The following is a 71,205-nucleotide window of genomic DNA, read 5'->3' as shown; positions in this document are numbered from 1 at the left end:
ACCTATGCCCCCTTCCCTGGCCAAGGCTACCTCCCTAGCCTGGTTCCCTTCCCCTCCTAGGCAGGCTTCCCCTATACCCACCTAGACCCTCACCCCAGCGGAGTCACGTTCCCAGCCAGTCTCCTCTTTTGCAGCAACCCTACCCAGGCCCCTGCCCCGGCCCCTGCCCCAGCTTCTTACCCACCCACCCCCGCCAGCCCGTGCCCAGGCTCCCTGACCCAACTTGCTTTTCCTTCCCCAGCCTATGTCCCCTTGCCCGGCCAGGCCCCTTTCCCCAGCCAGAGCCTCTTCCTCAGCCTATGCCTCCTTCTTTGGATTGGCCCCCTTTCTAAACCAGCCATCTTACCAGCCTGTGTCCAACTCTCCAGCCTCTAGCCACTTGCCTGAAGTTTTCCCACCCTGGGCCACAGCCCAGCCTCTTTACCGTCCTATGCTGCCAGCCTCCCCTCCCCAGGCAGGCCTCAACCCCAGCCTGTGTTATTCCCCATGCAGGACCCTTCTGCTCGCAGGCCCCTCACCCAGCCAGGGCCTGTTCCCCGACCTGAGACCCTGTTGACAGCCTCCTTAGCCAGGCTACCCTTCCCCAGGCAAAGCCCCTTTTCAACCCTTTGTCCCCTTGCCCTCACGGGACCCCTTCTCCAGAAAGGGCCTCCTTCTCATAGCCAGGTGCTTGTGCCCAGCCTTTTCCCTTTTCAGCTGGACCACTTTGCCAAGGAGTTCCCCCTTCACTGGCCTTTCATAGCCAGTGCCAAGTCGCATGATGCTCGACCACCTCAAGCTCCACTCCTACGCCACCTCCATCCGCAAGGCCGTCTTGGCATCCATGGACAATGAAAATATGCACACCCCAGACATCGGGGGCCAGGGCACCACGTCAGAAGTCATCCACGACATCATCCGCCACATCCGCGTCATCAACGGCCGGGCCGTGGAGGCCTAGGCCGTCCCCGGGACGGTCTCGGCCCACCCTTTACATCCGCTTCGCGTCCCCAGCACCCTAATTGGCTCGGTGGGTGGACCCAGAACAAACACACTTCTGCCACCCCCAGAAAAAAAAAAAAAAAGGCCTCCTTCCCTGGCCAAGCATCCTCCTCTCTCAGCTCTCCATCACCAGTAAAGTCCCCTCCCCAACCATGTGACATTTCCCTGCCTGGACCCCTTCACACACACATGCCCCCAGCTGGGAAGTCTTTCCCAGCCAGACTCCTCCCCACAGCCAGGCTCTCTTCACCCAGGGACCTAACAGCCTCTCCCCCAGTCTAAGCTCATTTCCCTAGGCGGGCCTCCTTCCCAGTAAGGTACCTTTCCTCAACCGGTATACCCCTTCCTCAACCAAACCCCTTCCCTAGCTTATTCCCCCTCCTCAGCCAGACCTTCTCCCCATCCCTAGCCTGTGCCCCCAGCTAGGTCCCTTTCCTCAACCATGTGCCCTCCCTCAGCCAGGACACACGCCTTCCTTCCCAGGCAGGATCCCTGCCCTTGCAGGCCCTCCCCACTTGCTAATCCCCCTCTTCCAGCCAGGTCCATCAACACACCTATTATCCCATGCCCAGCCTATGTCGGTCTCAGCATTCGAACCTCTCCCGACACCAGCTTCCTTTCCTTGCCTGTGCCTCCTTCCCAGGCCCCATTCCCCTGCCAGAGCCCCTCCCCAGGCAGGCCACCTTTCCCTGCCAGGATATTTTCACCCCCCAATCTCCCCCAGCCCAGCCAGTCTCCCATCCTCAGCTTGTGCCACCCTATCAAGTCTGTGCTCCTTTTCCAAGACAGGCCCCTTCCCACATCCAGGCCCCTTCCCCAGCCTCACCCTCTTCCCCAGCTTAAGCCTACTTTCCCAGCCAGATCTCTTTCCCTGGTCAGGTGCCATTCCCCAGGACTTTTCCCCTTTAACACTCAAGGATTCCTCTCTCATCCTTTGCCTCCTAACTCAACTAAGCCTCTTTCCCTTGACCAGCCGAGTCCTCCTTCCCTAAGCAGCCCCCACTCCATTATCCCCTTCCTAGCCTGGCCTCCTTCTTCACCCTGTGCCCCAGTCCACACAGGTGTCCTTACCTAGCCGTCTCCCCTTCTTCTGCCTCGTCCCCTTTCCCCTGCCACGGCCCATTCATCCTCCTAGACTGACCCCTTCCCCAGTTTTCACCCTTTTTCCCAGCCAGGCCCCCTTCTATAGATTATGCCTCCCTTCCTGGCCTATTCTTCCTTCCCCAGCCAGCATTCTCATCCCTATAAAAGGCGCTCTTCTCACAATGCGGCCAAATACCTAGTCTTCTCAGGGACTTCCTCTTCTCAGCCAGCTGGCTATCTGAAAATGTATCTGATGCACACATTTACACAGTGAGCTATCTGGCAGGATTTCTATATTTGTATTTTGAAAAGAGATTCCCCCCAACACACACCCTGCCTTCAAAAAAAAAAAAAAGAAAAAAACAGTGGCACTTCTTTCCCTCCTGCAACTAGCCCTGGACTGGCAAGTTTTTGAAAGTGAGAATCCTTTGTCATGCATAGCAATGAGAACATCCTTAACTGGAGCCATTTCATGATGTGTTCACTGAGTGAAACATCAACTCAGGATAGCTTCAACTATCTTATTTCTCCCTATATCCTTCCCTGGGAGATATTCCACTCCAGACCACCATCAGGACTGCAGGCCCATTCCTCCTTCCAAAAGCCTCATCTGTCACTCTGTCCTCCCCCTTCACTCCTGCTCCCTAACCCTCCAGGATTCCTTTGCTGAAGTCGATCCTGGGATACAAACTCTATATGAACTCAGTCAGCTATACAAAAATAGAAAACCAGGTATTTTTTTAAACTGCTTTTATTCTTTAAACAAACTACTGTTCGCCTTTTCCCCTTCGTATGTTTTAGTTTAGAACATTTGGTGGGTACGAAGAATTTTTAAATGAATTTAAGTAATCTCACTGAAATACAGGACCTAAAGGTTAAATTTTTTTAATTGTTTACTGCAAATCATTTCACTTTTACTTTTTTTGGGCAAATTCAAGATATCAACAAGTCTCAAATATCAGCAAAAGTATATTGCTCATTTTTTTTGTGCTTCATAGCAGTTGCAGATATAACAAAATGAATCAACTACTTTAATACTTTTTAAAATCTCTCTTTAAATACTTTTTATCTCTAAGAATTAAGGAAAACGACTAAGTTCAGATCTTTCACACTCATACCAGTTGTAGATAGAACAAAGTGGACCAAGTGCTTCAACAAAGTTATACCCTTTTACGTCTGAGAATAAAGGAAACTTACTAGTTGACGTCACCCCTCACAGTAAGTTAAACTACCTATCAGTTTGTCTCTTCTTACTTCACATCAATTGCAGATATAATGAAATGAATCAACTACTTGAATAAAGTCATGTCCTTTCTTATATTTAATAAAGGAAATTCAATTGAGATCTTTCACATCTTAGAGCAAGCCTTATCTAGCCTATCAGTTTAGGTAAATCTACTTTCTACATTTAACGCTTACATTTAACTTCTAAAGTTAACAAACGTTATTTAGAATTCCGAAAACATCTAAACAACTGTACTTAATTTGCAACCATACAAGGTTTTATGAAAAAACAAAACAAAATACTAGGGCTTCCCTGGTGGCTCAGTGGTTAAGAATCCTGGGGACACGGGTTCGAGCCCCGGTCGGGGAAGACCCCACCCCACATGCCGCGGAGCAAGAAAGGTGGGAACTTGGCATAGTCACTCCAATAGGGTAGGACGGTGCAGATGTCTTCCTGGTCACCGGCCTCCGGTCCCCCTAACCCCGTGAAAGAAGCAACCCAGGGACGGTCGAGGAGGATAGAAGAGCGAGGGAGGAAGAAGGGGGGGCGGGGGTGGAGAGAGGGGGTGAACTCTGAGTAAAATGAATCAACAAAACCCTGAGAAAACCGAAGGAAAAAAGCGGAGCCTGCTGAGGAGACGCGGCGGCGGCAGCTTCGGCTCCAACGGCAGCCGCCACGGTGATGGCGGCAGCGGGCCTACAAGAGACGGCAGGCGGGGCACCTGACGGAGCCGGCGTCGAGCGGCTTCACCGAGTTGTAGTGCTCCCCGTACATGGAGTAGCTCCTGTAGACCAGGGTGAGCGGCTTCTTGGTGTACTCCTCTCCGAAGACGACGGCGGGCGAGTTGGCCTGGATCACCTCGATGGGGGTCTGCAGGACGTGCGACAGGGCCCTCAGCTCGAGCTGGCCTCCACACGACGCGCTGAACACGATGTCGTCGCAGTAGCTCAAGAAGTCGTCGCGGCTGCAGGCGTCGCCCGTTACGGGGTCGCTGCAGAAGGGCAGGAAGTCCTCGACATGCTTCCACATGTACTCGGCGGTGCGCCTCCACAGGCTCTCCACGGTCACGGAGGACACCAGCTGGTCTTGGATGGCGCGGTACATGCAGTGGCCGCCGGCCGGGATATCCTTCATCTCCAGATTCCTGGCCCACAGGATGGCGTCGAGCTTCATTTCCTCGTCATGGCGGAAGCTGGCCAGATGCTCCATCTCAGCCTTGGCCATCCTCTCCTGCCTTTCTCTCTCGAGGGCCACCTTTCTTTCGCGCCTTCTCCGTGCCCTCGAGAGGTGAGGAGCCTTGTCCTCGAGATCCAGCTTGCCCAGATCTTCAGTGACTGAATCGACGTTGCTGTTATCAGGGAAACTCTCCTGGAACTTCTGCAGCTCCTGCTGGTGCTTCTGCTCCATCTCGGCCTCGAGGCGGGCCATATCGAGGAGCAACTGCTTTCTTCTCTTCTCGTCGCTCTTGGGGACCGAGCTCTTCATGCTCTGAATGTGGGCCTGCAGCTCTGCCTTCTCGCGCTTGTGGCGTCGTAACATCCGCTGATGCTCACTCTGTGAATCTCCCATGATGTTTAAGGGCAGGCGAGAATCGAAGTTTGGTGGCTGAAGTACCGCTACAGTTCGCGTCAACAGTCTAACCACCCAACTGGCTAGAGCTCCTCAGCCTCCCGTGGCGGCTGTACTCTCTTCCCCTCACCCGCGGTTGCCCTCACTCTATTAACGGCCCTCTCTGCCATTGGCCACTGTCTCTCCACGGCTACGCCTCCTAAACACTCCTGGCACTAGGATTGGCTGTTGGGAGACACTACATATGCCCCCATCAGACCCCGTAGCAAGGGGTGCTTCCGGTTTTAGCGGGGTTCCTGTCCCGGATGTAAAATCCCGCCTTTGTGCATTACGTGCAGCAACTGAGCTTGTGGAGATTTTCGTGGGCTCTGAACTGCGTACTTCACTTCCTAGCCTGAACACAGTGCAGACACTGGTCGTGCTTGAGAATCACGTGACAAATACTGTTACACCAGATGAATGTGCTCTGACACCGGACTTCCCATTGCTCCCAGTGTTCAGGAGGCAATGTGGCTCTCTCCAGTTCTTTAGTTGCCTTGACTGATGAACCCTTAATTTTGTGTATCAGAACAAGATATTTCCTTATGTTCCTGGGAACACAGAATCCTTTCAGTTTAGGCCTCAAATCCACCCTGTCCCATCTCAGTGTGAGAAAGCAACAACCTTAAAGTTCACTACAGCTGAGCAGACTTCGTCTTGTGCCAACAGAATGCACCTACCCTAAACTCCCCTTCTCCTGGGTTCCCAGCTTCCAAAATGGGCTCCCATGAAGCATGACAGTTGGCCTTCATCAAGCCACTTCCTTCTGATTATTTTGAATCTCTAAAAGTTCTAAAAAATAAAATAAAATCCCTAAGCTCTTTCAAACATGCTCTCATCCTGCCCCACTCTGCTCATCTGTATCTTGAATTCCCAAACAGGAAGGCTGTTATGACAACCTCCTCCCTGTTACAAATGAGGAAAGTGGACATTGGTCCAAGTTTTTACATATATCAAAACTTCAGTCGTTTTTATTGCTAACTAGGATTCCATGATATGGATGTACTGTAGTTCACTTAACCATTCACCTGTTGAAGGACATCCGGGCTGTTTCCAGTTTGGGGTTGTTACAACCCCTGCTATAAACATCCATATACAGGTTTTTTGTGTGAGCACAAGGCTTCATTTCTCTGGGAAAAAAATGCCCAGGAGTGCAATTTCTGGGTCATATTATAAGTGCATGTTTAGTTTGTGAAGAAGCTATTTTCCAGAGTGGTTGTACCATTGTGCGTTCTCACCAGCAGTGTATGCGGAATCAGGTTTCTCTGCATCCTCACCAGCATTTGGTGTTGTCATAATTTTTTATTTTTAGTCATTCTGATAGATGTGTAGTGGTCTCATTTTACAAATTACTTTGCAGCTTCGTTTTTCTAATGAGTACTTAAAATATGAAGCTACTTTGAGGAAAACACTGAATTAAAAAATTTTTTAACTTGCATTATTCATTATAATGATTTTCTGTGTTTCAAGAAAGCTTTTAACTTTTAATCATGCTAGCTATTGTGTATGGAGGTAGCACTACAATACTGAAATTTTTTAAATTTAACATTTAGAGCAAGCCTGTTAGGGAAATTTTTATTCACTGGAAAAAAGTCATGGCTAATTGTTTTTTCATTAAAAAAAGAAAAGCATTTGCAATTTTAAATGATGTTTTTCTTAATTAAAAAAGGTCTTTTGTTTGCAGAAAAAAATACTACAAAATGATTTTAATGAGTCTCACAGTATCTAGGAATCTTTACACGGATTGATTTTTATTGAAATACAATATAAAATAAAACTGTAATATATGCTCACTGTCAATAATCTGGAGAAATTAAATTCCATAATTCTCCTGGGAGAAAACCCCTGTTAACATTTTTTTTTTTTTTTTTTTGCGGTACACGGGCCTCTCACCGCTGTGGCCTCTCCCGTTGCGGAGCACAGGCTCCGGACGCGCAGGCTCAGCGGCCATGGCTCGCGGGCCCAGCCGCTCCGCAGCATGTGGGATCTTCTCGGACCGGGGCACGAACCCGTGTCCCCTGCATCGGCAGGCAGACTCTCAACCACTGCGCCACCGGGGAAGCCCTCTGTTAACATTTTGTGTTTATTCTTGCCATGCCTATTCTACTCAAATAGAACTGTTAAACAAAGAAACAACAGGCCCAAAATGAAGTCACGTGTGCTATGCCCCACATCAGTAAACCAAGACTTAATACGTAACCAAATTGCAGTTTTAGCCCATCCCATGAAAGTGACTTTAACCAGTCAGTCTGGAATTTCCTGGCCAGCACTAGTGAGGTAGTCTGCCACATAGACCCCTGCCTTCCCCAAAAGGAAGGTGACCTTTGTCTGAAATAACCCCTTATTTTGTTGATGACTTCTTTGTCCCACCCCTTCTCTGCCTTTCAAAACCTTCCATTTTGTACAGTTCCTTGGAGCTGCTCTCTGCTTGCTAGATGGGATGCTGTCCGATTTGTGAATTGCTGAATAAAGCCAATTGATCTTCAAATTCACTCAGGTGAATTTTGTTCTTTAACAGAACTCTAAGCGGTGCTCCCTGCCATCCTGTCTGCCTATCGCCCTCCCCACCTTGGCCTCTGGGGACCTCCCTTCTCTCTTCAAAGGTCAGTGAGGGAAATACATCAAGGCTAAAAATTTGACCTGGCTCAAAGTAAAAAGTCAAAACAACAAACAACAAAGCAAAACAGAAAGTTCTTAAATTTCAAAGTTTCTGCGGCAATTTCTTTGTGTCACCAAGGTTTAGTGGTTCTGCTTTTAGACAAGGCATTGTAGTGGGCCTCAGGTCTCTGCATCAGTAGAAGCAGAAGAAAGAAACAGAAACTGCTTTGCAAATGATGCAAAACTCAAAATCCATTGTGGGTCCGATTTCAGGAAACAATTATACTGCCTTTAATGGAATTAATGATCCCCTCATCTTAGCAATGAAAGAAGGAAGGGCCAGAGAGGGGGAGTGTTGGGCTGATGGTCACACTGCAGAATTCCACGGCTGACTCGTCTGTGTCACTTTTCCCACCGCACTGTGCTGCTGCCACACGCAGCCTTGACATGACTCTTGGCTGTAAGTCAGGCAGAACAGTCCCAACATAGTTTCTGGGGCCATCGGGAGGAATCCCTCATGAAACGGTTGTAAATTCATCTATGAGATTCAAAGAGGCCTTGTACATGCCCTCTGACAATGCCCATGTGTGAGCGAGAGACTCTTCATGAGCTCTGCAAGCCTGAAATCGCCTTGTAAAGGTGGAGGGCAGGCCTGGAGAGGAGAAATTCCTGCGCTGGAACACACGTGCATCTGCCCCTAGGGCCTGCCTCCTCCTTGGCCAAAGCAAAGAGCCTGTTCAAGCAAACTCAAGTGGATTTAAAGAAACACACTTATTTTTCCCTGAAAAAGTAATGTGTTCGGGCTTCCCTGGTGGTGCACTGGTTAAGAATCCACCTGCCAATGCAGTGGACACAGGTTCAAGCCCTGGTCCAGGAAGATCCCACATGCCTCGGAGCAACTAAGCCCGTGTGCCACAACTACTGAAGCTCGCGTGCCTAGAGCCCGTGCTCCACAACAAGAGAAGCCACCGCAATGAGAAGCCCGCACACTGCAACAAAGAGTAGCCCCCGCTCAGGGCAATTAGAGAAAGCCTCGTGCAGCAACAAAGACCCTACAAAGCCAAAAACAAATAAAAGAAAGTAAAAAATCTCATAATCTCACAATTCAGACTTCACAATTCACTGCTGACATTTGGCTTGTAGCTTTTTAGTGTTTCATTTATATATGCATGTATCTGTATGTATATAACTGTATAAATGGATATGTATACATATGTATATATAATATGATTTTTATTATAGTAAAATAAATACAATTTACCATTTTAACCAAAAGATGTGGAATTTAGACTTTACTGTCTCTGAGGATTATTTGCTTTCCTTGAAAGCAGTGGGATGTGTGTATGACAAAGAGACAGGCTGTGAACTGTGGTCAAATAGTTACCTACTAGAGACCTACAGGAGGAAGGACGTAGAGCCCTCCCTGCATTGTCCTGCTGAAGCTCCTGTCTTATTATTATCAACTGAAAAAATCTGAGCTTCGTGACTACTGATGGCTGACACACTCTTGTCTTGCTACTGCTTTTATTTATTTATTTATTTGGCTATGCCATGTGGCTTGTGGGATCTTAGTTCCCTGACCAGGGATTGAACTCGGGCCCTTGGCAGTGAAAGCGTGGAGTCCTGACCACTGGACGACCCGGGAAATCCTGAACTGCTTTTATTCTTAAAATTTGATTATATAGTTAAAATTTTAAACTCTATTTCTATTTTGAATCATCAGTGCTTTTACACCCTATTCTCAGCTGCTGAGTTGGACTCCTTGAGTTTCTTGTGTATCCTTTCTAAGATAGTCTGTGCTCACTCACATGCTCCTTTCAGTTTGGCTCAGAGGTACAAAAAGCTTTAGTGTACAAAGGTTGTATACGTGAAACTGGGGACACTCTACTTGATTGGTAACTGAAGGGATTTTTAAGGGCCTATCTCAGTGGACCTTTTCCTGAGTTACTCCAGCCAGAAACCAGGGAATCACCTCTGATCCTGTCTTTGTCTTTACCCGCCACATAAAACAAATGTTAATTCTACTCCCAGTGTCCATCACTTTGGTCCCCTGTTCTCTCCCTGCTGCCACAGCCCCAGGCCAGGTCAGCCTCGTCTGTCATGGATGAAAAGACAGCCTCTCAAATCAGCTTCTTGCCTCCAATCTCTCTCCTTGCAATCCATTCTTTCCCCTAAGATTCCTTATGTCTAAAGCATAGCTCTGATGTCTCATTCCTTCTGAAAAACAAACTTTTAACGGATTCTATTGCCTCTAGAGTACAGAAGACTTTTTTCCACAAAGGATGGAGCAAGTGGCAGAAATAGTCTCTCTTCTCCGATGTGGCTGGTCACTGAATCTGGGCCCTACGGGAAGGCAGCTCATGATCACAAACTCATGACTGGGATCAGAACCCGGTTACTCCCAGGACCCCTCAGGGATGCTTGCATTCCTGGGAATGGACAAACACTCATTCACATCAGACTGCCACAGGCCCCCGAGTTCTCACTTACTCCTTAGAGAGCCCACTCCCCAGGGGCTAGAATACCCCGAGTAGCCCGTTCTTGGTTTCAAGGTAGCTGAGAAGCCCAGATAAAGCGGCTTCGTGGACATGGGAAAACACCGCTGCCGCTGCCCATTTCCTTCCGCTTTTGTTTCAAACAAAATTCTGACGTGATTTTCCAAGAACTTTGAACTCACCTCCAATTCCAGGAACGCCTTATTATTAGCCTCTTCCTAGGAGGTGACTCAATTTGGTGATGAACCTTGGTGGCTTCACCTCGGCCACCCTGGTCACTGCACTCCCTCCCCTGCCAGCTCCCACAGATGCAAGATGGCAGGGGCTCCGGATTTTGTTTCTCACAGGTTCAAAGGAGCAACAGAGCGCGTGTGCTCATGGGCTTCACTCTGATTGGGCAGGCCCAAGCCATAGATTCACCTTGAGCCAATCACTGTGGCCCGGAAGAATCGGTGCTTTGATTGGCAGACCTGAAAGGGGAGGGTCCTGGAGGTGAACCGCTGTCACCCCAAGAGGGTGACAGGGGTTCGCACCCCCAAAAAGGACATTGGAGACTTTTGTGGTAATGGAGGGAAACAGACGCTGGAGATGCGAACAACCCTTCTTTACTCGTGTCTCGCCCACTGCCACCTCTGGTGTTTGCCTCCTGGGGTCCTCACAGCCTGGGACGCTCTTCCCTTGAGGGCTTCCCCCCTAAATCTGAGATGAACTTTCCGAGCTTCCCGTTCCCTCTTCCTCCCTACTCCAAGCTGGCCCAGAGCATTCCCACTTCACTTCCTCATCTTCTTAACTGGACCACAGCACTTAAGGGTGGGCCTTGGGTTGGCAGTCACTTGGATTTGTGTGCTTCTCATCTCCGAGGCCGTGAGGCTGCCATGGAGAGCACAAACTCAGTCTTAATTATTTTGGGGCCCCTACCCTGGCCTTCCTGGGCCCCTGCCCAGCCAGCAGTGCCTGCTAGTAGAGATACTCAGTGTATTTGGTTGAACTGATTAGGATACTTAAACTGTTTTCAAGCCCCCTCAGATATGTCAGAAGCACTATTTACACACTTGAGAATGTATTCCAGTGTTTCTAGGCTATTCATTAGAACAGGTCCCTTGGGCAACTCTGCAAGCCCGCTCAACCGGTAGTTTTGCACTTCGGAACAAGGGCTGGAGTCAACATTGCAGTTGTGGTGTCTCCACCTTAGGCTATTCCTGCAGCTCCACAATACTCTTCTGTTTCCAAACTCAAGACTCATCAGGGCCATCCCTGGGGGAGGGATGAACATTTCTGTGGTTCTAGAAAGAGGACTCAACTGAGTAAAAGAGGCCTGGCAAATCTCCTTTAGTGCTCCCCCAGCTCCCAGCCCAGGCCTTCCCCATGCCCAGGGGCTTCTGTGGTTCTCTTCTGCCTCACTCCCCACCTCTAAGTAAAAGAAACCTCTTTTGTTTTCAAATTTCTTCTAAATCCCCATTAGACGCTTGAATGGCCTGAAAACCTCTGAGGTGGTGGCTATCCAGCCTGGGCTTACACATCTCCAATTACAGAGAACTCACCACCTTGTGAGATGGTTTTTCATATCTTTGAATAGCTCTGATTATCAAAACATTTCTTTCTTACGCCAAACCAAGACTGCTTCCCTATTGTTTCTGCCATGTAGTGTTGTGGGGTCATACACAATGTTCAGAGACAGGTCCTGGATTTGTGTGTGTGTGTGTGTGTGTGTGTGTGTGTGTGTGTGAAGGAGAGCGACAGAGACAGAGACAGAGAGATAGAGAGACAGAGAAACCAAAACAGGCACAGAGGGAGCTGGAAGGACCTACAGAGATCATCTAGGTCAATGGTTAACAAAGTGTTTTGGCAAGATTAATTCAGGAGCAGTAAACATATTTAAGGGGCACATTTTTCCTATTCAAAGTCAAGTTGGGACTTGATGGCTGAGTTAATGAGCATATGCATAATCCCCCTAGGAGATACCCACCGAAATAAAACAGAATCAAAATGAGATGAGAAGATGTCTTCTTTTTCCAAGTAGGAACAGGCCACAGACGCAGAGCACAACCTTGGTATCTCCATATGCAAAATAATTTAAACCAAAGTAAAAATGAAGACGCCAGGAAAAAAAGGCACAAGCTACCTGGCTCCTCCCTCGCCCTCCGCGACCCCATGACAAAAGGCCAGTTCACTATTTCTCTTTCCTTTGTTTTCTGTCTGTTGCTCCAAGGGCTAGGTTTTCTCTTTCCTTTATTCTTTTTTTTTTAATCTTCTAAATGGGAGCATAGGCAATTCGCTTTTAGTTCTACTGGTGGTTATTTTTATGACGGTAAGCCCCACGCTTAAGCCTACAATTCTCAATTTTTCAACTTCAAAACTGAAATGGTATCTTTGATTCACCCTCTGAGAGATAAGAAAAATTTCACATTTACTCTTTACCTCCTGACTTTGTTGTCTAATTTTTGTCCCTATCTATTTTAGATAAATTATGGTTGTTTTACACAGCATAGCTTTTCTTCCGAGGACTCTACCTGACTGGCAAAGAGTCTCACTTCAAAAAAAGGCCCAGGCGCAGTTTCACAAGTGAATGGACTATTTCCAACTTTCAAGGAGCAGATAATTCCTATGATATTTAAATTATCCCAGAGGAAGAGGAAGAAAGGAAATAGTGTTTTGAAATCATTTTTTCTAGTTTTTAGATGATACATAGATACAACTTTCTACTTAAAAATTCAATGATATAATGGATAAACAAAATGTGGTATATACACACGATGGACTATTATTCAGCTTTAAAAAGGAAATTCTGACACCTGCTACAACGTGGATGAAGCTTGAAGACATTATGCTATGTGAAATAAGCCAGTCACAAAAGGACAAATATTGTATGATTCCACTTATATGAGGTACATAGGGTAGTCAAATTGAGAGACAGAGAGTAGAATGTTGGTTGCCAGGGGCTGGCAGGAGAGAGAATGAGGTGATATATAGCCTTGCAATAAAAAAATCCAACTCTATCGAAGGACATAGTTTAAAAGGAAAAAGCTCAACACCTTCCTCCTCCCACCCACCCATTTCTTTCCCTCTCCCTAGAGGAAACAATTCATATGGATGATGCAAAATTTACTCAGCTAGTCCTCACTGAGGATATTTAGGTTGTATCTGGAGTTTTACTTGCACAAACAACACTCTAATGAATAGCCTTGAAATATACTGCCGTATAATACGTATACCTGTAGTATAGATCCCTGGATATAGACTGCCAGTTCAAAAGCTATGTGCGTTTTATTTAGTGAGTTAGTTAGGCTTAGATTTATTTATTAACTCATATAGTTCAAAATATCAGCCGTTTAAGAGATTACACAGTGCAAAGCTCCGTCCCATCCTTTTCCCCCAGCAACTTGGTTCCCCTCCTCAAAAGCAACCCATAGTATCATTTAAAATATATTCTTTAGTCATGTACAAGGGAAACAGTATGTTTGAGAATGCCTGTTTCTGCATTCTCCCATCAACACAGCATATTATCAAACTTGACTTCTTTGCTAATCTGACTGATGAAAAATGGTATCTCATTCAATGTGTATTTATTTAATTTGTAATATTATGAGTAAAACCGATGGTTACTAAAGCTGGGAGACCATGCCAGCCTCCCTCTGCAGCCTCTTTCCCACAGCTCCCTCACCTGTCACCTCTATCCTCCAGCTCCACTGAACACGGACACACCATGTTCTTTTTTTTTTTTTTTAAGATTTTTTTTTTTTAAAATGTGGACCATTTTTTTTTAAAGTCTTTATTGAATTTGTTACAACACTGCTTCCGTTTTGTGTTTTGGTTTGTTGGCCTCAAGGCACGTGGGATCCCAGCTTCCCGACCAGGGATCGAACCCTCACCCCCTGCATTGGAAGGCAAAGTCCCAACCTCTGGGCCACCAGGGAAGTCCCGACACCCTGTTCTTTCACTCCTGCCTTTGCTCTGGCTGTGTCCTCTGCAAGCTCCTCCTAAGCCTCCCTGCCACCCCAGGTCTGATGAAGTGTCCTTCCTCTGTGCTTCCTTTCATCACAGCACTGGTCATGCTGCCTTCTGTTTATTTCTGTCTATTTTCCGATCTGCCATCTCTACTAGATGGTGAGCGCTCGGACTGGATCTTTATCTCTCTACCTCTACCTCTACTGTTTATCACCATTCTCTTCAGTAAATATGGAGTGAGTGGATGAATGGACAGCTGGCAGTTTCACATGGAGGTCACTGGAATGCAGTTATTCTGTGGGACTGGCTGAAACGAGATTTACCCTCTCATAAGAATGTCATATATGTGGAAGGTGGCACTTGAAATCAGTGGTGAAATGGTGGATTATTCAGTAAGTGGTGTTCGGCTAACTGGTTAATTACCATAATTGGAGAAAATCAGTTTATGTCCTTGTCTTCCACCCAAGTAATTTCCAGGTGGATATGTTAAATAGTGTTAAATATAAAGAGAAAGCATAAAAAACTTGAAAGTATATACGAATATTGATCCAACCTCGGGATGGGGAAGCCCTTTCTAAGCAAGATACCAAGACAGAAACCATAAAGAAAAAGATCGATAGATAGACTCCCTTACAATTTTAAACTTGAGCACACGCAAAAAGTCAGAAACAACACTGAGAGCCTAATAATGTATGGGAAAAACTAGTTTTAAAAAATATCCGAATGAAAAGTGGAAGGACCTATTAAAAATCCGTAAGAAGAAGACAAACTTACCCATAAAAAATTAAGCAAATGTCAGGAACAGGCAATAAATTAAGAATTATTTGTTCCAGCATGAATGAAATAGACATGCTAACAAATACTTAGAGGAATATTCTACCTTACTAGTAATCAACAAAGGGTCGACTAATACAGCATTTTTCACCTAACAAATGAGCAAAGATGATAATTTTCAGTGTTTGCAACTATATGGGAAAATAACACTCTCACACCCTGAGAGTGTACATTGGCTCACTCTTTCTGGAGGGCAATTTACCAGTATGCATTAAAAGCCTCTCCTTTGGACCTAGATCACTTCTAGAAATCTTATCAAAGGGGAATAATCAGAAATATAGACAAAGACTCAGCTACAAGGATATTACAGTCGCATATTTGTAGCAGTGAGAAATTGAAAGCAATCTAAATGTCCAGCAATAGAATAGGACAAATAAATTGTGGCACATTCACAGGCTAGAATGCAGGCATTAAAATCATCGTATTGAAGACTAAGGAGAGAAGGAAATGCTTATAATGTATTGTTAAGTTAAAAAAAAAAAGTAGTTCAAATAGAATGATACCAGTTTGGTTTTTTTAAAATACGCATGTGTATGTGTGTGTGTAGAAAAAGGGTGGAAGGAAGGAAGATACTGACTGGCCTGAGGAGTCCCCGCACACAGGCCCCCCGTCCCCAAGAGGACACTCTGCTAAGCCCCAGTGGGATTTGCTTTCACGCTGCAGACCAAGAAGTTTTGGCTTCCACTGTAGGACCTGTGGGAAGAGGCCAAGTGGCTCCAAAATTACTGTAGACAGAATGAAGGGGTGGTTGCTGCCACAGCTGATAGTGTTATAGTCTTAGGCCCCTAGGTAATGATACATTTATTGCACATTTTATACATATTTTCATTTAATGTACCTAACATCCCAAGAGATACCTCTAAGACGGGCATTAACTGTCCCATGTTACTGATGAGGTAACTGAAGCCCAGAAAGATTAGATGACTTAATCCAAGTCACAAAGCTAGGAAGTGGGTATATGAGCGGGGCTTCAAATCCAGATAGGTGTCCTTGTCTTTGGCTGCTAAGGCAAAAGTGCATGATCATGAGGAGTAAATGAAGAATGGTAAGTAAATGAATGAAAGTTGCTTCTGGAATTGAACCCCTTTGGGAACAGTACCCCATGGCTTTTGCACACACAATTGCCCAGAACAGTCAACTGTCCTCAGTGACTGTGGTCACTGTTACAAAATGGAACAGACTGCAAATCCCTCATGTCCTGCCAGATCCCACAGCGAAGGCCCCTTCTTGGCTTGTGCTCTGGGCCTGGTTGGAATCTGGCCTGGGTTTACTCTTCCCCATCCTTCCAGCTGAAGGCAAACCCAGTGGAGGAAGTTGGGACAGGCCCAGTGAGATCTTAAGGGTTCCCTAGACAGAGATAGTGATTTCTCTTGTATTTAGGGAGAAAGAAGCCTGTAAAATGGGACTCTGCTGGTTTGTTTGCTGCCTTCTGCTGGGCAGAATTCCGTGGGCAGCACCAGGCCCTCCCCCCACTCCCAGCAAGGCCCACATTATCCAGGCAGTGCCCTCTTCACCAACCTATGCCCTCTTCCGCGGCCATGCCCCCTTCCTTGGCCAGTGCACCCTGCCTTCACAACAGTGGCCCCTCTGCATCCAGCCCCTCCCAAATTTATGTGCAGATAACTTCCCTAGCGAGTGCCTCCTCCCCTAGCCAGGTGCCACTCCCTAGCCCTTCCCCATGCAAAAGCCAGGAATCCCTTTTTCACCTTATACCAATTCATACCCTATACCAAGCAGGCCCCTGGTCCTTGTCACCAGCCTATTCCCTCTTCCTCACTTCCCTAACCCTGCTCCTCAGTCTATACCCCCTTGGAACCAGGCCCCCTTCCCCAGGTAGTCCCATTTCCCCACATTATGCACCCTGCCCCAGCAGATAAGCCCATCCCCCATCAGAAGCCCTTAACCTGCCTGTGCTTCCAAGCCAGCCAGGCCCTCTTCTCAGCCGGGCTCTCTTTGTCCGTTTAGACCTGCCTCCCCAGCTACCTATGCCCCCTTCCGTGGCCAAGGCTACTTCCCCAGCCTGGTTCCCTTCCCCTCCTAGGCAGGCTTCCCCTATACCCACCTAGACCCTCACCCCAGCGGAGTCACGTTCCCAGCCAGTCTCCTCTTTTGCAGTAACCCTACCCAGGCCCCTGCCTCGGCCCCTGCCCCAGCTTCTTACCCACCCACCCCCGCCAGCCCGTGCCCAGGCTCCCTGACCCAACTTGCTTTTCCTTCCCCAGCCTATGTCCCCTTGCCCGGCCAGGCCCCTTTCCCCAGCCAGAGCCTCTTCCTCAGCCTATGCCTCCTTCTTTGGATTGGCCCCCTTTCTAAACCAGCCATCTTACCAGCCTGTGTCCCTCTCTCCAGCCTCTAGCCACTTGCCTGGAAGTTTTCCCACCCTGGGCCACAGCCCAGCCTCTTTACCGTCCTATGCTGCCAGCCTCCCCTCCCCAGGCAGGCCTCAACCCCAGCCTGTGTTATTCCCCATGCAGGACCCTTCTGCTCGCAGGCCCCTCACCCAGCCAGGGCCTGTTCCCCGACCTGAGACCCTGTTGACAGCCTCCTTAGCCAGGCTACCCTTCCCCAGGCAAAGCCCCTTTTCAACCCTTTGTCCCCTTGCCCTCACGGGACCCCTTCTCCAGAAAGGGCCTCCTTCTCATAGCCAGGTGCTTGTGCCCAGCCTTTTCCCTTTTCAGCTGGACCACTTTGCCAAGGAGTTCCCCCTTCGCTGGCCTTTCATAGCCAGTGCCAAGTCGCATGATGCTCGACCACCTCAAGCTCCACTCCCACGCCACCTCCATCTGCAAGGCCATCTTGGCATCCATGGACAATGAAAATATGCACACCCCAGACATCGGGGGCCAGGGCACCACGTCAGAAGCCATCCACGACATCATCTGCCACATCCGCATCATCAACGGCCGGGCCGTGGAGGCCTAGGCCGTCCCCGGGACTGTCTCGGCCCACCCTTTACATCCGCTTCGCGCCCCCAGCACCCTAATTGGCTCGGTGGGTGGACCCAGAACAAACACTCTTCTGCCACCCCCAGAAAAAAAAAAAAAAGGCCTCCTTCCCTGGCCAAGCATCCTCCTCTCTCAGCTCTCCATCACCAGTAAAGTCCCCTCCCCAACCATGTGACATTTCCCTGCCGGGACCCCTTCACACACACACATGCCCCCAGCTGGGAAGTCTTTCCCAGCCAGACTCCTCCCCACAGCCAGGCTCTCTTCACCCAGGGACCTAACAGCCTCTCCCCCAGTCTAAGTTCATTTCCCTAGGCGGGCCTCCTTCCCAGTAAGGTACCTTTCCTCAACCGGTATACCCCTTCCTCAACCAAACCGCTTCCCTAGCTTATTCCCCCTCCTCAGCCAGACGTTTTCCCCATCCCTAGCCTGTTCCCCCTGCTAGGTCCCTTTCCTCAACCATGTGCCCTCCCTCAGCCAGGACACACGCCTTCCTTCCCAGGCAGGATCCCTGCCCTAGCAGGCCCTCCCCACCTGCTAATCCCCCTCTTCCAGCCAGGTCCATCAACCCACCGATTATCCCATGCCCAGCCTATGTCGGTCTCAGCATTCGAACCTCTCCCGCCACCAGCTTCCTTTCCTTGCCTGTGCCTCCTTCCCAGGCCCCATTCCCCTGCCAGAGCCCCTCCCCAGGCAGGCCACCTTTCCCTGCCAGGATATTTTCTCCCCCCAATCTCCCCCAGCCCAGCCAGTCTCCCATCCTCAGCTTGTGCCACCCTATCAAGTCTGTGCTCCTTTTCCAAGACAGGCCCCTTCCCACATCCAGGACCCTTCCCCAGCCTCACCCTCTTCCCCAGTTTAAGCCTACTTTCCCAGCCAGATCTCTTTCCCTGGTCAGGTGCCATTCCCCAGGACTTTTCCCCTTTAACACTCAAGGATTCCTCTCTCATCCTTTGCCTCCTAACTCAACTAAGCCTCTTTCCCTTGACCAGCCGAGTCCTCCTTCCCTAAGCAGCCCCCACTCCATTATCCCCTTCCTAGCCTGGCCTCCTTCTTCACCCTGTGCCCCAGTCCACACAGGTGTCCTTACCTAGCCGTCTCCCCTTCTTCTGCCTCGTCCCCTTTCCCCTGCCACGGCCCATTCATCCTCCTAGACTGACCCCTTCCCCAGTTTTCACCCTTTTTCCCAGCCAGGCCCCCTTCTATAGATTATGCCTCCCTTCCTGGCCTATTCTTCCTTCCCCAGCCAGCATTCTCATCCCTATAAAAGGCGCTCTTCTCACAATGCGGCCAAATACCTAGTTTTCTCAGGGACTTCCTCTTCTCAGCCAGCTGGCTATCTGAAAATGTATCTGATGCACACATTTACACAGTGAGCTATCTGGCAGGTTTCTATATTTGTATTTTGAAAAGAGATTCCCCCCAACACACACCCTGCCTTCAAAAAAAAAAAAAAAGAAAAAAACAGTGGCACTTCTTTCCCTCCTGCAACTAGCCCTGGACTGGCAAGTTTTTGAAAGTGCAAATACTTTGTCATGCATAGCAATGAGAACATCCTTAACTGGAGCCATTTCATGATGTTTTCACTGAGTGAAACATCAACTCAGGATAGCTTCAACTATTTTGTTCCTCCCTATATCCTTCCCTGGGAGATATTCCACTCCAGACCACCATCAGGACTGCAGGCCCATTCCTCCTTCCAAAAGCCTCATCTGTCACTCTGTCCTCCCCATTCACTCCTGCTCCCTAACCCTCCAGGATTCCTTTGCTGAAGTCGATCCTGGGATACAAACTCTATATGAACTCAGTCAGCTATACAAAAATAGAAAACCAGGTATTTTTTTAAACTGCTTTTATTCTTTAAACAAACTACTGTTTGCCTTTTCCCCTTCGTATGTTTTAGTTTAGAACATTTGGTGGGTACAAAGAATTTTTAAATGAATTTAAGTAATCTCACTGAAATACAGGACCTAAAGGTTAAATTTTTTTTAATTGTTTACTGCAAATCATTTCACTTTTACATTTTTTTGGCAAATTCAAGATATCAAAAAGTCTCAAATATCAGCAAAAGTATATTGCTCATTTTTTTTGTGCTTCATAGCAGTTGCAGATATAACAAAATGAATCAACTACTTTAATACTTTTTAAAATCTCTCTTTAAATACTTTTTATCTCTAAGAATTAAGGAAAACGACTAAGTTCAGATCTTTCACACTCATACCAGTTGTAGATAGAACAAAGTGGACCAAGTGCTTCAACAAAGTTATACCCTTTTACGTCTGAGAATAAAGGAAACTTACTAGTTGATGTCACCCCTCACAGTAAGTTAAACTACCTATCAGTTTGTCTCTTCTTACTTCACATCAATTGCAGATATAATGAAATGAATCAACTACTTGAATAAAGTCATGTCCTTTCTTATATTTAATAAAGGAAATTCAATTGAGATCTTTCACATCTTAGAGCAAGCCTTATCTAGCCTATCAGTTTAGGTAAATCTACTTTCTACATTTAACGCTTACATTTAACTTCTAAAGTTAACAAACATTATTTAGAATTCAGAAAACATCTAAACAACTGTACTTAATTTGCAACCATACAAGGTTTTATGAAAAAACAAAACAAAATACTAGGGCTTCCCTGGTGGCTCAGTGGTTAAGAATCCTGGGGACACGGGTTCGAGCCCCGGTCGGGGAAGACCCCACCCCACATGCCGCGGAGCAAGAAAGGTGGGAACTTGGCAAAGTCACTCCAACAGGGTGGGACGGTGCAGATGTCTTCCTGGTCACCGGCCTCCGGTCCCCCTAACCCCGTGAAAGAAGCAACCCAGGGACGATCGAGGAGGATAGAAGAGCGAGGGAGGAAGAAGGGGGGGCGGGGGTGGAGAGGGGGGTGAACTCTGAGTAAAATGAATCAACAAAACCCTGAGAAAACCGAAGGAAAAAAGCGGAGCCTGCTGAGGAGACGCGGCGGCGGCAGCTTCGGCTCCAACGGCAGCCGCCACGGCGATGGCGGCAGCGGGCCTACAAGAGACGGCAGGCCGGGCACCTGACGGAGCCGGCGTCGAGCGGCTTCACCGAGTTGTAGTGCTCCCCGCACATGGAGTAGCTCCTGTAGACCAGGGTGAGCGGCTTCTTGGTGTACTCCTCTCCGAAGACGACGGCGGGCGAGTTGGCCTGGATCACCTCGATGGGGGTCTGCAGGACGTGCGACAGGGCCCTCAGCTCGAGCTGGCCTCCACACGACACGCTGGACACGATGTCGTCGCAGTAGCTCAAGAAGTCGTCGCGGCTGCAGGCGTCGCCGGTTTCGGGGTCGCTGCATAAGGGCAGGAAGTCCTCGACATGCTTCCGCATGTACTCGACGGTGCGCCTCCGCAGGCTCTCCACGGTCACGGAGGACACCAGCTGGTCTTGGATGGCGCGGTACATGCAGTGGCCGTCGGCCGGGATATCCTTCACCTCCAGATTCCTGGCCCACAGGATGGCGTCGAGCTTCATTTCCTCGTCATGGCGGAAGCTGGACCGATGCTTCATCTTAGCCTTGGCCATCCTCTCCTGCCTTTCTCTCTCAAGGGCCACCTTTCTTTCGCGCCTTCTCCGTGCCCTCGAGAGGTGAGGAGGCTTGTCCTCGAGATCCAGCTTGCCCAGATCTTCAGTGACTGAATCGACGTTGCTGTTATCAGGGAAACTCTCCTGGAACTTCTGCAGCTCCTGCTGGTGCTTCTGCTCCATCTCGGCCTCGAGGCGGGTCACATCGAGGAGCAACTGCTTTCTTCTCTTCTCGTCGCTCTTGGGGACCGAGCTCTTCATGCCCTGAATGTGGGCCTGCAGCTCTGCCTTCTCGCGCTTGTGGCGTCGTAACATCCGCTGATGCTCACTCTGTGAATCTCCCATGATGTTTAAGGGCAGGCGAGAATCGAAGTTTGGTGGCTGAAGTACCGCTACAGTTCGCGTCAACAGTCTGACCACCCAACTGGCTAGAGCTCCTCAGCCTCCCGTGGCGGCTGTACTCTCTTCCCCTCACCCGCGGTTGCCCTCACTCTATTAACGGCCCTCTCTGCCATTGGCCACTGTCTCTCCACGGCTACGCCTCCTAAACACTCCTGGCACTAGGATTGGCTGTTGGGAGACACTACATATGCCCCCATCAGACCTCGTAGCAAGGGGTGCTTCCGGTTTTAGCGGGGTTCCTGTCCCGGATGTAAAATCCCGCCTTTGTGCATTATGTGCAGCAACTGAGCTTGTGGAGATTTTCGTGGGCTCTGAACTGCGTACTTCACTTCCTAGCCTGAACACAGTGCAGACACTGGTCGTGCTTGAGAATCACGTGACAAATACTGTTACACCAGATGAATGTGCTCTGACACCGGACTTCCCATTGCTCCCAGTGTTCAGGAGGCAATGTGGCTCTCTCCAGTTCTTTAGTTGCCTTGTCTGATGAACCCTTAATTTTGTGTATCAGAACAAGATATTTCCTTATGTTCCTGGGAACACAGAATCCTTTCAGTTTAGGCCTCAAATCCACCCTGTCCCATCTCAGTGTGAGAAAGCAACAACCTTAAAGTTCACTACAGCTGAGCAGACTTCGTCTTGTGCCAACAGAATGCACCTACCCTAAACTCCCCTTCTCCTGGGTTCCCAGCTTCCAAAATGGGCTCCCATGAGGCATGACAGTTAGCCTTCATCAAGCCACTTCCTTCTGATTATTTTGAATCTCTAAAAGTTCTAAAAAATAAAATAAAATAAAGTAAAATAAAATCCCTAAGCTCTTTCAAACATGCTCTCATCCTGCCCCACTCTGCTCATCTGTATCTTGAATTCCCAAACAGGAAGGCTCTTGAGACAACCTCCTCCCTGTTACAAATGAGGAAAGTGGACATTGGTCCAAGTTTTTACATATATCAAAACTTCAGTCGTTTTTATTGCTAACTAGGATTCCATGATATGGATGTACTGTAGTTCACTTAACCATTCACCTGTTGAAGGACATCCGGGCTGTTTCCAGTTTGGGGTTGTTACAACCCCTGCTATAAACATCCATATACAGGTTTTTTGTGTGAGCACAAGGCTTCATTTCTCTGGGAAAAAAATGCCCAGGAGTGCAATTTCTGGGTCATATTATAAGTGTATGTTTAGTTTGTGAAGAAGCTATTTTCCAGAGTGGTTGTACCATTGTGCGTTCTCACCAGCAGTGTATGCGGAATCAGGTTTCTCTGCATCCTCACCAGCATTTGGTGGTGTCATAATTTTTTATTTTTAGTCATTCTGATAGATGTGTAGTGGTCTCATTTTACAAATTACTTTGCAGCTTCGTTTTTCTAATGAGTACTTAAAATATGAAGCTACTTTGAGGAAAACACTGAATTAAAAATTTTTTAACTTGCATTATTCATTATAATGATTTTCTCTGTTTCAAGAAAGATTTTAACTTTTAATCAGGCTAGCTCTTGTGTATGGAGGTAGCACTACAATACTGAAATTTTAAAAATTTAACGCTTAGAGCAAGCCTGTTTGGGAAATTTTTATTCACTGGAAAAAAGTCATGGCTAATTGTTTTTTCATTAAAAAGAGAAAAGCATTTGCAATTTTAAATGATGTTTTTCTTAATTAAAAAAGGTCTTTTGTTTGCAGAAAAAAATACTACAAAATGATTTTAATGAGTCTCACAGTATCTAGGAATCTTTACACTGATTGATTTTTATTGAAATACAATATAAAATAAAACTGTAATATATGCTCACTGTCAATAATCTGGAGAAATTAAATTCCATAATTCTCCTGGGAGAAAACCCCTGTTAACATTTTTTTTTTTTTTTTTTTGCGGTACACGGGCCTCTCACCGCTGTGGCCTCTCCCGTTGCGGAGCACAGGCTCCGGACGCGCAGGCTCAGCGGCCATGGCTCGCGGGCCCAGCCGCTCCGCGGCATGTGGGATCTTCTCGGACCGGGGCACGAACCCGTGTCCCCTGCATCGGCAGGCAGACTCTCAACCACTGCGCCACCGGGGAAGCCCTCTGTTAACATTTTGTGTTTATTCTTGCCATGCCTATTCTACTCAAATAGAACTGTTAAACAAAGAAACAACAGGCCCAAAATGAAGTCACGTGTGCTATGCCCCACATCAGTAAACCAAGACTTAATACGTAACCAAATTGCAGTTTTAGCCCATCCCATGAAAGTGACTTTAACCAGTCAGTCTGGAATTTCCTGGCCAGCACTAGTGAGGTAGTCTGCCACATAGACCCCTGCCTTCCCCAAAAGGAAGGTGACCTTTGTCTGAAATAACCCCTTATTTTGTTGATGACTTCTTTGTCCCACCCCTTCTCTGCCTTTCAAAACCTTCCATTTTGTACAGTTCCTTGGAGCTGCTCTCTGCTTGCTAGATGGGATGCTGTCCGATTTGTGAATTGCTGAATACAGCCAATTGATCTTCAAATTCACTCAGGTGAATTTTGTTCTTTAACAGAACTCTAAGCGGTGCTCCCTGCCATCCTGTCTGCCTATCGCCCTCCCCACCTTGGCCTCTGGGGACCTCCCTTCTCTCTTCAAAGATCAGTGAGGGAAGTACATCAAGGCTAAAAATTTGACCTGGCTCAAAGTAAAAAATTAAAACAACAAACAACAAAGCAAAACAGAAAGTTCTTAAATTTCAAAGTTTCTGCGGCAATTTCTTTGTGTCACCAAGGTTTAGTGGTTCTGCTTTTAGACAAGGCATTGTAGTGGGCCTCAGGTCTCTGCATCAGTAGAAGCAGAAGAAAGAAACAGAAACTGCTTTGCAAATGATGCAAAACTCAAAATCCATTGTGGGTCCGATTTCAGAAAAAAATTATACTGCTTTTAAAATGTGGAATTAATGATCCCCTCATCTTAGCAATGAAGGAAGGAAGGGCCAGAGAGGGGGAGTGTTGGGCTGATGGTCACACTGCAGAATTCCACGGCTCACTCGTCTGTGTCACTTTTCCCACCGCACTGTGCTGCTGCCACACGCAGCTTTGACATGACTCTTGGCTGAAAGTCAGGCAGAACAGTCCCAACATAGTTTCTGGGGCCATCGGGAGGAATCCCTCATGAAACGGTTGTAAATTCATCTATGAGATTCAAAGAGACCTTGTACATGCCCTCCGACAATGCCCATGTGTGAGCGAGAGACTCTTCATGAGCTCTGCAAGCCTGAAATCGCCTTGTAAAGGTGGAGGGCAGGCCTGGAGAGGAGAAATTCCTGCGGTAGAACACACGTGCATCTGCCCCTAGGGCCTGCCTCCTCCTTGGCCAAAGCAAAGAGCCTGTTCAAGCAAACTCAAGTGGATTTAAAGAAACACACTTATTTTTCCCTGAAAATGTAATGTGTTCAGGCTTCCCTGGTGGTGCACTGGTTAAGAATCCACCTGCCAATGCAGTGGACACAGGTTCAAGCCCTGGTCCAGGAAGATCCCACATGCCATGGAGCAACTAAGCCCGTGTGCCACAACTACTGAAGCTCGCGCGCCTAGAGCCCGTGCTCCACAACAAGAGAAGCCACCGCAACGAGAAGCCCGCACACTGCAACAAAGAGTAGCCCCCGCTCAGGGCAATTAGAGAAAGCCTCGTGCAGCAACAAAGACCCTACAAAGCCAAAAACAAAAAAGAAAGTAAAAATCTCATAATCTCACAATTCAGACTTCACAATTCACTGCTGACATTTGGCTTGTAGCTTTTTAGTGTTTCACTTATATATGTATGTATGTATATCTGTATGTATATTACTGTATAAATGGATATGTATACATATGTATACATAATATGATTCTTATTATAGTAAAATAAATACAATTTACCATTTTAACCAACAGATGTGGAATTTAGACTTTACTGTCTCTGAGGATTATTTGCTTTCCTTGAAAGCAGTGGGATGTGTGTATGACAAAGAGACAGGCTGTGAACTGTGGTCAAATAGTTACCTACTAGAGAACTACAGGAGGAAGGATGTAGAGCCCTCCCTGCATTGTCCTGCTGAAGCTCCTGTCTTATTATTATCAACTGAAAAATTCTCAGCTTGGTGACAGTACTGATGGGTGACACACACTTGTCTTGCTGCTGCTTTTATTTATTTATTTATTTATTTATTTGGCTGTGCAATGCGGCTTGTGGGATCTTAGTTCCCTGACCAGGGATTGAACTCGGGCCCTTGGCAGTGAAAGCGTGGAGCCCTGACCACTGGACCACCCGGGAAATCCCGTACTGCTTTTATTCTTAAAATTTGATTATATACTTAAAATTTTAAACTCTATTTCTATTTTGAATAATCAGTGCATTCACACCCTATTCTCAGCTGCTGAGTTGGTCTCCTTGGAGTTTCTTGTGTATCCTTTCTAAGATAGTCTGTGCTCACTCACATGCTCCTTTCAGTTTGGCTCAGAGGTACAAAAAGCTTTAGTGTACAAAGGTTGTATACGTGAAACTGGGGACACTCTACTTGATTGGTAATTGAAGGGATTTTTAAGGGCCTATCTCAGTGGACCTTTTCCTGAGTTACTCCAGCCACAAACCAGGGAATCACCCCTGATCCTGTCTTTGTCTTTACCCTCCTCATAAAACAAATGTTAATTCTACTCCCAGTGTTCATCACTTTGGTCCCGTGTTCCCTCCCTGCTGCCACAGCCCCAGGCCAGGTCAGCGACGTCTGTCGTGGATGAAAAGACAGCCTCTCAAATCAGCTTCTTGCCTCCAATCTCTCTCCTTGCAATCCATTCTTTCCCCTAAGATTCCTTATGTCTAAAGCATAGCTCTGATGTCTCATTCCTTCTGAAAAACAAACTTTTAACGGATTCTATTGCCTCTAGGGTAACAGTCTAACTCCTGAGTACGGAAGATTTTTTTCCACAAAGGATGGAGCAAGTGGCAGAAATAGTCTCTCTTCTCCGATGTGGCTGGTCACTGAATCTGGGCCCTACGGGAAGGCAGCTCATGATCAGAAACTCATGACTGGGATCAGAACCCGGTTACTCCCAGGACCCCTCAGGGATGCTTGCATTCCTAGGAATGGACAAACACTCATTCACATCAGACTGCCACAGGCCCCCGAGTTCTCACTTACTCCTTAGAGAAGCCTCTCCCAAGGGGCTAGAATACCCCGAGTAGCCCGTACTTGGTTTCAAGGTAGCTGAGAAGCCCAGATAAAGCGGCTTCGTGGACATGGGAAAACACCGCTGCCGCTGCCCATTTCCTTCCGCTTTTGTTTCAAACAAAATTCTGACGTGATTTTCCAAGAACTTTGAACTCACCTCCAATTCCAGGAAAGCCTTATTATTAGCCTCTTCCTAGGAGGTGACTCAATTTGGTGATGAACCTTGGTGGCTTCACCTCGGCCACCCTGGTCACTGCACTCCCTCCCCCGCCAGCTGCCACAGATGCAAGATGGCAGGGGCTCCGGATTTTGTTTCTCACAGGTTCAAAGGAGCAACAGAGCGCGTGTGCTCATGGGCTTCACTCTGATTGGGCGGGCCCAAGCCATAGATTCACCTTGAGCCAATCACTGTGGCCCGGAAGAATCGGTGCTTTGATTGGCAGACCTGAAAGGGGAGGGTCCTGGAGGTGAACCGCTGTCACCCCAAGAGGGTGACAGGGGTTCGCACCCCCAAAAAGGACATTGGAGGCTTTTGTGGTAATGGAGGGAAACAGACGCTGGAGATGCGAACAACCCTTCTTTACTCGTGTCTCGCCCACTGCCACCTCTGGTGTTTGCCTCCTGGGGTCCTCACAGCCTGGGACGCTCTTCCCTTGAGGGCTTCCCCCCTAAATCTGAGATGAACTTTCCGAGCTTCCCGTTCCCTCTTCCTCCCTACTCCAAGCTGGCCCAGAGCATTCCCACTTCACTTCCTCATCTTCTTAACTGGACCACAGCACTTAAGGGTGGGCCTTGGGTTGGCAGTCACTTGGATTTGTGTGCTTCTCATCTCCGAGGCCGTGAGGCTGCCATGGAGAGCACAAACTCAGTCTTAATTATTTTGGGGCCCCTACCCTGGCCTTCCTGGGCCCCTGCCCAGCCAGCAGTGCCTGCTAGTAGAGATACTCAGTGTATTTGGTTGAACTGATTAGGATACTTAAACTGTTTTCAAGCCCCCTCAGATATGTCAGAAGCACTATTTACACACTTGAGAATGTATTCCAGTGTTTCTAGGCTATTCATTAGAACAGGTCCCTTGGGCAACTCTGCAAGCCCGCTCAACCGGTAGTTTTGCACTTCGGAACAAGGGCTGGAGTCAACATTGCAGTTGTGGTGTCTCCACCTTAGGCTATTCCTGCAGCTCCACAATACTCTTCTGTTTCCAAACTCAAGACTCATCAGGGCCATCCCTGGGGGAGGGATGAACATTTCTGTGGTTCTAGAAAGAGGACTCAACTGAGTAAAAGAGGCCTGGCAAATCTCCTTTAGTGCTCCCCCAGCTCCCAGCCCAGGCCTTCCCCATGCCCAGGGGCTTCTGTGGTTCTCTTCTGCCTCACTCCCCACCTCTAAGTAAAAGAAACCTCTTTTGTTTTCAAATTTCTTCTAAATCCCCATTAGACGCTTGAATGGCCTGAAAACCTCTGAGGTGGTGGCTATCCAGCCTGGGCTTACACATCTCCAATAACAGAGAACTCGCCACCTTGTGAGATGGTTTTTCATATCTTTGAATAGCTCTGATTATCAAAACATTTCTTTCTTACGCCAAACCAAGACTGCTTCCCTATTGTTTCTGCCATGTAGTGTTGTGGGGTCATACACAATGTTCAGAGACAGGTCCTAGATTTCTGTGTGTGTGTGTGTGTGTGTGTGTGTGTGTGTGTGTGTGTGTGTGAAGGAGAGGGACAGAGACAGAGACAGAGAGATAGAGAGACAGAGAAACCAAAACAGGCACAGAGGGAGCTGGAAGGGCCTACAGAGATCATCTAGGTCAATGGTTAACAAAGTGTTTTGGCAAGATTAATTCAGGAGCAGTAAACATATTTAAGGGGCACATTTTTCCTATTCAAAGTCAAGTTGGGACTTGATGGCTGAGTAAATGAGCATATGCATAATCCCCCTAGGAGATACCCACCGAAATAAAACAGAATCAAAATGAGATAAGAAGATGTCTTCTTTTTCCAAGTAGGAACAGGCCACAGACGCAGAGCACAACCTTGGTATCTCGACATGCAAAATAATTTAAACCAAAGTAAAAATGAAGACGCCAGGAAAAAAAGGCACAAGCTACCTGGCTCCTCCCTCGCCCTCCGCGACCCCATGACAAAAGGCCAGTTCACTATTTCTCTTTCCTTTGTTTTCTGTCTGTTGCTCCAAGGGCTAGGTTTTCTCTTTCCTTTATTCTTTTTTTTTTAATCTTCTAAATGGGAGCATAGGCAATTCGCTTTTAGTTCTACTGGTGGTTATTTTTATGACGGTAAGCCCCACGCTTAAGCCTACAATTCTCAATTTTTCAACTTCAAAACTGAAATGGTATCTTTGATTCACCCTCTGAGAGATAAGAAAAATTTCACATTTACTCTTTACCTCCTGACTTTGTTGTCTAATTTTTGTCCCTATCTATTTTAGATAAATTATGGTTGTTTTACACAGCATAGCTTTTCTTCCGAGGACTCTACCTGACTGGCAAAGAGTCTCACTTCAAAAAAAGGCCCAGGCGCAGTTTCACAAGTGAATGGACTATTTCCAACTTTCAAGGAGCAGATAATTCCTATGATATTTAAATTATCCCAGAGGAAGAGGAAGAAAGGAAATAGTGTTTTGAAATCATTTTTTCTAGTTTTTAGATGATACATAGATACAACTTTCTACTTAAAAATTCAATGATATAATGGATAAACAAAATGTGGTATATACACACGACGGACTATTATTCAGCTTTAAAAAGGAAATTCTGACACCTGCTACAACGTGGATGAAGCTTGAAGACATTATGCTATGTGAAATAAGCCAGTCACAAAAGGACAAATATTGTATGATTCCACTTATATGAGGTACATAGGGTAGTCAAATTGAGAGACAGAGAGTAGAATGTTGGTTGCCAGGGGCTGGCAGGAGAGAGAATGAGGTGACATATAGCCTTGCAATAAAAAAATCCAACTCTATCGAAGGACATAGTTTAAAAGGAAAAAGCTCAACACCTTCCTCCTCCCACCCACCCATTTCTTTCCCTCTCCCTAGAGGAAACAATTCATATGGATGATGCAAAATTTACTCAGCTAGTCCTCACTGAGGATATTTAGGTTGTATCTAGAGTTTTACTTGCACAAACAACACTCTAATGAATAGCCTTGAAATATACTGCCGTATAATACGTATACCTGTAGTATAGATCCCTGGATATAGACTGCCAGTTCAAAAGCTATGTGCGTTTTATTTAGTGAGTTAGTTAGGCTTAGATTTATTTATTAACTCATATAGTTCAAAATATCAGCCGTTTAAGAGATTACACAGTGCAAAGCTCCGTCCCATCCTTTTCCCCCAGCAACTTGGTTCCCCTCCTCAAAAGCAACCCATAGTATCATTTAAAATATATTCTTTAGTCATGTACAAGGGAAACAGTATGTTTGAGAATGCCTGTTTCTGCATTCTCCCATCAACACAGCATATTATCAAACTTGACTTCTTTGCTAATCTGACTGATGAAAAATGGTATCTCATTCAATGTGTATTTATTTAATTTGTAATATTATGAGTAAAACCGATGGTTACTAAAGCTGGGAGACCATGCCAGCCTCCCTCTGCAGCCTCTTTCCCACAGCTCCCTCACCTGTCACCTCTATCCTCCAGCTCCACTGAACACGGACACACCATGTTCTTTTTTTTTTTTTTAAATGTGGACCATTTTTTTTTAAAGTCTTTATTGAATTTGTTACAACACTGCTTCCGTTTTGTGTTTTGGTTTGTTGGCCTCAAGGCACGTGGGATCCCAGCTTCCCGACCAGGGATCGAACCCTCAGCCTCTGCATTGGAAGGCAAAGTCCCAACCTCTGGGCCACCAGGGAAGTCCCGACACCCTGTTCTTTCACTCCTGCCTTTGCTGTGGCTGTGTTCTCTGCAAACTCCTCCTAAGCCTCCCTGCCACCCCAGGTCTGATGAAGTGTCCTTCCTCTGTGCTTCCTTTCATCACAGCACTGGTCATGCTGCCTTCTGTTTATTTCTGTCTATTTTCCGATCTGCCATCTCTACTAGATGGTGAGCGCTCGGACTGGATCTTTATCTCTCTACCTCTATTGTTTATCACCATTCTCTTCAGTAAATATGGAGTGAATGGATGAATGGACAGCTGGCAGTTTCACATGGAGGTCACTGGAATGCAGTTATTCTGTGGGACTGGCTGAAACGAGATTTACCCTCTCATAAGAATGTCATATATGTGGAAGGTGGCACTTGAAATCAGTGGTGAAATGGTGGATTATTCAGTAAGTGGTGTTCGGCTAACTGGTTAATTACCATAATTGGAGAAAATCAGTTTATGTCCTTGTCTTCCACCCAAGTAATCTCCAGGTGGATATGTTAAATAGTGTTAAATATAAAGAGAAAGCAAAAAAAACTTGAAAGTATATACGAATATTGATGCAACCTCGGGATGGGGAAGCCCTTTCTAAGCAAGATACCAAGACAGAAACCATAAAGAAAAAGATCGATAGATAGACTCCCTTACAATTTTAAACTTGAGCACACGCAAAAAGTCAGAAACAACACTGAGAGCCTAATAATGTATGGGAAAAACTAGTTTTAAAAAATATCTGAATGAAAAGTGGAAGGATCTATTACAAATCCGTAAGAAGAAGACAAACTTACCCATAAAAAATTAAGCACATGTCAGGAACAGGCAATAAATTAAGAATTATTTGTTCCAGCATGAATGAAATAGACATGCTAACAAATACTTAGAGGAATATTCTACCTTACTAGTAATCAACAAAGGGTCAACTAATACAGCATTTTTCACCTAACAAATGAGCAAAGATGATAATTTTCAGTGTTTGCAACTATATGGGAAAATAACACTCTCACTCCCTGAGAGTGTACATTGGCTCACTCTTTCTGGAGGGCAATTTACCAGTATGCATTAAAAGCCTCTCCTTTGGACCTAGATCACTTCTAGAAATCTTATCAAAGGGGAATAATCAGAAATATAGACAAAGACTCAGCTACAAGGATATTACAGTCGCATATTTGTAGCAGTGAGAAATTGAAAGCAATCTAAATGTCCAGCAATAGAATAGGACAAATAAATTGTGGCACATTCACAGGCTAGAATGCAGGCATTAAAATCATCGTATTGAAGACTAAGGAGAGAAGGAAATGCTTATAATGTATTGTTAAGTTAAAAAAAAAAAGTAGTTCAAATAGAATGATACCAGTTTGGTTTTTTTAAAATACGCATGTCTATGTGTGTGTGTAGAAAAAGGGTGGAAGGAAGGAAGATACTGACTGGCCTGAGGAGTCCCCACACACAGGCCCCCCGTCCCCAAGAGGACACTCTGCTAAGCCCCAGTGGGATTTGCTTTTACGCTGCAGACCAAGAAGTTTTGGCTTCCACTGTAGGACCTGTGGGAAGAGGCCAAGTGGCTCCAAAATTACTGTAGACAGAATGAAGGGGTGGTTGCTGCCACAGCTGATAGTGTTATAGTCTTAGGCCCCTAGGTAATGATACATTTATTGCACATTTTATACATATTTTCATTTAATGTACCTAACATCCCAAGAGATACCTCTAAGACGGGCATTAACTGTCCCATGTTACTGATGAGGAAACTGAAGCCCAGAAAGATTAGATGACTTAATCCAAGTCACAAAGCTAGGAAGTGGGTATATGAGCGGGGCTTCAAATCCAGATAGGTGTCCTTGTCTTTGGCTGCTAAGGCAAAAGTGCATGATCATGAGGAGTAAATGAAGAATGGTAAGTAAATGAATGAAAGTTGCTTCTGGAATTGAACCCCTTTGGGAACAGTACCCCATGGCTTTTGCACACACAATTGCCCAGAACAGTCAACTGTCCTCAGTGACTGTGGTCACTGTTACAAAATGGAACAGACTGCAAATCCCTCATGTCCTGCCAGATCCCACAGCGAAGGCCCCTTCTTGGCTTGTGCTCTGGGCCTGGTTGGAATCTGGCCTGGGTTTACTCTTCCCCATCCTTCCAGCTGAAGGCAAACCCAGTGGAGGAAGTTGGGACAGGCCCAGTGAGATCTTAAGGGTTCCCTAGACAGAATAGTGATTTCTCTTGTATTTCTCTGTAAAATGGGACTCTGCTGGTTTGTTTGCTGCCTTCTGCTGGGCAGAATTCCGTGGGCAGCACCAGGCCCTCCCCCCACTCCCAGCAAGGCCCACATTATCCAGGCAGTGCCCTCTTCACCAACCTATGCCCTCTTCCGCGGCCATGCCCCCTTCCTTGGCCAGTGCACCCTGCCTTCACAACAGTGGCCCCTCTGCATCCAGCGCCTCCCAACTTTATGTGCAGATAACTTCCCTAGCGAGTGCCTCCTCCCCTAGCCAGGTGCCACTCCCTAGCCCTTCCCCATGCAAAAGCCAGGAATCCCTTTTTCACCTTATACCAATTCATACCCTATACCAAGCAGGCCCCTGGTCCTTGTCACCAGCCTATTCCCTCTTCCTCACTTCCCTAACCCTGCTCCTCAGTCTATACCCCCTTGGAACCAGGCCCCCTTCCCCAGGTAGTCCCATTTCCCCACATTATGCACCCTGCCCCAGCAGATAAGCCCATCCCCCATCAGAAGCCCTTAACCTGCCTGTGCTTCCAAGCCAGCCAGGCCCTCTTCTCAGCCGGGCTCTCTTTGTCCGTTTAGACCTGCCTCCCCAGCTACCTATGCCCCCTTCCGTGGCCAAGGCTACTTCCCCAGCCTGGTTCCCTTCCCCTCCTAGGCAGGCTTCCCCTATACCCACCTAGACCCTCACCCCAGCGGAGTCACGTTCCCAGCCAGTCTCCTCTTTTGCAGTAACCCTACCCAGGCCCCTGCCCCGGCCCCTGCCCCAGCTTCTTACCCACCCACTCCCGCCAGCCCGTGCCCAGGCTCCCTGACCCAACTTGCTTTTCCTTCCCCAGCCTATGTCCCCTTGCCCGGCCAGGCCCCTTTCCCCAGCCAGAGCCTCTTCCTCAGCCTATGCCTCCTTCTTTGGATTGGCCCCCTTTCTAAACCAGCCATCTTACCAGCCTGTGTCCAACTCTCCAGCCTCTAGCCACTTGCCTGGAAGTTTTCCCACCCTGGGCCACAGCCCAGCCTCTTTACCGTCCTATGCTGCCAGCCTCCCCTCCCCAGGCAGGCCTCAACCCCAGCCTGTGTTATTCCCCATGCAGGACCCTTCTGCTCGCAGGCCCCTCAACCAGCCAGGGCCTGTTCCCCGACCTGAGACCCTGTTGACAGCCTCCTTAGCCAGGCTACCCTTCCCCAGGCAAAGCCCCTTTTCAACCCTTTGTCCCCTTGCCCTCACGGGACCCCTTCTCCAGAAAGGGCCTCCTTCTCATAGCCAGGTGCTTGTGCCCAGCCTTTTCCCTTTTCAGCTGGACCACTTTTCCAAGGAGTTCCCCCTTCACTGGCCTTTCATAGCCAGTGCCAAGTCGCATGATGTTGGACCACCTCAAGCTCCACTCCTACGCCACCTCCATCTGCAAGGCCGTCTTGACATCCATGGGCAATGAAAATATGCGCACCCCAGACATCGGGGGCCAGGGCACCACGTCAGAAGCCATCCACGACATCATCCGCCACATCCGCGTTATCTACGGGCGGGCCGTGGAGGCCTAGGCCGTCCCCGGGACTGTCTCAGCCCACCCTTTACATCCGCTTCGCACCCCCAGCACACTAATTGGCTCGGTGGGTGGACCCAGAACAAACACTCTTCTTCCACCCCCAGAAAAAAAAAAAAAGACCTCCTTCCCTGGCCAAGCATCCTCCTCTCTCAGCTCTCCAACACCAGTAAAGTCCCCTCCCCAACCATGTGACATTTCCCTGCCTGGACCCCTTCACACACACATGCCTCCAGCTGGGAAGTCTTTCCCAGCCAGACTCCTCCCCACAGCCAGGCTCTCTTCACCCAGGGACCTAACAGCCTCTCCCCCAGTCTAAGCTCATTTTCCTAGGCGGGCTTCCTTCCCAGTAAGGTACCTTTCCTCAACCGGTATACCCCTTCCTCAACCAAACCCCTTCCCTAGCTTATTACCCCTCCTCAGCCAGACCTTCTCCCCATCCCTAGCCTGTGCCCCCAGCTAGGTCCCTTTCCTCAACCATGTGCCCTCCCTCAGCCAGGACACACGCCTTCCTTCCCAGGCAGGATCCCTGCCCTAGCAGGTCGTCTCCACCTGCTAGTCCCCCTCTTCCAGCCAGGTCCATCAACCCACCGATTATCCCATGCCCAGCCTATGTCGGTCTCAGCATTCGAACCTCTCATGCCACCAGGTTCCTTTCCAGGCCCCATTCCCCTGCCAGAGCCCCTCCCCAGGCAGGCCACCTTTCCCTGCCAGGATATTTTCTCCCCCCAATCTCCCCCAGCCCAGCCAGTCTCCCATCCTCAGCTTGTGCCACCCTATCAAGTCTGTGCTCCTTTTCCAAGACAGGCCCCTTCCCACATCCAGGCCCCTTCCCCAGCCTCACCCTCTTCCCCAGCTTAAGCCTACTTTCCCAGCCAGATCTCTTTCCCTGGTCAGGTGCCATTCCCCAGGGCTTTTACCCTTTAACACTCAAGGATTCCTCTCTCATCCTTTGCCTCCTAACTCAACTAAGCCTCTTTCCCTTGACCAGCCGAGTCCTCCTTCCCTAAGCAGCCCCCACTCCATTATCCCCTTCCTAGCCTGGCCTCCTTCTTCACCCTGTGCCCCAGTCCACACAGGTGTCCTCACCTAGCCGTCTCCCCTTCTTCTGCCTCGTCCCCTTTCCCCTGCCACGGCCCATTCATCCTCCTAGACTGACCCCTTCCCCAGTTTTCACCCTTTTTCCCAGCCAGGCCCCCTTCTATAGATTATGCCTCCCTTCCTGGCCTATCCTTCCATCCCCAGCCAGCATTCTCATCCCTATAAAAGGCGCTCTTCTCACAATGCGGCCAAATACCTAGTTTTCTCAGGGACTTCCTCTTCTCAGCCAGCTGGCTATCTGAAAATGTATCTGATGCACACATTTACACAGTGAACTATCTGGCAGGATTTCTATATTTGTATTTTGAAAAGAGATTCCCCCCAACACACACCCTGCCTTCAAAAAAAAAAAAAAGAAAAAAACAGTGGCACTTCTTTCCCTCCTGCAACTAGCCCTGGACTGGCAAGTTTCTGAAAGTGCAAATACTTTGTCATGCATAGCAATGAGAACATCCTTAAGTGGAGCCATTTCATGATGTTTTCACTGAGTGAAACATCAACTCAGGATAGCTTCAACTATTTTGTTCCTCCCTATATCCTTCCCTGGGAGATATTCCACTCCAGACCACCATCAGGACTGCAGGCCCATTCCTCCTTCCAAAAGCCTCATCTGTCACTCTGTCCTCCCCCTTCACTCCTGCTCCCTAACCCTCCAGGATTCCTTTGCTGAAGTCGATCCTGGGATACAAACTCTATATGAACTCAGTCAGCTATACAAAAATAGAAAACCAGGTATTTTTTTAAACTGCTTTTATTCTTTAAACAAACTACTGTTTGCCTTTTCCCCTTCGTATGTTTTAGTTTAGAACATTTGGTGGGTACAAAGAATTTTTAAATGAATTTAAGTAATCTCACTGAAATACAGGACCTAAAGGTTAAATTTTTTTTAATTGTTTACTGCAAATCATTTCACTTTTACTTTTTTTTGGCAAATTCAAGATATCAACAAGTCTCAAATATCAACAAAAGTATATTCCTCATTTTTTGTGCTTCATAGCAGTTGCAGATATAACAAAATGAATCAACTACTTTAATACTTTTTAAAATCTCTCTTTAAATACTTTTTATCTCTAAGAATTAAGGAAAACGACTAAGTTCAGATCTTTCACACTCATACCAGTTGTAGATAGAACAAAGTGGACCAAGTGCTTCAACAAAGTTATACCCTTTTACGTCTGAGAATAAAGGAAACTTACTAGTTGATGTCACCCCTCACAGTAAGTTAAACTACCTATCAGTTTGTCTCTTCTTACTTCACATCAATTGCAGATATAATGAAATGAATCAACTACTTGAATAAAGTCATGTCCTTTCTTATATTTAATAAAGGAAATTCAATTGAGATCTTTCACATCTTAGAGCAAGCCTTATCTAGCCTATCAGTTTAGGTAAATCTACTTTCTACATTTAACGCTTACATTTAACTTCTAAAGTTAACAAACATTATTTAGAATTCAGAAAACATCTAAACAACTGTACTTAATTTGCAACCATACAAGGTTTTATGAAAAAACAAAACAAAATACTAGGGCTTCCCTGGTGGCTCAGTGGTTAAGAATCCTGGGGACACGGGTTCGAGCCCCGGTCGGGGAAGACCCCACCCCACATGCCGCGGAGCAAGAAAGGTGGGAACTTGGCAAAGTCACTCCAACAGGGTGGGACGGTGCAGATGTCTTCCTGGTCACCGGCCTCCGGTCCCCCTAACCCCGTGAAAGAAGCAACCCAGGGACGGTCGAGGAGGATAGAAGAGCGAGGGAGGAAGAAGGGGGGGCGGGGGTGGAGAGAGGGGGTGAACTCTGAGTAAAATGAATCAACAAAACCCTGAGAAAACCGAAGGAAAAAAGCGGAGCCTGCTGAGGAGACGCGGCGGCGGCAGCTTCGGCTCCAACGGCAGCCGCCACGGCGATGGCGGCAGCGGGCCTACAAGAGACAGGAGGCCGGGCACCTGACGGAGCCGGCGTCGAGCGGCTTCACCGAGTTGTAGTGCTCCCCACAGATGGAGCAGCTCCTGTAGACCAGGGTGAGCGGCTTCTTGGTGTACTCCTCTCCGAAGACGACGGCGGGCGAGTTGGCCTGGATCACCTCGATGGGGGTCTGCAGGACGTGCGACAGGGCCCTCAGCTCGAGCTGGCCTCCACACGACGCGCTGAACACGATGTTGTCGCAGTAGCTCAAGAAGTCGTCGCGGCTGCAGGCGTCGCCGGTTTCGGGGTCGCTGCAGAAGGGCAGGAAGTCCTCGACATGCTTCCGCATGTACTCGGCGGTGCGCCTCCGCAGGCTCTCCACGGTCACGGAGAACACCAGCTGGTCTTGGATGGCGCGGTACATGCAGTGGCCGTCGGCCGGGATATCCTTCATCTCCAGATTCCTGGCCCACAGGATGGCGTCGAGCTTCATTTCCTCGTCATGGCGGTAGCTGGCCAGATGCTCCATCTCAGCCTTGGCCATCCTCTCCTGCCTTTCTCTCTCGAGGGCCACCTTTCTTTCGCGCCTTCTCCGTGCCCTCGAGAGGTGAGGAGGCTTGTCCTCGAGATCCAGCTTGCCCAGATCTTCAGTGACTGAATCGAGGTTGCTGTTATCAGGGAAACTCTCCTGGAACTTCTGCAGCTCCTGCTGGTGCTTCTGCTCCATCTCGGCCTCGAGGCGGGCCACATCGAGGAGCAACTGCTTTCTTCTCTTCTCGTCGCTCTTGGGGACCGAGCTCTTCATGCCCTGAATGTGGGCCTGCAGCTCTGCCTTCTCGCGCTTGTGGCGTCGTAACATCCGCTGATGCTCACTCTGTGAATCTCCCATGATGTTTAAGGGCAGGCGAGAATCGAAGTTTGGTGGCTGAAGTACCGCTACAGTTCGCGTCAACAGTCTAACCACCCAACTGGCTAGAGCTCCTCAGCCTCCCGTGGCGGCTGTACTCTCTTCCCCTCACCCGCGGTTGCCCTCACTCTATTAACGGCCCTCTCTGCCATTGGCCACTGTCTCTCCACGGCTACGCCTCCTAAACACTCCTGGCACTAGGATTGGCTGTTGGGAGACACTACATATGCCCCCATTAGACCCCGTAGCAAGGGGTGCTTCCGGTTTTAGCCGGGTTCCTGTCCCGGATGTAAAATCCCGCCTTTGTGCATTATGTGCAGCAACTGAGCTTGTGGAGATTTTCGTGGGCTCTGAACTGCGTACTTCACTTCCTAGCCTGAACACAGTGCAGACACTGGTCGTGCTTGAGAATCACATGACAAATACTGTTACACCAGATGAATGTGCTCTGACACCGGACTTCCCATTGCTCCCAGTGTTCAGGAGGCAATGTGGCTCTCTCCAGTTCTTTAGTTGCCTTGACTGATGAACCCTTAATTTTGTGTATCAGAACAAGATATTTCCTTATGTTCCTGGGAACACAGAATCCTTTCAGTTTAGGCCTCAAATCCACCCTGTCCCATCTCAGTGTGAGAAAGCAACAACCTTAAAGTTCACTACAGCTGAGCAGACTTCGTCTTGTGCCAACAGAATGCACCTACCCTAAACTCCCCTTCTCCTGGGTTCCCAGCTTCCAAAATGGGCTCCCATGAGGCATGACAGTTGGCCTTCATCAAGCCACTTCCTTCTGATTATTTTGAATCTCTAAAAGTTCTAAAAAATAAAATAAAGTAAAATAAAATCCCTAAGCTCTTTCAAACATGCTCTCATCCTGCCCCACTCTGCTCATCTGTATCTTGAATTCCCAAACAGGAAGGCTCTTGAGACAACCTCCTCCCTGTTACAAATGAGGAAAGTGGACATTGGTCCAAGTTTTTACATATATCAAAACTTCAGTCGTTTTTATTGCTAACTAGGATTCCATGATATGGATGTACTGTAGTTCACTTAACCATTCACCTGTTGAAGGACATCCGGGCTGTTTCCAGTTTGGGGTTGTTACAACCCCTGCTATAAACATCCATATACAGGTTTTTTGTGTGAGCACAAGGCTTCATTTCTCTGGGAAAAAAATGCCCAGGAGTGCAATTTCTGGGTCATATTATAAGTGTATGTTTAGTTTGTGAAGAAGCTATTTTCCAGAGTGGTTGTACCATTGTGCGTTCTCACCAGCAGTGTATGCGGAATCAGGTTTCTCTGCATCCTCACCAGCATTTGGTGGTGTCATAATTTTTTATTTTTAGTCATTCTGATAGATGTGTAGTGGTCTCATTTTACAAATTACTTTGCAGCTTCGTTTTTCTAATGAGTACTTAAAATATGAAGCTACTTTGAGGAAAACACTGAATTAAAAAATTTTTAACTTGCATTATTCATTATAATGATTTTCTCTGTTTCAAGAAAGATTTTAACTTTTAATCAGGCTAGCTCTTGTGTATGGAGGTAGCACTACAATACTGAAATTTTAAAAATTTAACGCTTAGAGCAAGCCTGTTTGGGAAATTTTTATTCACTGGAAAAAAGTCATGGCTAATTGTTTTTTCATTAAAAAGAGAAAAGCATTTGCAAATTTAAATGATGTTTTTCTTAATTAAAAAAGGTCTTTTGTTTGCAGAAAAAAATACTACAAAATGATTTTAATGAGTCTCACAGTATCTAGGAATCTTTACACTGATTGATTTTTATTGAAATACAATATAAAATAAAACTGTAATATATGCTCACTGTCAATAATCTGGAGAAATTAAATTCCATAATTCTCCTGGGAGAAAACCCCTGTTAACATTTTTTTTTTTTTTTTTTTGCGGTACACGGGCCTCTCACCGCTGTGGCCTCTCCCGTTGTGGAGCACAGGCTCCGGACGCGCAGGCTCAGCGGCCATGGCTCGCGGGCCCAGCCGCTCCGCGGCATGTGGGATCTTCTCGGACCGGGGCACGAACCCGTGTCCCCTGCATCGGCAGGCAGACTCTCAACCACTGCGCCACCGGGGAAGCCCTCTGTTAACATTTTGTGTTTATTCTTGCCATGTCTATTCTACTCAAATAGAACTGTTAAACAAAGAAACAACAGGCCCAAAATGAAGTCACGTGTGCTATGCCCCACATCAGTAAACCAAGACTTAATACGTAACCAAATTGCAGTTTTAGCCCATCCCATGAAAGTGACTTTAACCAGTCAGTCTGGAATTTCCTGGCCAGCACTAGTGAGGTAGTCTGCCACATAGACCCCTGCCTTCCCCAAAAGGAAGGTGACCTTTGTCTGAAATAACCCCTTATTTTGTTGATGACTTCTTTGTCCCACCCCTTCTCTGCCTTTCAAAACCTTCCATTTTGTACAGTTCCTTGGAGCTGCTCTCTGCTTGCTAGATGGGATGCTGTCCGATTTGTGAATTGCTGAATACAGCCAATTGATCTTCAAATTCACTCAGGTGAATTTTGTTCTTTAACAGAACTCTAAGCGGTGCTCCCTGCCATCCTGTCTGCCTATCGCCCTCCCCACCTTGGCCTCTGGGGACCTCCCTTCTCTCTTCAAAGATCAGTGAGGGAAGTACATCAAGGCTAAAAATTTGACCTGGCTCAAAGTAAAAAATTAAAACAACAAACAACAAAGCAAAACAGAAAGTTCTTAAATTTCAAAGTTTCTGCGGCAATTTCTTTGTGTCACCAAGGTTTAGTGGTTCTGCTTTTAGACAAGGCATTGTAGTGGGCCTCAGGTCTCTGCATCAGTAGAAGCAGAAGAAAGAAACAGAAACTGCTTTGCAAATGATGCAAAACTCAAAATCCATTGTGGGTCCGATTTCAGAAAATAATTATACTGCTTTTAAAATGTGGAATTAATGATCCCCTCATCTTAGCAATGAAGGAAGGAAGGGCCAGAGAGGGGGAGTGTTGGGCTGATGGTCACACTGCAGAATTCCACGGCTCACTCGTCTGTGTCACTTTTCCCACCGCACTGTGCTGCTGCCACACGCAGCCTTGACATGACTCTTGGCTGTAAGTCAGGCAGAACAGTCCCAACATAGTTTCTGGGGCCATCGGGAGGAATCCCTCATGAAACGGTTGTAAATTCATCTATGAGATTCAAAGAGACCTTGTACATGCCCTCCGACAATGCCCATGTGTGAGCGAGAGACTCTTCATGAGCTCTGCAAGCCTGAAATCGCCTTGTAAAGGTGGAGGGCAGGCCTGGAGAGGAGAAATTCCTGCGCTGGAACACACGTGCATCTGCCCCTAGGGCCTGCCTCCTCCTTGGCCAAAGCAAAGAGCCTGTTCAAGCAAACTCAAGTGGATTTAAAGAAACACACTTATTTTTCCCTGAAAATGTAATGTGTTCGGGCTTCCCTGGTGGTGCACTGGTTAAGAATCCACCTGCCAATGCAGTGGACACAGGTTCAAGCCCTGGTCCAGGAAGATCCCACATGCCTCGGAGCAACTAAGCCCGTGTGCCACAACTACTGAAGCTCGCGCGCCTAGAGCCCGTGCTCCACAACAAGAGAAGCCACCGCAACGAGAAGCCCGCACACTGCAACAAAGAGTAGCCCCCGCTCAGGGCAATTAGAGAAAGCCTCGTGCAGCAACAAAGACCCTACAAAGCCAAAAACAAATAAAAGAAAGTAAAAATCTCATAATCTCACAATTCAGACTTCACAATTCACTGCTGACATTTGGCTTGTAGCTTTTTAGTGTTTCATTTATATTTGCATGTATCTGTATGTATATAACTGTATAAATGGATATGTATACATATGCATATATAATATGATTCTTATTATAGTAAAATAAATACAATTTACCATTTTAACCAAAAGATGTGGAATTTAGACTTTACTGTCTCTGAGGATTATTTGCTTTCCTTGAAAGCAGTGGGATGTGTGTATGACAAAGAGACAGGCTGTGAACTGTGGTCAAATAGTTACCTACTAGAGAACTACAGGAGGAAGGATGTAGAGCCCTCCCTGCATTGTCCTGCTGAAGCTCTTGTCTTATTATTATCAACTGAAAAATTCTCAGCTTGGTGACAGTACTGATGGGTGACACACTCTTGTCTTGCTACTGCTTTTATTTATTTATTTGGCTGTGCCATGCGGCTTGTGGGATCTTAGTTCCCTGACCAGGGATTGAACTCGGGCCCTTGGCAGTGAAAGCGTGGAGCCCTGACCACTGGACCACCCGGGAAATCCCGTACTGCTTTTATTCTTAAAATTTGATTATATACTTAAAATTTTAAACTCTATTTCTATTTTGAATAATCAGTGCATTCACACCCTATTCTCAGCTGCTGAGTTGGTCTCCTTGGAGTTTCTTGTGTATCCTTTCTAAGACAGTCTGTGCTCACTCACATGCTCCTTTCAGTTTGGCTCAGAGGTACAAAAAGCTTTAGTGTACAAAGGTTGTATACGTGAAACTGGGGACACTCTACTTGATTGGTAATTGAAGGGATTTTTAAGGGCCTATCTCAGTGGACCTTAGGAGTTACTCCAGCCACAAACCAGGGAAGCACCCCTGATCCTGTCTTTGTCTTTACCCTCCACATAAAACAAATGTTAATTCTACTCCCAGTGTCCATCACTTTGGTCCCCTGTTCTCTCCCTGCTGCCACAGCCCCAGGCCAGGTCAGCCTCGTCTGTCATGGATGAAAAGACAGCCTCTCAAATCAGCTTCTTGCCTCCAATCTCTCTCCTTGCAATCCATTCTTTCCCCTAAGATTCCTTATGTCTAAAGCATAGCTCTGATGTCTCATTCCTTCTGAAAAACAAACTTTTAACGGATTCTATTGCCTCTAGGGTAACATTCTAACTCCTGAGTACAGAAGACTTTTTTCCACAAAGGATGGAGCAAGTGGCAGAAATAGTCTCTCTTCTCCGATGTGGCTGGTCACTGAATCTGGGCCCTACGGGAAGGCAGCTCATGATCAGAAACTCATGACTGGGATCAGAACCCGGTTACTCCCAGGACCCCTCAGGGATGCTTGCATTCCTGGGAATGGACAAACACTCATTCACATCAGACTGCCACAGGCCCCCGAGTTCTCACTTACTCCTTAGAGAGCCCACTCCCCAGGGGCTAGAATACCCCGAGTAGCCCGTTCTTGGTTTCAAGGTAGCTGAGAAGCCCAGATAAAGCGGCTTCGTGGACATGGGAAAACACCGCTGCCGCTGCCCATTTCCTTCCGCTTTTGTTTCAAACAAAATTCTGGCGTGATTTTCCAAGAACTTTGAACTCACCTCCAATTCCAGGAACGCCTTATTATTAGCCTCTTCCTAGGAGGTGACTCAATTTGGTGATGAACCTTGGTGGCTTCACCTCGGCCACCCTGGTCACTGCACTCCCTCCCCTGCCAGCTCCCACAGATGCAAGATGGCAGGGGCTCCGGATTTTGTTTCTCACAGGTTCAAAGGAGCAACAGAGCGCGTGTGCTCATGGGCTTCACTCTGATTGGGCAGGCCCAAGCCATAGATTCACCTTGAGCCAATCACTGTGGCCCGGAAGAATCGGTGCTTTGATTGGCAGACCTGAAAGGAGAGGGTCCTGGAGGTGAACCGCTGTCACCCCAAGAGGGTGACAGGGGTTCGCACCCCCAAAAAGGACATTGGAGGCTTTTGTGGTAATGGAGGGAAACAGACGCTGGAGATGCGAACAACCCTTCTTTACTCGTGTCTCGCCCACTGCCACCTCTGGTGTTTGCCTCCTGGGGTCCTCACAGCCTGGGACGCTCTTCCCTTGAGGGCTTCCCCCCTAAATCTGAGATGAACTTTCCGAGCTTCCCGTTCCCTCTTCCTCCCTACTCCAAGCTGGCCCAGAGCATTCCCACTTCACTTCCTCATCTTCTTAACTGGACCACAGCACTTAAGGGTGGGCCTTGGGTTGGCAGTCACTTGGATTTGTGTGCTTCTCATCTCCGAGGCCGTGAGGCTGCCATGGAGAGCACAAACTCAGTCTTAATTATTTTGGGGCCCCTACCCTGGCCTTCCTGGGCCCCTGCCCAGCCAGCAGTGCCTGCTAGTAGAGATACTCAGTGTATTTGGTTGAACTGATTAGGATACTTAAACTGTTTTCAAGCCCCCTCAGATATGTCAGAAGCACTATTTACACACTTGAGAATGTATTCCAGTGTTTCTAGGCTATTCATTAGAACAGGTCCCTTGGGCAACTCTGCAAGCCCGCTCAACCGGTAGTTTTGCACTTCGGAACAAGGGCTGGAGTCAACATTGCAGTTGTGGTGTCTCCACCTTAGGCTATTCCTGCAGCTCCACAATACTCTTCTGTTTCCAAACTCAAGACTCATCAGGGCCATCCCTGGGGGAGGGATGAACATTTCTGTGGTTCTAGAAAGAGGACTCAACTGAGTAAAAGAGGCCTGGCAAATCTCCTTTAGTGCTCCCCCAGCTCCCAGCCCAGGCCTTCCCCATGCCCAGGGGCTTCTGTGGTTCTCTTCTGCCTCACTCCCCACCTCTAAGTAAAAGAAACCTCTTTTGTTTTCAAATTTCTTCTAAATCCCCATTAGACGCTTGAATGGCCTGAAAACCTCTGAGGTGGTGGCTATCCAGCCTGGGCTTACACATCTCCAATTACAGAGAACTCACCACCTTGTGAGATGGTTTTTCATATCTTTGAATAGCTCTGATTATCAAAACATTTCTTTCTTACGCCAAACCAAGACTGCTTCCCTATTGTTTCTGCCATGTAGTGTTGTGGGGTCATACACAATGTTCAGAGACAGGTCCTGGATTTGTGTGTGTGTGTGTGTGTGTGTGTGTGTGTGTGTGTGTGTGAAGGAGAGCGACAGAGACAGAGACAGAGAGATAGAGAGACAGAGAAACCAAAACAGGCACAGAGGGAGCTGGAAGGACCTACAGAGATCATCTAGGTCAATGGTTAACAAAGTGTTTTGGCAAGATTAATTCAGGAGCAGTAAACATATTTAAGGGGCACATTTTTCCTATTCAAAGTCAAGTTGGGACTTGATGGCTGAGTTAATGAGCATATGCATAATCCCCCTAGGAGATACCCACCGAAATAAAACAGAATCAAAATGAGATGAGAAGATGTCTTCTTTTTCCAAGTAGGAACAGGCCACAGACGCAGAGCACAACCTTGGTATCTCCATATGCAAAATAATTTAAACCAAAGTAAAAATGAAGACGCCAGGAAAAAAAGGCACAAGCTACCTGGCTCCTCCCTCGCCCTCCGCGACCCCATGACAAAAGGCCAGTTCACTATTTCTCTTTCCTTTGTTTTCTGTCTGTTGCTCCAAGGGCTAGGTTTTCTCCTTCCTTTATTCTTTTTTTTTTAATCTTCTAAATGGGAGCATAGGCAATTCGCTTTTAGTTCTACTGGTGGTTATTTTTATGACGGTAAGCCCCACGCTTAAGCCTACAATTCTCAATTTTTCAACTTCAAAACTGAAATGGTATCTTTGATTCACCCTCTGAGAGATAAGAAAAATTTCACATTTACTCTTTACCTCCTGACTTTGTTGTCTAATTTTTGTCCCTATCTATTTTAGATAAATTATGGTTGTTTTACACAGCATAGCTTTTCTTCCGAGGACTCTACCTGACTGGCAAAGAGTCTCACTTCAAAAAAAGGCCCAGGCGCAGTTTCACAAGTGAATGGACTATTTCCAACTTTCAAGGAGCAGATAATTCCTATGATATTTAAATTATCCCAGAGGAAGAGGAAGAAAGGAAATAGTGTTTTGAAATCATTTTTTCTAGTTTTTAGATGATACATAGATACAACTTTCTACTTAAAAATTCAATGATATAATGGATAAACAAAATGTGGTATATACACACGATGGACTATTATTCAGCTTTAAAAAGGAAATTCTGACACCTGCTACAACGTGGATGAAGCTTGAAGACATTATGCTATGTGAAATAAGCCAGTCACAAAAGGACAAATATTGTATGATTCCACTTATATGAGGTACATAGGGTAGTCAAATTGAGAGACAGAGAGTAGAATGTTGGTTGCCAGGGGCTGGCAGGAGAGAGAATGAGGTGATATATAGCCTTGCAATAAAAAAATCCAACTCTATCGAAGGACATAGTTTAAAAGGAAAAAGCTCAACACCTTCCTCCTCCCACCCACCCATTTCTTTCCCTCTCCCTAGAGGAAACAATTCATATGGATGATGCAAAATTTACTCAGCTAGTCCTCACTGAGGATATTTAGGTTGTATCTGGAGTTTTACTTGCACAAACAACACTCTAATGAATAGCCTTGAAATATACTGCCGTATAATACGTATACCTGTAGTATAGATCCCTGGATATAGACTGCCAGTTCAAAAGCTATGTGCGTTTTATTTAGTGAGTTAGTTAGGCTTAGATTTATTTATTAACTCATATAGTTCAAAATATCAGCCGTTTAAGAGATTACACAGTGCAAAGCTCCGTCCCATCCTTTTCCCCCAGCAACTTGGTTCCCCTCCTCAAAAGCAACCCATAGTATCATTTAAAATATATTCTTTAGTCATGTACAAGGGAAACAGTATGTTTGAGAATGCCTGTTTCTGCATTCTCCCATCAACACAGCATATTATCAAACTTGACTTCTTTGCTAATCTGACTGATGAAAAATGGTATCTCATTCAATGTGTATTTATTTAATTTGTAATATTATGAGTAAAACCGATGGTTACTAAAGCTGGGAGACCATGCCAGCCTCCCTCTGCAGCCTCTTTCCCACAGCTCCCTCACCTGTCACCTCTATCCTCCAGCTCCACTGAACACGGACACACCATGTTCTTTTTTTTTTTTTTTAAGATTTTTTTTTTTTAAAATGTGGACCATTTTTTTTTAAAGTCTTTATTGAATTTGTTACAACACTGCTTCCGTTTTGTGTTTTGGTTTGTTGGCCTCAAGGCACGTGGGATCCCAGCTTCCCGACCAGGGATCGAACCCTCACCCCCTGCATTGGAAGGCAAAGTCCCAACCTCTGGGCCACCAGGGAAGTCCCGACACCCTGTTCTTTCACTCCTGCCTTTGCTCTGGCTGTGTCCTCTGCAAGCTCCTCCTAAGCCTCCCTGCCACCCCAGGTCTGATGAAGTGTCCTTCCTCTGTGCTTCCTTTCATCACAGCACTGGTCATGCTGCCTTCTGTTTATTTCTGTCTATTTTCCGATCTGCCATCTCTACTAGATGGTGAGCGCTCGGACTGGATCTTTATCTCTCTACCTCTACCTCTACTGTTTATCACCATTCTCTTCAGTAAATATGGAGTGAGTGGATGAATGGACAGCTGGCAGTTTCACATGGAGGTCACTGGAATGCAGTTATTCTGTGGGACTGGCTGAAACGAGATTTACCCTCTCATAAGAATGTCATATATGTGGAAGGTGGCACTTGAAATCAGTGGTGAAATGGTGGATTATTCAGTAAGTGGTGTTCGGCTAACTGGTTAATTACCATAATTGGAGAAAATCAGTTTATGTCCTTGTCTTCCACCCAAGTAATTTCCAGGTGGATATGTTAAATAGTGTTAAATATAAAGAGAAAGCATAAAAAACTTGAAAGTATATACGAATATTGATCCAACCTCGGGATGGGGAAGCCCTTTCTAAGCAAGATACCAAGACAGAAACCATAAAGAAAAAGATCGATAGATAGACTCCCTTACAATTTTAAACTTGAGCACACGCAAAAAGTCAGAAACAACACTGAGAGCCTAATAATGTATGGGAAAAACTAGTTTTAAAAAATATCCGAATGAAAAGTGGAAGGACCTATTAAAAATCCGTAAGAAGAAGACAAACTTACCCATAAAAAATTAAGCAAATGTCAGGAACAGGCAATAAATTAAGAATTATTTGTTCCAGCATGAATGAAATAGACATGCTAACAAATACTTAGAGGAATATTCTACCTTACTAGTAATCAACAAAGGGTCGACTAATACAGCATTTTTCACCTAACAAATGAGCAAAGATGATAATTTTCAGTGTTTGCAACTATATGGGAAAATAACACTCTCACACCCTGAGAGTGTACATTGGCTCACTCTTTCTGGAGGGCAATTTACCAGTATGCATTAAAAGCCTCTCCTTTGGACCTAGATCACTTCTAGAAATCTTATCAAAGGGGAATAATCAGAAATATAGACAAAGACTCAGCTACAAGGATATTACAGTCGCATATTTGTAGCAGTGAGAAATTGAAAGCAATCTAAATGTCCAGCAATAGAATAGGACAAATAAATTGTGGCACATTCACAGGCTAGAATGCAGGCATTAAAATCATCGTATTGAAGACTAAGGAGAGAAGGAAATGCTTATAATGTATTGTTAAGTTAAAAAAAAAAAGTAGTTCAAATAGAATGATACCAGTTTGGTTTTTTTAAAATACGCATGTGTATGTGTGTGTGTAGAAAAAGGGTGGAAGGAAGGAAGATACTGACTGGCCTGAGGAGTCCCCGCACACAGGCCCCCCGTCCCCAAGAGGACACTCTGCTAAGCCCCAGTGGGATTTGCTTTCACGCTGCAGACCAAGAAGTTTTGGCTTCCACTGTAGGACCTGTGGGAAGAGGCCAAGTGGCTCCAAAATTACTGTAGACAGAATGAAGGGGTGGTTGCTGCCACAGCTGATAGTGTTATAGTCTTAGGCCCCTAGGTAATGATACATTTATTGCACATTTTATACATATTTTCATTTAATGTACCTAACATCCCAAGAGATACCTCTAAGACGGGCATTAACTGTCCCATGTTACTGATGAGGTAACTGAAGCCCAGAAAGATTAGATGACTTAATCCAAGTCACAAAGCTAGGAAGTGGGTATATGAGCGGGGCTTCAAATCCAGATAGGTGTCCTTGTCTTTGGCTGCTAAGGCAAAAGTGCATGATCATGAGGAGTAAATGAAGAATGGTAAGTAAATGAATGAAAGTTGCTTCTGGAATTGAACCCCTTTGGGAACAGTACCCCATGGCTTTTGCACACACAATTGCCCAGAACAGTCAACTGTCCTCAGTGACTGTGGTCACTGTTACAAAATGGAACAGACTGCAAATCCCTCATGTCCTGCCAGATCCCACAGCGAAGGCCCCTTCTTGGCTTGTGCTCTGGGCCTGGTTGGAATCTGGCCTGGGTTTACTCTTCCCCATCCTTCCAGCTGAAGGCAAACCCAGTGGAGGAAGTTGGGACAGGCCCAGTGAGATCTTAAGGGTTCCCTAGACAGAGATAGTGATTTCTCTTGTATTTAGGGAGAAAGAAGCCTGTAAAATGGGACTCTGCTGGTTTGTTTGCTGCCTTCTGCTGGGCAGAATTCCGTGGGCAGCACCAGGCCCTCCCCCCACTCCCAGCAAGGCCCACATTATCCAGGCAGTGCCCTCTTCACCAACCTATGCCCTCTTCCGCGGCCATGCCCCCTTCCTTGGCCAGTGCACCCTGCCTTCACAACAGTGGCCCCTCTGCATCCAGCCCCTCCCAAATTTATGTGCAGATAACTTCCCTAGCGAGTGCCTCCTCCCCTAGCCAGGTGCCACTCCCTAGCCCTTCCCCATGCAAAAGCCAGGAATCCCTTTTTCACCTTATACCAATTCATACCCTATACCAAGCAGGCCCCTGGTCCTTGTCACCAGCCTATTCCCTCTTCCTCACTTCCCTAACCCTGCTCCTCAGTCTATACCCCCTTGGAACCAGGCCCCCTTCCCCAGGTAGTCCCATTTCCCCACATTATGCACCCTGCCCCAGCAGATAAGCCCATCCCCCATCAGAAGCCCTTAACCTGCCTGTGCTTCCAAGCCAGCCAGGCCCTCTTCTCAGCCGGGCTCTCTTTGTCCGTTTAGACCTGCCTCCCCAGCTACCTATGCCCCCTTCCGTGGCCAAGGCTACTTCCCCAGCCTGGTTCCCTTCCCCTCCTAGGCAGGCTTCCCCTATACCCACCTAGACCCTCACCCCAGCGGAGTCACGTTCCCAGCCAGTCTCCTCTTTTGCAGTAACCCTACCCAGGCCCCTGCCTCGGCCCCTGCCCCAGCTTCTTACCCACCCACCCCCGCCAGCCCGTGCCCAGGCTCCCTGACCCAACTTGCTTTTCCTTCCCCAGCCTATGTCCCCTTGCCCGGCCAGGCCCCTTTCCCCAGCCAGAGCCTCTTCCTCAGCCTATGCCTCCTTCTTTGGATTGGCCCCCTTTCTAAACCAGCCATCTTACCAGCCTGTGTCCCTCTCTCCAGCCTCTAGCCACTTGCCTGGAAGTTTTCCCACCCTGGGCCACAGCCCAGCCTCTTTACCGTCCTATGCTGCCAGCCTCCCCTCCCCAGGCAGGCCTCAACCCCAGCCTGTGTTATTCCCCATGCAGGACCCTTCTGCTCGCAGGCCCCTCACCCAGCCAGGGCCTGTTCCCCGACCTGAGACCCTGTTGACAGCCTCCTTAGCCAGGCTACCCTTCCCCAGGCAAAGCCCCTTTTCAACCCTTTGTCCCCTTGCCCTCACGGGACCCCTTCTCCAGAAAGGGCCTCCTTCTCATAGCCAGGTGCTTGTGCCCAGCCTTTTCCCTTTTCAGCTGGACCACTTTGCCAAGGAGTTCCCCCTTCGCTGGCCTTTCATAGCCAGTGCCAAGTCGCATGATGCTCGACCACCTCAAGCTCCACTCCCACGCCACCTCCATCTGCAAGGCCATCTTGGCATCCATGGACAATGAAAATATGCACACCCCAGACATCGGGGGCCAGGGCACCACGTCAGAAGCCATCCACGACATCATCTGCCACATCCGCATCATCAACGGCCGGGCCGTGGAGGCCTAGGCCGTCCCCGGGACTGTCTCGGCCCACCCTTTACATCCGCTTCGCGCCCCCAGCACCCTAATTGGCTCGGTGGGTGGACCCAGAACAAACACTCTTCTGCCACCCCCAGAAAAAAAAAAAAAAGGCCTCCTTCCCTGGCCAAGCATCCTCCTCTCTCAGCTCTCCATCACCAGTAAAGTCCCCTCCCCAACCATGTGACATTTCCCTGCCGGGACCCCTTCACACACACACATGCCCCCAGCTGGGAAGTCTTTCCCAGCCAGACTCCTCCCCACAGCCAGGCTCTCTTCACCCAGGGACCTAACAGCCTCTCCCCCAGTCTAAGTTCATTTCCCTAGGCGGGCCTCCTTCCCAGTAAGGTACCTTTCCTCAACCGGTATACCCCTTCCTCAACCAAACCGCTTCCCTAGCTTATTCCCCCTCCTCAGCCAGACGTTTTCCCCATCCCTAGCCTGTTCCCCCTGCTAGGTCCCTTTCCTCAACCATGTGCCCTCCCTCAGCCAGGACACACGCCTTCCTTCCCAGGCAGGATCCCTGCCCTAGCAGGCCCTCCCCACCTGCTAATCCCCCTCTTCCAGCCAGGTCCATCAACCCACCGATTATCCCATGCCCAGCCTATGTCGGTCTCAGCATTCGAACCTCTCCCGCCACCAGCTTCCTTTCCTTGCCTGTGCCTCCTTCCCAGGCCCCATTCCCCTGCCAGAGCCCCTCCCCAGGCAGGCCACCTTTCCCTGCCAGGATATTTTCTCCCCCCAATCTCCCCCAGCCCAGCCAGTCTCCCATCCTCAGCTTGTGCCACCCTATCAAGTCTGTGCTCCTTTTCCAAGACAGGCCCCTTCCCACATCCAGGACCCTTCCCCAGCCTCACCCTCTTCCCCAGTTTAAGCCTACTTTCCCAGCCAGATCTCTTTCCCTGGTCAGGTGCCATTCCCCAGGACTTTTCCCCTTTAACACTCAAGGATTCCTCTCTCATCCTTTGCCTCCTAACTCAACTAAGCCTCTTTCCCTTGACCAGCCGAGTCCTCCTTCCCTAAGCAGCCCCCACTCCATTATCCCCTTCCTAGCCTGGCCTCCTTCTTCACCCTGTGCCCCAGTCCACACAGGTGTCCTTACCTAGCCGTCTCCCCTTCTTCTGCCTGGTCCCCTTTCCCCTGCCACGGCCCATTCATCCTCCTAGACTGACCCCTTCCCCAGTTTTCACCCTTTTTCCCAGCCAGGCCCCCTTCTATAGATTATGCCTCCCTTCCTGGCCTATTCTTCCTTCCCCAGCCAGCATTCTCATCCCTATAAAAGGCGCTCTTCTCACAATGCGGCCAAATACCTAGTTTTCTCAGGGACTTCCTCTTCTCAGCCAGCTGGCTATCTGAAAATGTATCTGATGCACACATTTACACAGTGAGCTATCTGGCAGGTTTCTATATTTGTATTTTGAAAAGAGATTCCCCCCAACACACACCCTGCCTTCAAAAAAAAAAAAAAAGAAAAAAACAGTGGCACTTCTTTCCCTCCTGCAACTAGCCCTGGACTGGCAAGTTTTTGAAAGTGCAAATACTTTGTCATGCATAGCAATGAGAACATCCTTAACTGGAGCCATTTCATGATGTTTTCACTGAGTGAAACATCAACTCAGGATAGCTTCAACTATTTTGTTCCTCCCTATATCCTTCCCTGGGAGATATTCCACTCCAGACCACCATCAGGACTGCAGGCCCATTCCTCCTTCCAAAAGCCTCATCTGTCACTCTGTCCTCCCCCTTCACTCCTGCTCCCTAACCCTCCAGGATTCCTTTGCTGAAGTCGATCCTGGGATACAAACTCTATATGAACTCAGTCAGCTATACAAAAATAGAAAACCAGGTATTTTTTTAAACTGCTTTTATTCTTTAAACAAACTACTGTTTGCCTTTTCCCCTTCGTATGTTTTAGTTTAGAACATTTGGTGGGTACAAAGAATTTTTAAATGAATTTAAGTAATCTCACTGAAATACAGGACCTAAAGGTTAAATTTTTTTTAATTGTTTACTGCAAATCATTTCACTTTTACATTTTTTTGGCAAATTCAAGATATCAAAAAGTCTCAAATATCAGCAAAAGTATATTGCTCATTTTTTTTGTGCTTCATAGCAGTTGCAGATATAACAAAATGAATCAACTACTTTAATACTTTTTAAAATCTCTCTTTAAATACTTTTTATCTCTAAGAATTAAGGAAAACGACTAAGTTCAGATCTTTCACACTCATACCAGTTGTAGATAGAACAAAGTGGACCAAGTGCTTCAACAAAGTTATACCCTTTTACGTCTGAGAATAAAGGAAACTTACTAGTTGATGTCACCCCTCACAGTAAGTTAAACTACCTATCAGTTTGTCTCTTCTTACTTCACATCAATTGCAGATATAATGAAATGAATCAACTACTTGAATAAAGTCATGTCCTTTCTTATATTTAATAAAGGAAATTCAATTGAGATCTTTCACATCTTAGAGCAAGCCTTATCTAGCCTATCAGTTTAGGTAAATCTACTTTCTACATTTAACGCTTACATTTAACTTCTAAAGTTAACAAACATTATTTAGAATTCAGAAAACATCTAAACAACTGTACTTAATTTGCAACCATACAAGGTTTTATGAAAAAACAAAACAAAATACTAGGGCTTCCCTGGTGGCTCAGTGGTTAAGAATCCTGGGGACACGGGTTCGAGCCCCGGTCGGGGAAGACCCCACCCCACATGCCGCGGAGCAAGAAAGGTGGGAACTTGGCAAAGTCACTCCAACAGGGTGGGACGGTGCAGATGTCTTCCTGGTCACCGGCCTCCGGTCCCCCTAACCCCGTGAAAGAAGCAACCCAGGGACGGTCGAGGAGGATAGAAGAGCGAGGGAGGAAGAAGGGGGGGCGGGGGTGGAGAGGGGGGTGAACTCTGAGTAAAATGAATCAACAAAACCCTGAGAAAACCGAAGGAAAAAAGCGGAGCCTGCTGAGGAGACGCGGCGGCGGCAGCTTCGGCTCCAACGGCAGCCGCCACGGCGATGGCGGCAGCGGGCCTACAAGAGACGGCAGGCCGGGCACCTGACGGAGCCGGCGTCGAGCGGCTTCACCGAGTTGTAGTGCTCCCCGCACATGGAGTAGCTCCTGTAGACCAGGGTGAGCGGCTTCTTGGTGTACTCCTCTCCGAAGACGACGGCGGGCGAGTTGGCCTGGATCACCTCGATGGGGGTCTGCAGGACGTGCGACAGGGCCCTCAGCTCGAGCTGGCCTCCACACGACACGCTGGACACGATGTCGTCGCAGTAGCTCAAGAAGTCGTCGCGGCTGCAGGCGTCGCCGGTTTCGGGGTCGCTGCATAAGGGCAGGAAGTCCTCGACATGCTTCCGCATGTACTCGACGGTGCGCCTCCGCAGGCTCTCCACGGTCACGGAGGACACCAGCTGGTCTTGGATGGCGCGGTACATGCAGTGGCCGTCGGCCGGGATATCCTTCACCTCCAGATTCCTGGCCCACAGGATGGCGTCGAGCTTCATTTCCTCGTCATGGCGGAAGCTGGACCGATGCTTCATCTCAGCCTTGGCCATCCTCTCCTGCCTTTCTCTCTCAAGGGCCACCTTTCTTTCGCGCCTTCTCCGTGCCCTCGAGAGGTGAGGAGGCTTGTCCTCGAGATCCAGCTTGCCCAGATCTTCAGTGACTGAATCGACGTTGCTGTTATCAGGGAAACTCTCCTGGAACTTCTGCAGCTCCTGCTGGTGCTTCTGCTCCATCTCGGCCTCGAGGCGGGCCACATCGAGGAGCAACTGCTTTCTTCTCTTCTCGTCGCTCTTGGGGACCGAGCTCTTCATGCCCTGAATGTGGGCCTGCAGCTCTGCCTTCTCGCGCTTGTGGCGTCGTAACATCCGCTGATGCTCACTCTGTGAATCTCCCATGATGTTTAAGGGCAGGCGAGAATCGAAGTTTGGTGGCTGAAGTACCGCTACAGTTCGCGTCAACAGTCTAACCACCCAACTGGCTAGAGCTCCTCAGCCTCCCGTGGCGGCTGTACTCTCTTCCCCTCACCCGCGGTTGCCCTCACTCTATTAACGGCCCTCTCTGCCATTGGCCACTGTCTCTCCACGGCTACGCCTCCTAAACACTCCTGGCACTAGGATTGGCTGTTGGGAGACACTACATATGCCCCCATTAGACCCCGTAGCAAGGGGTGCTTCCGGTTTTAGCCGGGTTCCTGTCCCGGATGTAAAATCCCGCCTTTGTGCATTATGTGCAGCAACTGAGCTTGTGGAGATTTTCGTGGGCTCTGAACTGCGTACTTCACTTCCTAGCCTGAACACAGTGCAGACACTGGTCGTGCTTGAGAATCACATGACAAATACTGTTACACCAGATGAATGTGCTCTGACACCGGACTTCCCATTGCTCCCAGTGTTCAGGAGGCAATGTGGCTCTCTCCAGTTCTTTAGTTGCCTTGACTGATGAACCCTTAATTTTGTGTATCAGAACAAGATATTTCCTTATGTTCCTGGGAACACAGAATCCTTTCAGTTTAGGCCTCAAATCCACCCTGTCCCATCTCAGTGTGAGAAAGCAACAACCTTAAAGTTCACTACAGCTGAGCAGACTTCGTCTTGTGCCAACAGAATGCACCTACCCTAAACTCCCCTTCTCCTGGGTTCCCAGCTTCCAAAATGGGCTCCCATGAGGCATGACAGTTGGCCTTCATCAAGCCACTTCCTTCTGATTATTTTGAATCTCTAAAAGTTCTAAAAAATAAAATAAAGTAAAATAAAATCCCTAAGCTCTTTCAAACATGCTCTCATCCTGCCCCACTCTGCTCATCTGTATCTTGAATTCCCAAACAGGAAGGCTCTTGAGACAACCTCCTCCCTGTTACAAATGAGGAAAGTGGACATTGGTCCAAGTTTTTACATATATCAAAACTTCAGTCGTTTTTATTGCTAACTAGGATTCCATGATATGGATGTACTGTAGTTCACTTAACCATTCACCTGTTGAAGGACATCCGGGCTGTTTCCAGTTTGGGGTTGTTACAACCCCTGCTATAAACATCCATATACAGGTTTTTTGTGTGAGCACAAGGCTTCATTTCTCTGGGAAAAAAATGCCCAGGAGTGCAATTTCTGGGTCATATTATAAGTGTATGTTTAGTTTGTGAAGAAGCTATTTTCCAGAGTGGTTGTACCATTGTGCGTTCTCACCAGCAGTGTATGCGGAATCAGGTTTCTCTGCATCCTCACCAGCATTTGGTGGTGTCATAATTTTTTATTTTTAGTCATTCTGATAGATGTGTAGTGGTCTCATTTTACAAATTACTTTGCAGCTTCGTTTTTCTAATGAGTACTTAAAATATGAAGCTACTTTGAGGAAAACACTGAATTAAAAAATTTTTAACTTGCATTATTCATTATAATGATTTTCTCTGTTTCAAGAAAGATTTTAACTTTTAATCAGGCTAGCTCTTGTGTATGGAGGTAGCACTACAATACTGAAATTTTAAAAATTTAACGCTTAGAGCAAGCCTGTTTGGGAAATTTTTATTCACTGGAAAAAAGTCATGGCTAATTGTTTTTTCATTAAAAAGAGAAAAGCATTTGCAAATTTAAATGATGTTTTTCTTAATTAAAAAAGGTCTTTTGTTTGCAGAAAAAAATACTACAAAATGATTTTAATGAGTCTCACAGTATCTAGGAATCTTTACACTGATTGATTTTTATTGAAATACAATATAAAATAAAACTGTAATATATGCTCACTGTCAATAATCTGGAGAAATTAAATTCCATAATTCTCCTGGGAGAAAACCCCTGTTAACATTTTTTTTTTTTTTTTTTTGCGGTACACGGGCCTCTCACCGCTGTGGCCTCTCCCGTTGTGGAGCACAGGCTCCGGACGCGCAGGCTCAGCGGCCATGGCTCGCGGGCCCAGCCGCTCCGCGGCATGTGGGATCTTCTCGGACCGGGGCACGAACCCGTGTCCCCTGCATCGGCAGGCAGACTCTCAACCACTGCGCCACCGGGGAAGCCCTCTGTTAACATTTTGTGTTTATTCTTGCCATGTCTATTCTACTCAAATAGAACTGTTAAACAAAGAAACAACAGGCCCAAAATGAAGTCACGTGTGCTATGCCCCACATCAGTAAACCAAGACTTAATACGTAACCAAATTGCAGTTTTAGCCCATCCCATGAAAGTGACTTTAACCAGTCAGTCTGGAATTTCCTGGCCAGCACTAGTGAGGTAGTCTGCCACATAGACCCCTGCCTTCCCCAAAAGGAAGGTGACCTTTGTCTGAAATAACCCCTTATTTTGTTGATGACTTCTTTGTCCCACCCCTTCTCTGCCTTTCAAAACCTTCCATTTTGTACAGTTCCTTGGAGCTGCTCTCTGCTTGCTAGATGGGATGCTGTCCGATTTGTGAATTGCTGAATACAGCCAATTGATCTTCAAATTCACTCAGGTGAATTTTGTTCTTTAACAGAACTCTAAGCGGTGCTCCCTGCCATCCTGTCTGCCTATCGCCCTCCCCACCTTGGCCTCTGGGGACCTCCCTTCTCTCTTCAAAGATCAGTGAGGGAAGTACATCAAGGCTAAAAATTTGACCTGGCTCAAAGTAAAAAATTAAAACAACAAACAACAAAGCAAAACAGAAAGTTCTTAAATTTCAAAGTTTCTGCGGCAATTTCTTTGTGTCACCAAGGTTTAGTGGTTCTGCTTTTAGACAAGGCATTGTAGTGGGCCTCAGGTCTCTGCATCAGTAGAAGCAGAAGAAAGAAACAGAAACTGCTTTGCAAATGATGCAAAACTCAAAATCCATTGTGGGTCCGATTTCAGAAAATAATTATACTGCTTTTAAAATGTGGAATTAATGATCCCCTCATCTTAGCAATGAAGGAAGGAAGGGCCAGAGAGGGGGAGTGTTGGGCTGATGGTCACACTGCAGAATTCCACGGCTCACTCGTCTGTGTCACTTTTCCCACCGCACTGTGCTGCTGCCACACGCAGCCTTGACATGACTCTTGGCTGTAAGTCAGGCAGAACAGTCCCAACATAGTTTCTGGGGCCATCGGGAGGAATCCCTCATGAAACGGTTGTAAATTCATCTATGAGATTCAAAGAGACCTTGTACATGCCCTCCGACAATGCCCATGTGTGAGCGAGAGACTCTTCATGAGCTCTGCAAGCCTGAAATCGCCTTGTAAAGGTGGAGGGCAGGCCTGGAGAGGAGAAATTCCTGCGCTGGAACACACGTGCATCTGCCCCTAGGGCCTGCCTCCTCCTTGGCCAAAGCAAAGAGCCTGTTCAAGCAAACTCAAGTGGATTTAAAGAAACACACTTATTTTTCCCTGAAAATGTAATGTGTTCGGGCTTCCCTGGTGGTGCACTGGTTAAGAATCCACCTGCCAATGCAGTGGACACAGGTTCAAGCCCTGGTCCAGGAAGATCCCACATGCCTCGGAGCAACTAAGCCCGTGTGCCACAACTACTGAAGCTCGCGCGCCTAGAGCCCGTGCTCCACAACAAGAGAAGCCACCGCAATGAGAAGCCCGCACACTGCAACAAAGAGTAGCCCCCGCTCAGGGCAATTAGAGAAAGCCTCGTGCAGCAACAAAGACCCTACAAAGCCAAAAACAAATAAAAGAAAGTAAAAATCTCATAATCTCACAATTCAGACTTCACAATTCACTGCTGACATTTGGCTTGTAGCTTTTTAGTGTTTCATTTATATTTGCATGTATCTGTATGTATATAACTGTATAAATGGATATGTATACATATGCATATATAATATGATTCTTATTATAGTAAAATAAATACAATTTACCATTTTAACCAAAAGATGTGGAATTTAGACTTTACTGTCTCTGAGGATTATTTGCTTTCCTTGAAAGCAGTGGGATGTGTGTATGACAAAGAGACAGGCTGTGAACTGTGGTCAAATAGTTACCTACTAGAGAACTACAGGAGGAAGGATGTAGAGCCCTCCCTGCATTGTCCTGCTGAAGCTCTTGTCTTATTATTATCAACTGAAAAATTCTCAGCTTGGTGACAGTACTGATGGGTGACACACTCTTGTCTTGCTACTGCTTTTATTTATTTATTTGGCTGTGCCATGCGGCTTGTGGGATCTTAGTTCCCTGACCAGGGATTGAACTCGGGCCCTTGGCAGTGAAAGCGTGGAGCCCTGACCACTGGACCACCCGGGAAATCCCGTACTGCTTTTATTCTTAAAATTTGATTATATACTTAAAATTTTAAACTCTATTTCTATTTTGAATAATCAGTGCATTCACACCCTATTCTCAGCTGCTGAGTTGGTCTCCTTGGAGTTTCTTGTGTATCCTTTCTAAGACAGTCTGTGCTCACTCACATGCTCCTTTCAGTTTGGCTCAGAGGTACAAAAAGCTTTAGTGTACAAAGGTTGTATACGTGAAACTGGGGACACTCTACTTGATTGGTAATTGAAGGGATTTTTAAGGGCCTATCTCAGTGGACCTTAGGAGTTACTCCAGCCACAAACCAGGGAAGCACCCCTGATCCTGTCTTTGTCTTTACCCTCCACATAAAACAAATGTTAATTCTACTCCCAGTGTCCATCACTTTGGTCCCCTGTTCTCTCCCTGCTGCCACAGCCCCAGGCCAGGTCAGCCTCGTCTGTCATGGATGAAAAGACAGCCTCTCAAATCAGCTTCTTGCCTCCAATCTCTCTCCTTGCAATCCATTCTTTCCCCTAAGATTCCTTATGTCTAAAGCATAGCTCTGATGTCTCATTCCTTCTGAAAAACAAACTTTTAACGGATTCTATTGCCTCTAGGGTAACATTCTAACTCCTGAGTACAGAAGACTTTTTTCCACAAAGGATGGAGCAAGTGGCAGAAATAGTCTCTCTTCTCCGATGTGGCTGGTCACTGAATCTGGGCCCTACGGGAAGGCAGCTCATGATCAGAAACTCATGACTGGGATCAGAACCCGGTTACTCCCAGGACCCCTCAGGGATGCTTGCATTCCTGGGAATGGACAAACACTCATTCACATCAGACTGCCACAGGCCCCCGAGTTCTCACTTACTCCTTAGAGAGCCCACTCCCCAGGGGCTAGAATACCCCGAGTAGCCCGTTCTTGGTTTCAAGGTAGCTGAGAAGCCCAGATAAAGCGGCTTCGTGGACATGGGAAAACACCGCTGCCGCTGCCCATTTCCTTCCGCTTTTGTTTCAAACAAAATTCTGGCGTGATTTTCCAAGAACTTTGAACTCACCTCCAATTCCAGGAACGCCTTATTATTAGCCTCTTCCTAGGAGGTGACTCAATTTGGTGATGAACCTTGGTGGCTTCACCTCGGCCACCCTGGTCACTGCACTCCCTCCCCTGCCAGCTCCCACAGATGCAAGATGGCAGGGGCTCCGGATTTTGTTTCTCACAGGTTCAAAGGAGCAACAGAGCGCGTGTGCTCATGGGCTTCACTCTGATTGGGCAGGCCCAAGCCATAGATTCACCTTGAGCCAATCACTGTGGCCCGGAAGAATCGGTGCTTTGATTGGCAGACCTGAAAGGAGAGGGTCCTGGAGGTGAACCGCTGTCACCCCAAGAGGGTGACAGGGGTTCGCACCCCCAAAAAGGACATTGGAGGCTTTTGTGGTAATGGAGGGAAACAGACGCTGGAGATGCGAACAACCCTTCTTTACTCGTGTCTCGCCCACTGCCACCTCTGGTGTTTGCCTCCTGGGGTCCTCACAGCCTGGGACGCTCTTCCCTTGAGGGCTTCCCCCCTAAATCTGAGATGAACTTTCCGAGCTTCCCGTTCCCTCTTCCTCCCTACTCCAAGCTGGCCCAGAGCATTCCCACTTCACTTCCTCATCTTCTTAACTGGACCACAGCACTTAAGGGTGGGCCTTGGGTTGGCAGTCACTTGGATTTGTGTGCTTCTCATCTCCGAGGCCGTGAGGCTGCCATGGAGAGCACAAACTCAGTCTTAATTATTTTGGGGCCCCTACCCTGGCCTTCCTGGGCCCCTGCCCAGCCAGCAGTGCCTGCTAGTAGAGATACTCAGTGTATTTGGTTGAACTGATTAGGATACTTAAACTGTTTTCAAGCCCCCTCAGATATGTCAGAAGCACTATTTACACACTTGAGAATGTATTCCAGTGTTTCTAGGCTATTCATTAGAACAGGTCCCTTGGGCAACTCTGCAAGCCCGCTCAACCGGTAGTTTTGCACTTCGGAACAAGGGCTGGAGTCAACATTGCAGTTGTGGTGTCTCCACCTTAGGCTATTCCTGCAGCTCCACAATACTCTTCTGTTTCCAAACTCAAGACTCATCAGGGCCATCCCTGGGGGAGGGATGAACATTTCTGTGGTTCTAGAAAGAGGACTCAACTGAGTAAAAGAGGCCTGGCAAATCTCCTTTAGTGCTCCCCCAGCTCCCAGCCCAGGCCTTCCCCATGCCCAGGGGCTTCTGTGGTTCTCTTCTGCCTCACTCCCCACCTCTAAGTAAAAGAAACCTCTTTTGTTTTCAAATTTCTTCTAAATCCCCATTAGACGCTTGAATGGCCTGAAAACCTCTGAGGTGGTGGCTATCCAGCCTGGGCTTACACATCTCCAATTACAGAGAACTCACCACCTTGTGAGATGGTTTTTCATATCTTTGAATAGCTCTGATTATCAAAACATTTCTTTCTTACGCCAAACCAAGACTGCTTCCCTATTGTTTCTGCCATGTAGTGTTGTGGGGTCATACACAATGTTCAGAGACAGGTCCTGGATTGTGTGTGTGTGTGTGTGTGTGTGTGTGTGTGTGTGTGTGTGAAGGAGAGCGACAGAGACAGAGACAGAGAGATAGAGAGACAGAGAAACCAAAACAGGCACAGAGGGAGCTGGAAGGACCTACAGAGATCATCTAGGTCAATGGTTAACAAAGTGTTTTGGCAAGATTAATTCAGGAGCAGTAAACATATTTAAGGGGCACATTTTTCCTATTCAAAGTCAAGTTGGGACTTGATGGCTGAGTTAATGAGCATATGCATAATCCCCCTAGGAGATACCCACCGAAATAAAACAGAATCAAAATGAGATGAGAAGATGTCTTCTTTTTCCAAGTAGGAACAGGCCACAGACGCAGAGCACAACCTTGGTATCTCCATATGCAAAATAATTTAAACCAAAGTAAAAATGAAGACGCCAGGAAAAAAAGGCACAAGCTACCTGGCTCCTCCCTCGCCCTCCGCGACCCCATGACAAAAGGCCAGTTCACTATTTCTCTTTCCTTTGTTTTCTGTCTGTTGCTCCAAGGGCTAGGTTTTCTCTTTCCTTTATTCTTTTTTTTTTAATCTTCTAAATGGGAGCATAGGCAATTCGCTTTTAGTTCTACTGGTGGTTATTTTTATGACGGTAAGCCCCACGCTTAAGCCTACAATTCTCAATTTTTCAACTTCAAAACTGAAATGGTATCTTTGATTCACCCTCTGAGAGATAAGAAAAATTTCACATTTACTCTTTACCTCCTGACTTTGTTGTCTAATTTTTGTCCCTATCTATTTTAGATAAATTATGGTTGTTTTACACAGCATAGCTTTTCTTCCGAGGACTCTACCTGACTGGCAAAGAGTCTCACTTCAAAAAAAGGCCCAGGCGCAGTTTCACAAGTGAATGGACTATTTCCAACTTTCAAGGAGCAGATAATTCCTATGATATTTAAATTATCCCAGAGGAAGAGGAAGAAAGGAAATAGTGTTTTGAAATCATTTTTTCTAGTTTTTAGATGATACATAGATACAACTTTCTACTTAAAAATTCAATGATATAATGGATAAACAAAATGTGGTATATACACACGATGGACTATTATTCAGCTTTAAAAAGGAAATTCTGACACCTGCTACAACGTGGATGAAGCTTGAAGACATTATGCTATGTGAAATAAGCCAGTCACAAAAGGACAAATATTGTATGATTCCACTTATATGAGGTACATAGGGTAGTCAAATTGAGAGACAGAGAGTAGAATGTTGGTTGCCAGGGGCTGGCAGGAGAGAGAATGAGGTGATATATAGCCTTGCAATAAAAAAATCCAACTCTATCGAAGGACATAGTTTAAAAGGAAAAAGCTCAACACCTTCCTCCTCCCACCCACCCATTTCTTTCCCTCTCCCTAGAGGAAACAATTCATATGGATGATGCAAAATTTACTCAGCTAGTCCTCACTGAGGATATTTAGGTTGTATCTGGAGTTTTACTTGCACAAACAACACTCTAATGAATAGCCTTGAAATATACTGCCGTATAATACGTATACCTGTAGTATAGATCCCTGGATATAGACTGCCAGTTCAAAAGCTATGTGCGTTTTATTTAGTGAGTTAGTTAGGCTTAGATTTATTTATTAACTCATATAGTTCAAAATATCAGCCGTTTAAGAGATTACACAGTGCAAAGCTCCGTCCCATCCTTTTCCCCCAGCAACTTGGTTCCCCTCCTCAAAAGCAACCCATAGTATCATTTAAAATATATTCTTTAGTCATGTACAAGGGAAACAGTATGTTTGAGAATGCCTGTTTCTGCATTCTCCCATCAACACAGCATATTATCAAACTTGACTTCTTTGCTAATCTGACTGATGAAAAATGGTATCTCATTCAATGTGTATTTATTTAATTTGTAATATTATGAGTAAAACCGATGGTTACTAAAGCTGGGAGACCATGCCAGCCTCCCTCTGCAGCCTCTTTCCCACAGCTCCCTCACCTGTCACCTCTATCCTCCAGCTCCACTGAACACGGACACACCATGTTCTTTTTTTTTTTTTTTAAGATTTTTTTTTTTTAAAATGTGGACCATTTTTTTTTAAAGTCTTTATTGAATTTGTTACAACACTGCTTCCGTTTTGTGTTTTGGTTTGTTGGCCTCAAGGCACGTGGGATCCCAGCTTCCCGACCAGGGATCGAACCCTCACCCCCTGCATTGGAAGGCAAAGTCCCAACCTCTGGGCCACCAGGGAAGTCCCGACACCCTGTTCTTTCACTCCTGCCTTTGCTCTGGCTGTGTCCTCTGCAAGCTCCTCCTAAGCCTCCCTGCCACCCCAGGTCTGATGAAGTGTCCTTCCTCTGTGCTTCCTTTCATCACAGCACTGGTCATGCTGCCTTCTGTTTATTTCTGTCTATTTTCCGATCTGCCATCTCTACTAGATGGTGAGCGCTCGGACTGGATCTTTATCTCTCTACCTCTACCTCTACTGTTTATCACCATTCTCTTCAGTAAATATGGAGTGAGTGGATGAATGGACAGCTGGCAGTTTCACATGGAGGTCACTGGAATGCAGTTATTCTGTGGGACTGGCTGAAACGAGATTTACCCTCTCATAAGAATGTCATATATGTGGAAGGTGGCACTTGAAATCAGTGGTGAAATGGTGGATTATTCAGTAAGTGGTGTTCGGCTAACTGGTTAATTACCATAATTGGAGAAAATCAGTTTATGTCCTTGTCTTCCACCCAAGTAATTTCCAGGTGGATATGTTAAATAGTGTTAAATATAAAGAGAAAGCATAAAAAACTTGAAAGTATATACGAATATTGATCCAACCTCGGGATGGGGAAGCCCTTTCTAAGCAAGATACCAAGACAGAAACCATAAAGAAAAAGATCGATAGATAGACTCCCTTACAATTTTAAACTTGAGCACACGCAAAAAGTCAGAAACAACACTGAGAGCCTAATAATGTATGGGAAAAACTAGTTTTAAAAAATATCCGAATGAAAAGTGGAAGGACCTATTAAAAATCCGTAAGAAGAAGACAAACTTACCCATAAAAAATTAAGCAAATGTCAGGAACAGGCAATAAATTAAGAATTATTTGTTCCAGCATGAATGAAATAGACATGCTAACAAATACTTAGAGGAATATTCTACCTTACTAGTAATCAACAAAGGGTCGACTAATACAGCATTTTTCACCTAACAAATGAGCAAAGATGATAATTTTCAGTGTTTGCAACTATATGGGAAAATAACACTCTCACACCCTGAGAGTGTACATTGGCTCACTCTTTCTGGAGGGCAATTTACCAGTATGCATTAAAAGCCTCTCCTTTGGACCTAGATCACTTCTAGAAATCTTATCAAAGGGGAATAATCAGAAATATAGACAAAGACTCAGCTACAAGGATATTACAGTCGCATATTTGTAGCAGTGAGAAATTGAAAGCAATCTAAATGTCCAGCAATAGAATAGGACAAATAAATTGTGGCACATTCACAGGCTAGAATGCAGGCATTAAAATCATCGTATTGAAGACTAAGGAGAGAAGGAAATGCTTATAATGTATTGTTAAGTTAAAAAAAAAAAGTAGTTCAAATAGAATGATACCAGTTTGGTTTTTTTAAAATACGCATGTGTATGTGTGTGTGTAGAAAAAGGGTGGAAGGAAGGAAGATACTGACTGGCCTGAGGAGTCCCCGCACACAGGCCCCCCGTCCCCAAGAGGACACTCTGCTAAGCCCCAGTGGGATTTGCTTTCACGCTGCAGACCAAGAAGTTTTGGCTTCCACTGTAGGACCTGTGGGAAGAGGCCAAGTGGCTCCAAAATTACTGTAGACAGAATGAAGGGGTGGTTGCTGCCACAGCTGATAGTGTTATAGTCTTAGGCCCCTAGGTAATGATACATTTATTGCACATTTTATACATATTTTCATTTAATGTACCTAACATCCCAAGAGATACCTCTAAGACGGGCATTAACTGTCCCATGTTACTGATGAGGTAACTGAAGCCCAGAAAGATTAGATGACTTAATCCAAGTCACAAAGCTAGGAAGTGGGTATATGAGCGGGGCTTCAAATCCAGATAGGTGTCCTTGTCTTTGGCTGCTAAGGCAAAAGTGCATGATCATGAGGAGTAAATGAAGAATGGTAAGTAAATGAATGAAAGTTGCTTCTGGAATTGAACCCCTTTGGGAACAGTACCCCATGGCTTTTGCACACACAATTGCCCAGAACAGTCAACTGTCCTCAGTGACTGTGGTCACTGTTACAAAATGGAACAGACTGCAAATCCCTCATGTCCTGCCAGATCCCACAGCGAAGGCCCCTTCTTGGCTTGTGCTCTGGGCCTGGTTGGAATCTGGCCTGGGTTTACTCTTCCCCATCCTTCCAGCTGAAGGCAAACCCAGTGGAGGAAGTTGGGACAGGCCCAGTGAGATCTTAAGGGTTCCCTAGACAGAGATAGTGATTTCTCTTGTATTTAGGGAGAAAGAAGCCTGTAAAATGGGACTCTGCTGGTTTGTTTGCTGCCTTCTGCTGGGCAGAATTCCGTGGGCAGCACCAGGCCCTCCCCCCACTCCCAGCAAGGCCCACATTATCCAGGCAGTGCCCTCTTCACCAACCTATGCCCTCTTCCGCGGCCATGCCCCCTTCCTTGGCCAGTGCACCCTGCCTTCACAACAGTGGCCCCTCTGCATCCAGCCCCTCCCAAATTTATGTGCAGATAACTTCCCTAGCGAGTGCCTCCTCCCCTAGCCAGGTGCCACTCCCTAGCCCTTCCCCATGCAAAAGCCAGGAATCCCTTTTTCACCTTATACCAATTCATACCCTATACCAAGCAGGCCCCTGGTCCTTGTCACCAGCCTATTCCCTCTTCCTCACTTCCCTAACCCTGCTCCTCAGTCTATACCCCCTTGGAACCAGGCCCCCTTCCCCAGGTAGTCCCATTTCCCCACATTATGCACCCTGCCCCAGCAGATAAGCCCATCCCCCATCAGAAGCCCTTAACCTGCCTGTGCTTCCAAGCCAGCCAGGCCCTCTTCTCAGCCGGGCTCTCTTTGTCCGTTTAGACCTGCCTCCCCAGCTACCTATGCCCCCTTCCGTGGCCAAGGCTACTTCCCCAGCCTGGTTCCCTTCCCCTCCTAGGCAGGCTTCCCCTATACCCACCTAGACCCTCACCCCAGCGGAGTCACGTTCCCAGCCAGTCTCCTCTTTTGCAGTAACCCTACCCAGGCCCCTGCCTCGGCCCCTGCCCCAGCTTCTTACCCACCCACCCCCGCCAGCCCGTGCCCAGGCTCCCTGACCCAACTTGCTTTTCCTTCCCCAGCCTATGTCCCCTTGCCCGGCCAGGCCCCTTTCCCCAGCCAGAGCCTCTTCCTCAGCCTATGCCTCCTTCTTTGGATTGGCCCCCTTTCTAAACCAGCCATCTTACCAGCCTGTGTCCCTCTCTCCAGCCTCTAGCCACTTGCCTGGAAGTTTTCCCACCCTGGGCCACAGCCCAGCCTCTTTACCGTCCTATGCTGCCAGCCTCCCCTCCCCAGGCAGGCCTCAACCCCAGCCTGTGTTATTCCCCATGCAGGACCCTTCTGCTCGCAGGCCCCTCACCCAGCCAGGGCCTGTTCCCCGACCTGAGACCCTGTTGACAGCCTCCTTAGCCAGGCTACCCTTCCCCAGGCAAAGCCCCTTTTCAACCCTTTGTCCCCTTGCCCTCACGGGACCCCTTCTCCAGAAAGGGCCTCCTTCTCATAGCCAGGTGCTTGTGCCCAGCCTTTTCCCTTTTCAGCTGGACCACTTTGCCAAGGAGTTCCCCCTTCGCTGGCCTTTCATAGCCAGTGCCAAGTCGCATGATGCTCGACCACCTCAAGCTCCACTCCCACGCCACCTCCATCTGCAAGGCCATCTTGGCATCCATGGACAATGAAAATATGCACACCCCAGACATCGGGGGCCAGGGCACCACGTCAGAAGCCATCCACGACATCATCTGCCACATCCGCATCATCAACGGCCGGGCCGTGGAGGCCTAGGCCGTCCCCGGGACTGTCTCGGCCCACCCTTTACATCCGCTTCGCGCCCCCAGCACCCTAATTGGCTCGGTGGGTGGACCCAGAACAAACACTCTTCTGCCACCCCCAGAAAAAAAAAAAAAAGGCCTCCTTCCCTGGCCAAGCATCCTCCTCTCTCAGCTCTCCATCACCAGTAAAGTCCCCTCCCCAACCATGTGACATTTCCCTGCCGGGACCCCTTCACACACACACATGCCCCCAGCTGGGAAGTCTTTCCCAGCCAGACTCCTCCCCACAGCCAGGCTCTCTTCACCCAGGGACCTAACAGCCTCTCCCCCAGTCTAAGTTCATTTCCCTAGGCGGGCCTCCTTCCCAGTAAGGTACCTTTCCTCAACCGGTATACCCCTTCCTCAACCAAACCGCTTCCCTAGCTTATTCCCCCTCCTCAGCCAGACGTTTTCCCCATCCCTAGCCTGTTCCCCCTGCTAGGTCCCTTTCCTCAACCATGTGCCCTCCCTCAGCCAGGACACACGCCTTCCTTCCCAGGCAGGATCCCTGCCCTAGCAGGCCCTCCCCACCTGCTAATCCCCCTCTTCCAGCCAGGTCCATCAACCCACCGATTATCCCATGCCCAGCCTATGTCGGTCTCAGCATTCGAACCTCTCCCGCCACCAGCTTCCTTTCCTTGCCTGTGCCTCCTTCCCAGGCCCCATTCCCCTGCCAGAGCCCCTCCCCAGGCAGGCCACCTTTCCCTGCCAGGATATTTTCTCCCCCCAATCTCCCCCAGCCCAGCCAGTCTCCCATCCTCAGCTTGTGCCACCCTATCAAGTCTGTGCTCCTTTTCCAAGACAGGCCCCTTCCCACATCCAGGACCCTTCCCCAGCCTCACCCTCTTCCCCAGTTTAAGCCTACTTTCCCAGCCAGATCTCTTTCCCTGGTCAGGTGCCATTCCCCAGGACTTTTCCCCTTTAACACTCAAGGATTCCTCTCTCATCCTTTGCCTCCTAACTCAACTAAGCCTCTTTCCCTTGACCAGCCGAGTCCTCCTTCCCTAAGCAGCCCCCACTCCATTATCCCCTTCCTAGCCTGGCCTCCTTCTTCACCCTGTGCCCCAGTCCACACAGGTGTCCTTACCTAGCCGTCTCCCCTTCTTCTGCCTGGTCCCCTTTCCCCTGCCACGGCCCATTCATCCTCCTAGACTGACCCCTTCCCCAGTTTTCACCCTTTTTCCCAGCCAGGCCCCCTTCTATAGATTATGCCTCCCTTCCTGGCCTATTCTTCCTTCCCCAGCCAGCATTCTCATCCCTATAAAAGGCGCTCTTCTCACAATGCGGCCAAATACCTAGTTTTCTCAGGGACTTCCTCTTCTCAGCCAGCTGGCTATCTGAAAATGTATCTGATGCACACATTTACACAGTGAGCTATCTGGCAGGTTTCTATATTTGTATTTTGAAAAGAGATTCCCCCCAACACACACCCTGCCTTCAAAAAAAAAAAAAAAGAAAAAAACAGTGGCACTTCTTTCCCTCCTGCAACTAGCCCTGGACTGGCAAGTTTTTGAAAGTGCAAATACTTTGTCATGCATAGCAATGAGAACATCCTTAACTGGAGCCATTTCATGATGTTTTCACTGAGTGAAACATCAACTCAGGATAGCTTCAACTATTTTGTTCCTCCCTATATCCTTCCCTGGGAGATATTCCACTCCAGACCACCATCAGGACTGCAGGCCCATTCCTCCTTCCAAAAGCCTCATCTGTCACTCTGTCCTCCCCATTCACTCCTGCTCCCTAACCCTCCAGGATTCCTTTGCTGAAGTCGATCCTGGGATACAAACTCTATATGAACTCAGTCAGCTATACAAAAATAGAAAACCAGGTATTTTTTTAAACTGCTTTTATTCTTTAAACAAACTACTGTTTGCCTTTTCCCCTTCGTATGTTTTAGTTTAGAACATTTGGTGGGTACAAAGAATTTTTAAATGAATTTAAGTAATCTCACTGAAATACAGGACCTAAAGGTTAAATTTTTTTTAATTGTTTACTGCAAATCATTTCACTTTTACATTTTTTTGGCAAATTCAAGATATCAAAAAGTCTCAAATATCAGCAAAAGTATATTGCTCATTTTTTTTGTGCTTCATAGCAGTTGCAGATATAACAAAATGAATCAACTACTTTAATACTTTTTAAAATCTCTCTTTAAATACTTTTTATCTCTAAGAATTAAGGAAAACGACTAAGTTCAGATCTTTCACACTCATACCAGTTGTAGATAGAACAAAGTGGACCAAGTGCTTCAACAAAGTTATACCCTTTTACGTCTGAGAATAAAGGAAACTTACTAGTTGATGTCACCCCTCACAGTAAGTTAAACTACCTATCAGTTTGTCTCTTCTTACTTCACATCAATTGCAGATATAATGAAATGAATCAACTACTTGAATAAAGTCATGTCCTTTCTTATATTTAATAAAGGAAATTCAATTGAGATCTTTCACATCTTAGAGCAAGCCTTATCTAGCCTATCAGTTTAGGTAAATCTACTTTCTACATTTAACGCTTACATTTAACTTCTAAAGTTAACAAACATTATTTAGAATTCAGAAAACATCTAAACAACTGTACTTAATTTGCAACCATACAAGGTTTTATGAAAAAACAAAACAAAATACTAGGGCTTCCCTGGTGGCTCAGTGGTTAAGAATCCTGGGGACACGGGTTCGAGCCCCGGTCGGGGAAGACCCCACCCCACATGCCGCGGAGCAAGAAAGGTGGGAACTTGGCAAAGTCACTCCAACAGGGTGGGACGGTGCAGATGTCTTCCTGGTCACCGGCCTCCGGTCCCCCTAACCCCGTGAAAGAAGCAACCCAGGGACGATCGAGGAGGATAGAAGAGCGAGGGAGGAAGAAGGGGGGGCGGGGGTGGAGAGGGGGGTGAACTCTGAGTAAAATGAATCAACAAAACCCTGAGAAAACCGAAGGAAAAAAGCGGAGCCTGCTGAGGAGACGCGGCGGCGGCAGCTTCGGCTCCAACGGCAGCCGCCACGGCGATGGCGGCAGCGGGCCTACAAGAGACGGCAGGCCGGGCACCTGACGGAGCCGGCGTCGAGCGGCTTCACCGAGTTGTAGTGCTCCCCGCACATGGAGTAGCTCCTGTAGACCAGGGTGAGCGGCTTCTTGGTGTACTCCTCTCCGAAGACGACGGCGGGCGAGTT

At 47.2% G+C, this 71,205-nt stretch overlaps 5 protein-coding genes across 5 annotated transcripts in view; all 5 read right to left on the bottom strand.

Moving 5' to 3' along the window:
* Positions 1 to 3,985: 3,985 nt before the first annotated feature.
* Positions 3,986 to 4,858, bottom strand: LOC307069682 (OTU domain-containing protein 6A-like; the record flags this gene model as incomplete). The annotated part of the gene is made up of 1 exon (XM_079728035.1): positions 3,986 to 4,858. The coding sequence occupies one exon, from the start codon at positions 4,856 to 4,858 to the stop codon at positions 3,986 to 3,988; it is 873 nt and encodes a 290-aa protein (XP_079584161.1).
* Positions 4,859 to 20,737: 15,879 nt separating this feature from the next.
* LOC307069681 (OTU domain-containing protein 6A-like) lies at positions 20,738 to 21,610 on the bottom strand (the record flags this gene model as incomplete). Its single annotated transcript, XM_079728034.1, has 1 exon — positions 20,738 to 21,610. One exon carries the CDS (start codon positions 21,608 to 21,610, stop codon positions 20,738 to 20,740), a length of 873 nt encoding a protein of 290 aa, XP_079584160.1.
* A 15,880-nt stretch (positions 21,611 to 37,490) lies between these two features.
* LOC307069680 (OTU domain-containing protein 6A-like) lies at positions 37,491 to 38,363 on the bottom strand (the record flags this gene model as incomplete). Its single annotated transcript, XM_079728033.1, has 1 exon — positions 37,491 to 38,363. One exon carries the CDS (start codon positions 38,361 to 38,363, stop codon positions 37,491 to 37,493), a length of 873 nt encoding a protein of 290 aa, XP_079584159.1.
* Positions 38,364 to 54,273: 15,910 nt separating this feature from the next.
* On the bottom strand, positions 54,274 to 55,146 carry LOC307069679 (OTU domain-containing protein 6A-like; the record flags this gene model as incomplete). The annotated part of the gene is made up of 1 exon (XM_079728032.1): positions 54,274 to 55,146. One exon carries the CDS (start codon positions 55,144 to 55,146, stop codon positions 54,274 to 54,276), a length of 873 nt encoding a protein of 290 aa, XP_079584158.1.
* A 15,909-nt stretch (positions 55,147 to 71,055) lies between these two features.
* The window catches only part of LOC307069678 (OTU domain-containing protein 6A-like), a gene marked incomplete at both ends in the record, with an annotated part of 873 nt that continues 723 nt past the window's right edge, over positions 71,056 to 71,205 (bottom strand). The window contains one exon of the mRNA XM_079728031.1: positions 71,056 to 71,205. This exon is cut by the window's right edge and continues 723 nt beyond it. Within this exon, the coding sequence (XP_079584157.1) occupies positions 71,056 to 71,205 (150 nt within the window).

The sequence above is a fragment of the Hyperoodon ampullatus genome (genome assembly GCF_949752795.1).
Source record: "Hyperoodon ampullatus genome assembly, chromosome: X".
NCBI lineage: Eukaryota > Metazoa > Chordata > Mammalia > Artiodactyla > Ziphiidae > Hyperoodon > Hyperoodon ampullatus.
The sequence above is the reverse complement of the archived record's forward strand: the minus strand, read 5'-3'. Positions and strand labels throughout refer to the sequence as shown.